Source organism: Drosophila tropicalis, unplaced genomic scaffold (genome assembly GCF_018151085.1).
Source record: "Drosophila tropicalis isolate 14030-0801.00 unplaced genomic scaffold, ASM1815108v1 contig_758, whole genome shotgun sequence".
Classification (NCBI taxonomy): Eukaryota; Metazoa; Arthropoda; class Insecta; order Diptera; family Drosophilidae; genus Drosophila; species Drosophila tropicalis.
The window spans coordinates 80879-152967 of record NW_027173245.1 but is presented as its reverse complement, the minus strand read 5'-3'; positions in this window follow the sequence as shown (position 1 = coordinate 152967).

Sequence of the window (72089 nt, the reverse complement as noted above, 5' to 3'; positions counted from 1 at the left end):
TTGAGGTCTCCGCCCTGGTCGTATCCAAATTTTCGGGGGCCATTCCATCGGCTCTATTCCTTAACACGGTTCCGACGCAGTGCCGACTTCGCCCCCTGGCTGACCCGTACTACAACAAGCCCGCACCTATTGATATGATTATCGGTGTAGACCTGTTTCCCCACATCCTCGGAGAGCGGATCAAAAAGGATATTGGTGATTTCCTCGGGCTAGATGGATGGGTTCTGTGTGGAGCCATCATGCTACGAGCTCTTCACCCGAACACCCATTTTTTCTCCAGCATTTTTACATTTCTTTCCATTTATGGTATATTTTTAACCGAAGCATCTGCGCGTGTGTATCGGTATCCTTTAAAACATAAATAAAATCATCAGTGAATTAAACGAAGTTCTCGCTCGTTTTAATTGCACCCCCAACTCACCAGACCCAGAAGAAATTGACACACGCCAAGTTGTACTCCGCATATCGCTCCGCCCCTCCACGAACATTGGTCCTTCGAGCCGGATTTCCTTCCGCTCCTCCAGCTTGCATCGGCAGGTTTCCTGCTAAGTACAAAATTTCTTTATTCACACTTCATTTGTCCCTACATACTAATAAAAGTGTGAGGTTTCCCGCTCTTTCATAGCGACCTCCACACCTGTATATACTGTATGTACATACCTGACCTGTCCCAAGGGTACATGGTAGTTCTCAATCCTTAGTGTGTTTGTCCAACTTTTTTTTTCCATTCCACCACCACGAATTTTTTTCCGCACTTGTCCAATTCCACTATTATTCTCTCCATCTACCATACATACATAAAAATCGTTTACACCCACCGAATACATCACTATACTGTGTGCATAATTTGGTTAGTTGGGTATTGAAATGTGGTGGAAAATTCTTCGAGAGTGTCGCTAATACCGTTTTCTCTCTATCTTCTAAACTTGTTTTAACTACTTCGTAGTTCGAAAGTGATTCGTACTGCAAGTTATTTATATTGATTATTTGATTTGTGTTTGTTGTATTTAGCAATCTTATGAATGCGTTTTGAGAAGATGCTTTGGTATTTGCTATGTAAATACCCTGCTGAATTTCTTGGTTCGGAATTAATATACTGTCTTCCGCTGAGGTTATTTCAATTTTTCGGACAACTTGTGATCTTGCTGGCAGAATTATGGAGTTGTTGCCAGAACTATTGGTACATATATGGGATATTGTAAATTATTTGGTCTAATTATAAGCCAATCCTCAGTCGGTTTGAAATCTAATTGACAGTTATTTTCTTATGAAATCGATACCTAGTATTCCATCACAAGGAATAGCGAATTGTAAATTTACGATATGAAAATCGTGTGGAATTATGTATTTAGAGGTTTGTATTTCTATGGAAGTAAGTCCTTTTGATTTTGTTATTTCTTGACTTATTCCCTGTATATTTATTATTTGATTGGTTTCAATATATTGGAAGTTGTCGGAATTTACTTTTAATATGGATATGTCAGCACCTGTGTCTATTAAAAATACTAACTCTTTTACTGTTGCTACGTTAGTGAAACTTGCAAATGTGCTTTGACTGAGACTGATGGTGTAAACCTTGTAATTTTTTATTGTTGAGTATCTAAAGGTTGTTGAGAGTTTCCCGAAGTATTCTGGGCTACCCTAAAATTGCTATTATTAGAGTTATAACCTCTGTTTTGTTGGTTATTTCCTCTATTCCCTCTGTTATTATTTCTGCCGTAACCTCTGTTGTTTCCTCTCTGGTTGTATTTCTGGTTATAATTTTGGCCATTGTTGTAATTATTATTATAATTGTTATAATTATTATAATTACCGCGACCATTACCTCTACCACGATAATTATATCTGTTATTATAATTACCACGGCCTCTTTGGGCAAACATAACAGCGTTTGGCTTTCCATTTCGTAAGTACTTAAAGTATTACTTCATCCATGGTTTTAAAATTGCCGGCGTCAAGAATTGCTTTAAGTCTTGCTTGCTCACAATTTTGGACCATTGCTTCTATAGCATCGTCAACGCTATACCTCTGGGCCATTTCTGCCGACATACCGTCATCAATATACGCAGCTTCTAGGAGTTTGCGTAAATTGTCGACCTCCGATGTATGCTTTTCAGCTGTTTTACCACTCTGAGTAGTTTCGTTTAGTTTGGCTTTAATCACTTTGGGTGTTTCACCAACTATAGTGTCTTGCAATTTTTGTATTATTGCTTCAACTGATGTCTCATTTTGGACTGTGTACAGTGTTGGGGCACTAATTTTTGATTTTATTACCACAACAGCTATATCTTCAAAATCACCTTTCATCATATTTACCATCTCCAAAGCTGTTATGAATTTTCGGAGATGTAATTTTTGTCCATTGAATTCTGGAATGGCGCTTGAAGTGTCCTTCATATATGCCCTTTGGGCGCTTAAATCAGCCATGATGTTTTGTTTTATTTCTACTTCTGATTCTGAATCTTTATCCTGTTCTGATAATGTCAATCGTGCAGGGATCTTTTCCTTCTACTTCTGCACCTTCGTCAGATTCCAAATTCTCCTCTTCTTCTGAGTCTATTTCTTGTTGGCTTTCTGATTCTACGTCTATTGTTAAAGGTGTATTTAGGATCGTCGGTATAAATATATTAAGGTTATACTTTTTCTGTACGGTAACTAAGTTAGAACGTAACCTGGTTAATAGTTTTGATACTTTTGACCAGTTTGTTCCGTCTATCTTTTCTCTGTTTGCATGCACTAGGCTTCTTGCTTCGTTAAAAGAGTCCACAAGAATCTTTGCGTGCTTGTCTAACGTTTCTTTTTGGATTTTTCTGTTTTGGTTTAAACATTTATAAGATTTTGTAAACGTTTCCTTAATTTGAAGAATATATGGGACAAGTTCTTTCCAATCCATTCTTAGGGATTCTGTATTAATAAATTGGCATGTGTTCTGCCTCTGATCATTTTAATTTAATCCTCTGATTCTATTATTTCCACATCAGAATCATCTATAATTACCGTTTCGACTGTATCCATGAAAAGTTCGTAAACCCATTCAGGCACGTCTTTTCTTCTTGGCACCTTAACAAGTAATCTATTATATGCTATCTTTATGGCTTTCTCCATAAGTTCTACTATTTTTCTTTCAAATTTAAAATTATTGGATATCCAATACGTAATTTCTTTGTATTTGTAATTTCTTTCGCCTGAGTGTATCAGGTAATCAAGAAATGGTATGTATACTTGTAAATGTACTAATTCTACTTTATTCATTATACTTTTCTAATTTCTGTGCTGTGTTTCATCCAACAAGTAGAAACATAACGTACCCGCTGCGTTTAGATAACAGCATACATATGGTAACGTTAGAATGAAACTCATTTGCACTCTACTATTTCCTTGTACAGGGAATGTTTGTCCTGTGAAGTCTAAATACGCTAATTTGATTTGCGCTAAGCTTATTGAGCGCTGAGGTGAGGTTATTTGCTCACTTTTAAAAATTTTCAACAAATTGTAGGGTTACCATCATTTACTTTCTCGAAATATTTATCAATAGTGGACATTTTTTTTTTTTGAGATTTTCAGAGTTATTATAAGTTTATTACTTTTTTTCAAATTGCCATAATCAATAAAAAATATTTTATTTGCGCAATGTATTGTTATATCAATTGTTTGTGTGCATATAGAAAAAAAAATGTATACTTTATCCAAATCGTTTGCGACGCTGAGGGCTCTTTTAGTTACACATTTATTGTGTAATAAATACGCTTTGTATAAGACATATGCACATAATATTACAACAATTATCAATAACAATATATTCGTGAATTTCAAATCAATATTTTGTGAGTTAGTAAAAATAATATATCCAAGATGAACACGTCAGTGTCCATGCATAGTCGTTTTCAGAATGATTCTTCATTCCAAATTATTATTTTGCTTAAGCTAAGTTTACATATATATTCTTATGCTGCGACTTATGCGACAGCTACAAAAGAGAGGGAGAGTGTCAGTACATACATACATATTGTTGGAGCGCTTGCATCAAAGTGCTTGGTCAGCGTTCACACGCTGGCCTGGCTCTAGCTCATGTTACGCTTGTGCATACATTGCTTATGTGAATATATGTATGTGCATATACAAATGTACATACATATATGATCATGCTTAGCTGTAGATTTATGTGAATATGTTTATGTACATACATCAATGTATACATATATATATAAACATATTTAAGTGCACAATTATATTTTAGTGCGTATATGTTTAATTGTTTATACTTGCAACAGAGTGTTACAAGTTGAGCTCATTGTACTGAACTATTATTTGCATGAATATACTACACCTCCCCTTTTTAGAGAATAACGTAATATTATGGAGTTATTAATAATCATTAGTTAATTAATTAAAGGTAAAATAAGGGTAAGGTAAATGTGTATATTAGGGAAAAAAAATTTTTTTTGTGTTTTAGATTGTGTCTGCTTAGACAAATTTTCTTTCTCTCTTTTCTTTTCGAAATCATATGAATATATTTTTGACAATAGATGAATCCATAAAAAAATTTTATAAACATATATATATATTTTTTTTTAAATTAACTTTTGATATTATATATTTATTTTATTATTTTTTTTTTAATCTATCTTTATGTACTTTTTGTATCCTACCTTTATTGTTTCTAATTTTTATATTGTTATTTTTACCTATTTCTAAAACATCGAAGGGTCCTAAATACACTGAATCAAGCTTATGACCAGTTTCGTTTTTTAAGAAAACCATGTCTCCTATTTCTATTTTAAAATCCGATACTTTTTTATCATTTATTTCTTTTTGCTTAATTTTATTGTTTTCTAAAATTATTCTAGCTCTTTTATACGCGTTTTCTAATCTAAACTTAACTTCCTTAGAATAGTCTTCTATATTATATATTGGATCTATAGTATTAACGCTATTAAATTGAATTGGTAGGTTACTTTGTCTACCAAATACAAGTTCATATGGACAATAATTATGTGTTACTGATGGTGTTGTGTTAAACCAATACACGAAATACTGTAACCATATGTCCCAATCAGTTTTATCTACTGAAATATATGAACGAATGTACTCGTTGAAGGTCCTATGACTTCTTTCAACGGTGCCTAATGTCTGGTGATGGTGTGCTGTAAATGTTATGTTATCTATTTTCAAATATTTGCACAGCTCAGTAATAATGGAATTTTTATATTCTGTTCCCATGTCCGTAATGAACGTCTTCATTGGACCGTACTATTGAATAAAAGATTCGAATATGGCTTTTGCTACAGTTGTTGCACTTTTGTTTGCAACAGGAACTGCTACTAAATACTTTGTCAGGTCACATATTAATGTGATTGCGTATTCATTCCCATTTTCCGAATGTGGTAGTGGACCGATCGTGTCTACTATCACTCTGTCAAAAGCATATAGTGGTGTTTCGGTTATAATCATAGGTGATCTTGTATGTTTTGTCGTTTTCGACGTCAGGCATTTTGGACATTTATTAATGTACTTTTTTACACATTTAGTCATGTTTTTCCAATAATATCGTCTCTTTATTTTTGTAATTGTTTTATTTATGCCTGTATGACCTCCTTGAATGGGATCGTCATGGAATGTAGACAATATAGCTTCTTTTTCTTTCTTATTATTTACTTGGGTCACCGGCTTGAGTAGCGCTACTCTTAAAAATTCTAAAATTCTATTGCCCATATTTTTGAAAGATTCTATTGAAATAGTTTCAAAGATCTTTTCGCTCGGTGCCACTTTGACTTTGGTGATACTAAGTATACCGGCTTCTTTTTCGAGCCTTTGAAAAAACTGACCTAAGTCGAGAATTCCATTGGTATACATATCGCAAATGTCAATTCTTGCTATAACTTTCTTGCCATGTTTGAATGTGGTCGAGGAATCAGATATTCGCAAGGTCACTACTTTTCGTACTTCGTCATTTACAATAACGTCATATACGTTGGGCTCGGAAGCTTTTTCAAGATTTTGCCTTGGCAATAGTTCTTGTTTATTTTCTGCGCAGAAATTGTTTTGTCTACTTTGGTACCTGGTAGTGACTTTCAGGATTTGTTTGTTCATGTCAATTAGATCGGATATTGTTATCCTTGATAGGGCGTCTGCCACAAAGTTATCTTTACCTCTCAAATACTCTACTGTAAAGTCGTACTCTTCCAATTCTAGCCGCATGCGTGTCAGTTTTGAACTCGGGTTGACCATGGAGAACAAATATGTTAATGGTCTATGGTCTGTTCGCACTGTGAAATGTTTTCCATATATATATGGTCGAAAATATGTTATTGCCCAGTGTATTGCTGCTAGCTCTTGTTCTGTAGTACTCTTGTTGCTTTCACCTTTAGTGAATGCTCTTGATGCATATGAAACTGGAAGCTGGAGTCCATTATAGTTTTGTGTTAAAACTGCTCCACATGCTTGTTTGCTTGCATCTGTGATTATGCAAAATTCTTTGCTAAAATCCGGGTACTGCAATAGATTAGGTTGAACGAGCTTTTCTTTTAAGTATTGGAATGCATTTTCGCATTCTGCTGTCCATTCGAATGGAACATTCTTTTTACATAATCTTGTTATGTGCCGGGAATATTCGGCGAAATTTTTTATGAAACGTCTATAGTAATTGCAAAATGCAACGAAACGTCTAGCACTATCTGCATCATGTGGGACTGGATAATTCTTGATGACGTCAAATTTTGTGTCGTCTGGCAAGATTCCTTTATCTGTGCATTTGTGACCTAGGAATGTCACCTCATGCATAAAGAATGAACATTTTTCTGGATGCAGTTTTAGATTATTTTTTCTGCAGAGTTTAAAAACATCTACTAAATTTTTAATCATATGTTGTTCAGAACAACCAATAACGATTAAATCATCCATATAGAGGAAAGCTTGACTTGGCTCAAGCCCCGAGAATGCTATTGTCATCATTCTCTGAAATGAATTAGGTGCTATTTTTAGACCGAAAGGTAATCGTGTAAAACGATATGAGCCATTGCTTGTTGAAAAAGACGTTATATCCCTTGATTTTTCTTCTAGTTCAATTTGATGAAAACCTGACATTAAGTCAAGGCAAGAAAAATATTTTGCTCTTCCCAATTGATCAAGAATATCATCAATTCTGGGGAGCGGAAACTTATCTGACAGCAATTTTTTGTTTATTTGACGATAGTCAATTACTAATCGCCAGTTTTTTTCTTTAGATCCCGAAAGTGTTTTCTTTGGGACTAGCAAGAGTGGGCTATTATAAGGCGAAACAGATGGTTCAACAATACCCTGTTCGATTAACTTTCCAACTTGTCGCTGGATCTCGTCTATTTGGCTATGCGGACTCCGGTAGTTTTTCACATATACCGGTTCATCATCCTTAAGTCTTAATTTTTGTTTATAAAAATTATTTGTTGTGATCGGTTCGGTGTCAAGTCCGAACACATCACTATACTCAGTGCATAACTTTTCGAGTTTGTCTTTGAATAGTATTGGGAAATTTTTCTTCAACTTATGAATTACAGATTCTTTTCTTATATCTCTGGTATTTTGAACTATATCGTAGTTCGAAAGTGATTCAAATTTTATATTGTTAACGCCTACTATTTGGCATTTATCTGTGGTATTTAAGAATCGGACAAAAGTACTTTGGGCTGTTGCAATAGTGTTTGCAACATAAACGCCCGGTTTAATTTCCTGATTCGGAATTAAAATGTTATCTTCTGCTGAAGATAGTTCTATTTTGCGTACCACTTTGGATCTTGCTGGTAGAAGTGTTGAGTTATTACCAGAATTGAATGTTATTGGAACATAAATTGGGTACGTTAATTTTTGTGGTCTAAGTATAAACCAATCTTCTGAATTGCTGTAATCTAATTTGCAATTAAAAGTTTTTATGAAATCTAATCCTATTATTCCATCGCATGGGATTGCAAAATCTGAATAAAGCATGTGAAATTCGTATGGAATAATATATTTATCTGTCTGCAATTCTATTGAGACTAGGCCTTTGGAGTTTATTACTCCTTCTCCTATGCCTCGAATGTCTACAGTTTTGTTTAGTTGGATGTCGTGAAATACATCAGAATTTTCTTTTATTATTGAAATGTCTGCACCGGTATCAATTAAGAATGTTATTTTCTTATTTGTTTTAACATTCTTAAATGATACGAAATTATTAAGACTTAGGTTAATGGAATAGACTTTATTTTTTAATTTTGAGCATTTGGAGGATCTTGTCCGTTTCCCTGGTCGCTTTGGGTAATTCGGACATTTGTGTTGTTGTAACCATTCTGTTGGTTATTTGTATTTTGTCTATTATTATTGTGTCCACCTCCACGGCCGCCTCTTCGGTAGCATGAATAATTTCGGCCTCGTTGGGCTCTGTGGGCATCGTTATTGCTCCAATTCGAGTTGTTATTGTTCCAATTCGAGTTGTTTCTCCAGTTACCATTATTGTTATAGCGGCGTCTGCCGCGGTCATTATGCTGGGCATAAAAAATGGTATTATTTTGGAAACCTTCTGTGGAGCCCGTCTCTACTGAAAGAGTGGTAAATCTAGCAATGGCTTCTTTAGCCGAATCAAAGTTTCCTGATTCCATTAATAGCTGGACTCTTTGACTTTTGGTATGGCTTACCATAGCATTTACTCCCACTTTGGTGGTGTATTTTATTGCTTGTTCAGTTGGAAGACCATCCGAAATATATGCGCCTTTAAGGGCGTCGGTCAACTCAGTAATCTCCTTTGTGTATGAAACACAGTTATTGGGGTTTCTTTGCAGATTTTTAATTTTTGCTGTTAAAAGATCCACTGATTCCCCCTTGAAGATTGTTGATAGTTTTCGTATTACTTCATCAATCGTTGTTTCAGAACTTAGGGTATTACCCGCTTGACCTTTTAATTTTGATTTTATGATTTCGATAGCTACTGCTTCGTGCGTTTCTTTTATGCTGTTAAGTACGCGAAGCGCTCCAAGGAAACCAGGTAGATTTTTAATATCACCATCGAAGTATGGTAGCAGCCTGGTGGCTGTGTTTATGAATTCTACCACTGTTTGTGTCATTTTGTTGTTTTCTTTGGGAATTATTGGCTTGTTAAGACTTATTGCTGATGGTTCTTCTTGACTTATTTCTTCATCAGCCATTAGTTGCGTTTTTTCTTCCAGTACTATTGAAGTTTCCAAATCTGATGTTTGTTTAAATTCAATATTGTGTCTGTTAAACACAGTTATTGCTTTTTGTTTGTAATCACTGTAGAACGCACTTGCGGCTGCTTTTTGCCATATCTTTAGTTTGCTATAGTGTTCAGTTAATACTGCTCTAATAGCTTGAAGATTCTCGGTTATTATCTTCGTGTGTTTCGTTACTGTATCTTGGGATGTTTCTCTATTCTGTGAGAGGCACTTACAAGATTTAGTTAATTCTTGTGCGTGTATTCTAGCTTTTCCTATTATATCATCCCAAGTAACCATAGTTTGTTAAGATTAATTTCTAAGATTAATATCTATTTCTATTTTGGATTCTTGAGAACCCAGTTTACTAAAAAAAGAAATTTGTCGTTTAGACCTGTTGTTAATTTAAGAAAAAAAAATTGAAAATGTGTAAGGTTTTACTATTCTATGTCTATTATTTCTACATCTGAGTCTGTTAAATCTATTGGTTCTGCACTCGATTCTGATATGTTTATCAGCGCAATTGAGTCCTTGAAAAGTTCGTGGACCCATCCGGGCACGTCTTTTCTTAAAGGAGTTTTAGCTAACAATCTACTGTAAGCTACTTTTATGGATTTTTCCATAAGATCTGCAATATTTTTTTGAAATTTGTAGTTGTGGGCTATCCAATACCTTATTTCCTTGTATTTGTGATTTGTTTCACCTGATTGTATCAGGAAATCAAGGAAAGGTAAATATTTTTGGAGCTTTTTTGTTTCTGCTTTATCCATATTCTACACTAACTGCCTAAACCTGTTAAACTGATTATGGATGTATTTAGTTCTTTACTGCTGTTGTTCCTCCATTAGGTAGAAACGCAGTGTGCCCGCTGCGTTTGAAAAACAGCATACATATGGTACCGTGAGAATGAAACTCATCTGTACCCTAGTGCCTCCTTTGACTGGGAAATCTTCGCCCGTTATGTCAAGGTAAGCTAACCTAATTTGTACTAAGTTTATGGAGCGTTGAGGTGAGGTACTTCCCTCGCTCCTAAAAACCTCAATTAAGTCTTGGAATATGCTAGGGTGCCTGTTGTTTACTTTTTCAAAGTACCTGTCACAATGGGTCATTTTTTTTTTTTTTTTTTTTTATATATATATATATATATATTTTATCTTTTGTTAAAAAGGTTTTGATTTATAATTGCTTGTGTGCATATGTATTTTTAGATCTTATCTAGATCGTTAGCTTGGCTTAGAGCTCTTTTTGTTACACATTTATTGTGTAATAGGTAAGCCTTATATAATACATATGCGCACAATATTATGACAATTATTAAAAGTAGTATGTTCGTTAATCTCATATCAGCATTTGATGATTCAATTTTATTTATGACATTTGCAGTGGAGTCCACTGATTTTGTTTCGATTAACCCCATTGTGGGTATAACGGATATATCATCAAATTTACTTATACTATTATCGAACATACGTATGGGATTTTTGTTTTTATTTATTATAAGTATTCAAAAATATGAAATAAAGTTCATAAAGACAGGTTAAAAACTTGTTTTTTAGCAATTACTTTAATTTTTTTTTCATAAAATGTCTGAATTTGATTTCTATTTGAAATATTAAAATAAGATTGTTATGGATTCATGCGTATTTTTTTTATTTAAAATATTTGTGAAGAGAAAAAAAAAAAGTAAGAGAGAAATAAAATTTATCTCAACTGTGTCTTGCACAGCGAGCCAGAGACGTGGAAAAATTATAGAAAATGTGGTTGGCTCACAATTCAGGTATACATTTCATTTTCATTTATTGTTAAAAAAAAAATCTCCAACCACATTGTTAGTAAAAGCCTATCGGACAGTTAGTAAGTCGCAAGTTGCACTTTCGTGCATCAACTTGCTATTAAGGTTATTATTACTATTATTAAATTAAAGGCAAGTTAAGGCTTGCGCATTTCTGCGGCCCCCTTGCGTTTCTTCGCTCTTTGGCGAAGTTCAGCTTTCAGTATGTCAATACGCTCTATGCAGCGTTGTCGGTCTTCCTCCGTCTTCAGAGTGGCCAGTAGGTCTACTTCCAGCCTCTTTTGCTCTTCTGTGGTTAATATTTGCAGTTGTTGTTCTTCTGACATTAACGTTGATTGATGGTTTGATTTTTGCATTTGGTTTGCAGATTGCAGTTGTTGTTTTTGTTAGCAGATAGCGGGTCCTTATCCTGTCACGGTCGCCATGTTATATATATACCAAGACCGGGTTCCTTTGATAAAAATAGTATATCCAAGATGAACACGTCAGTGTCCATGCATAGTCGTTTTTAGAATGATTCTTTATTCCAAATAATTATTTTGCTTAAGCTAAGTTTACATATATATTCTTATGCTGCGACTTATGCGACAGCTACAAAAGAGAGGGAGAGTGTCAGTACATACATACATATTGTTGGAGCGCTTGCATCAAAGTGCTTGGTCAGCGTTCACACGCTGGCCTGGCTCTAGCTCATGTTACGCTTGTGCATACATTGCTTATGTGAATATATGTATGTGCATATACAAATGTACATACATATATGATCATGCTTAGCTGTAGATTTATGTGAATATGTTTATGTACATACATCAATGTATATATATAAACATATTCAAGTGCACAATTATATTTTAGTGCGTATATGTTTAATTGTTTATACTTGCAACAGAGTGTTACAAGTTGAGCTCATTGTACTGAATGATTATTTGCATGAATATACTACAGAACAATCAGTGCCAATTAAGATTGTCGTCTCCACTTGGTACGATTTGAACCAATTTCTCACCGATCGGTATCGTGTCCTGGATGCCACCGAAGAACATAAGTCGGCCCGAAGTGTCCAAGCCAAGCTTTTCCCGCGAAAGCTCAGCTCAAACCTGCCTCTTGCAAGCTTTGCCATCGGGAGAATCACCCAATACGGCTCTACCCTAGTTTCCTTGACATGCCTGTTCAGAGGCGTTTGGAAACCATTAGACAGCAGGGACTCTGTTTGAATTGTTTTGCTCGCGGTCATCAGAGCGTCCGTCCACGAGCGACCAGATCACCAATGCTCAAAGTTATTTTGCATCTACCCCAGGCAGAGGACTCTTAGGCACTGCGATTGTCCCTCTACATCATCGCGGTGTGGAACACCATATTCGTGCGTTGGTCGACTCGGGGGCCGATTCAACTTTCCTATCCGAGCGTGTCTTCAACATGGTCCAGCCCGCCTTTTATCCAGTAGACGCCGCGATTACTGGCATGGGCCAGAGTGATGGAGGATGCGCCGACAAAGTGTGTCTGCTGATGCTGTCTCCTCCGTGTGACAGGATGAACAAGATTGAGGTCTCCGCCCTGGTCGTATCCAAATTTTCGGGGGCCATTCCATCGGCTCTATTCCTTAACACGGTTCCGACGCAGTGCCGACTTCGCCCCCTGGCTGACCCGTACTACAACAAGCCCGCACCTATTGATATGATTATCGGTGTAGACCTGTTTCCCCACATCCTCGGAGAGCGGATCAAAAAGGATATTGGTGATTTCCTCGGGCTAGATGGATGGGTTCTGTGTGGAGCCATCATGCTACGAGCTCTTCACCCGAACACCCATTTTTTCTCCAGCATTTTTACATTTCTTTCCATTTATGGTATATTTTTAACCGAAGCATCTGCGCGTGTGTATCGGTATCCTTTAAAACATAAATAAAATCATCAGTGAATTAAACGAAGTTCTCGCTCGTTTTAATTGCACCCCCAACTCACCAGACCCAGAAGAAATTGACATACGCCAAGTTGTACTCCGCATATCGCTCCGCCCCTCCACGAACATTGGTCCTTCGAGCCGGATTTCCTTCCGCTCCTCCAGCTTGCATCGGCAGGTTTCCTGCTAAGTACAAAATTTCTTTATTCACACTTCATTTGTCCCTACATACTAATAAAAGTGTGAGGTTTCCCGCTCTTTCATAGCGACCTCCACACCTGTATATACTTGTATGTACATACCTGACCTGTCCCAAGGGTACATGGTAGTTCTCAATCCTTAATGTGTTTGTCCAACTTTTTTTTCCATTCCACCACCACGAATTTTTTTCCGCACTTGTCCAATTCCACTATTATTCTCTCCATCTACCATACATACATAAAACTCGTTTACACCCACCGAATACATCACTATACTGTGTGCATAATTTGGTTAGTTGGGTATTGAAATGTGGTGGAAAATTCTTCGAGAGTGTCGCTAATACCGTTTTCTCTCTATCTTCTAAACTTGTTTTAACTACTTCGTAGTTCGAAAGTGATTCGTACTGCAAGTTATTTATATTGATTATTTGATTTGTGTTTGTTGTATTTAGCAATCTTATGAATGCGTTTTGAGAAGATGCTTTGGTATTTGCTATGTAAATACCCTGCTGAATTTCTTGGTTCGGAATTAATATACTGTCTTCCGCTGAGGTTATTTCAATTTTTCGGACAACTTGTGATCTTGCTGGCAGAATTATGGAGTTGTTGCCAGAACTATTGGTACATATATGGGATATTGTAAATTATTTGGTCTAATTATAAGCCAATCTAATTGACAGTTATATTTTCTTATGAAATCGATACCTAGTATTCCATCACAAGGAATAGCGAATTGTAAATTTACGATATGAAAATCGTGTGGAATTATGTATTTAGAGGTTTGTATTTCTATGGAAGTAAGTCCTTTGGATTTTGTTATTTCTTGACTTATTCCCTGTATATTTATTATTTGATTGGTTTGAATATATTGGAAGTTGTCGGAATTTTCTTTTAATATGGATATGTCAGCACCTGTGTCTATTAAAAATACCAACTCTTTTACTGTTGCTACGTTAGTGAAACTTGCAAATGTGCTTTGACTGAGACTGATGGTGTAAACCTTGTAATTTTTTATTGTTGAGTATCTAAAGGTTGTTGAGAGTTTCCCGAAGTATTCTGGGCTACCCTAAAATTGCTATTATTAGAGTTATAACCTCTGTTTTGTTGGTTATTTCCTCTATTCCCTCTGTTATTATTTCTGCCGTAACCTCTGTTGTTTCCTCTCTGGTTGTAGTTCTGGTTATAATTTTGTCCATTGTTGTAATTATTATTATAATTGTTATAATTATTATAATTACCGCGACCATTACCTCTACCACGATAATTATATCTGTTATTATAATTACCACGGCCTCTTTGGGCAAACATAACAGCGTTTGGCTTTCCATTTCGTAAGTACTTTAGTATTACTTCATCCATGGTTTTAAAATTGCCGGCGTCAAGAATTGCTTTAAGTCTTGCTTGCTCACAATTTTGGACCATTGCTTCTATAGCATCGTCAACGCTATACCTCTGGGCCATTTCTGCCGACATACCGTCATCAATATACGCAGCTTCTAGGAGTTTGCGTAAATTGTCGACCTCCGATGTATACTTTTCAGCTGTTTTACCACTCTGAGTAGTTTCGTTTAGTTTGGCTTTAATCACTTTGGGTGTTTCACCAACTATAGTGTCTTGCAATTTTTGTATTATTGCTTCAACTGATGTCTCATTTTGGACTGTGTACAGTGTTGGGGCACTAATTTTTGATTTTATTACCACAACAGCTATATCTTCAAAATCACCTTTCATCATATTTACCATCTCCAAAGCTGTTATGAATTTTCGGAGATGTAATTTTTGTCCATTGAATTCTGGAATGGCGCTTGAAGTGTCCTTCATATATGCCCTTTGGGCGCTTAAATCAGCCATGATGTTTTGTTTTATTTCTACTTCTGATTCTGAATCTTTATCCTGTTCTGATAATGTCAATCGTGCAGGGATCTTTTCCTTCTACTTCTGCACCTTCGTCAGATTCCAAATTCTCCTCTTCTTCTGAGTCTATTTCTTGTTGGCTTTCTGATTCTACGTCTATTGTTAAAGGTGTATTTAGGATCGTCGGTATAAATATATTAAGGTTATACTTTTTCTGTACGGTAACTAAGTTAGAACGTAACCTGGTTAATAGTTTTGATACTTTTGACCAGTTTGTTCCGTCTATCTTTTCTCTGTTTGCATGCACTAGGCTTCTTGCTTCGTTAAAAGAGTCCACAAGAATCTTTGCGTGCTTGTCTAACGTTTCTTTTTGGATTTTTCTGTTTTGGTTTAAACATTTATAAGATTTTGTAAACGTTTCCTTAATTTGAAGAATATATGGGACAAGTTCTTTCCAATCCATTCTTAGGGATTCTGTATTAATAAATTGGCATGTGTTCTGCCTCTGATCATTTTAATTTAATCCTCTGATTCTATTATTTCCACATCAGAATCATCTATAATTACCGTTTCGACTGTATCCATGAAAAGTTCGTAAACCCATTCAGGCACGTCTTTTCTTCTTGGCACCTTAACAAGTAATCTATTATATGCTATCTTTATGGCTTTCTCCATAAGTTCTACTATTTTTCTTTCAAATTTAAAATTATTGGATATCCAATACCTAATTTCTTTGTATTTGTAATTTCTTTCGCCTGAGTGTATCAGGTAATCAAGAAATGGTATGTATACTTGTAAATGTACTAATTCTACTTTATTCATTATACTTTTCTAATTTCTGTGCTGTGTTTCATCCAACAAGTAGAAACATAACGTACCCGCTGCGTTTAGATAACAGCATACATATGGTAACGTTAGAATGAAACTCATTTGCACTCTACTATTTCCTTGTACAGGGAATCTTTCTCCTGTGAAGTCTAATGAGTTGCAGCCAATCCAAGTCCAGAATATTTTCATTGGTTTCGCTGTAGATGATTAAAAAATATAGCGCGAAGAGAAGTGACAGAAAGATGAGGAGAGATAAGGTGAGAAAGGTTATTAAAGGATTGGCAAAGAACACGAAGAGGTTCGTGAAGAGAGTAGTTAGTCAGACATCTACTAAGGTGAATAGGAAAAAAGTTTCTGGTCCGACGTGAGGGAACACAAAAATACAGCGTATCTAGTAAATTGGTAGAAATGACTTCGCCGTTGACTAGTTTATGGAGAAAGAGAATGCCAAAAACAAGCCTACGGTTATAAAGTGAAGGAAGATTAATAAGAAGAAGTCTGTCAGAATAAGAAGGTAGGCGAAGACCCGAGTCCCAATTTAGACCGCGTAGCGCAAACTTAAGGAATTGCTTCTGTACCGATTCAATACTACGCTGGTGAACATCATATTGCGGGTTCCACACTGGCGAGCCATATTCTAGAGTAGGGCGAACTAACGAAGTGTATAAAACCTTTGTTACATAGGGATCATCAAATTCTTTGGCCCAACGTTTAATGAAGCCGAGAAGGCTGCTTGCTCTGTTGACAATTGAAGAAATATGAAGAAGAAATCTAACAGAACAGACTCAATAGAGTAATGAGCTAGGAGCGGAGACAAACGACTGAAAGTCATAAAAGAACACTTAGAGGCATTAAGGTGTAATTTATTAACGTGGCACCAATCACAGAACGCATCGAGATCTGATTGCAAGTACTGTTGGAAAGAAGGATCATTATAGGAATAACAAATCTTGACGTCATCCGCAAACATGAGCACGCGTGAATGAGCCAAGGCCAAAGGCAAATCATTTATAAACAATGTAAATAATAGTGTGCCCAGATGACTGCCTTGGGGTACACCTGACGTCACTCGAACAGTTTTAGATATCGAGGAACGAAAAGACACCTTTTGGGATCTGCCAATAAGATACGACTTTAACCAAACCAATAATTTTGGTGAAAAACCCATGATGTTAAGTTTCGCGAGAAGCAAAGAATGATCAACCGTATCAAAAGCCTTACTGAAGTCAGTATAAATAACATCAGTTTGACACTTTTTACGGAAGCCATGGTGTACAAGGGTAGTCAATTCTAAAAGGTTGGTAAGCGACGAACGACCTTTCATGAAACCATGCTGACAAGGAGAAATAGTGGATCTGGATAGATGTTGAAGAGAAGACGTAATAATTTTCTCAAACAGTTTAGGTATTGCCGAAAGTTTGGCAATGCCACGGTAGTTGGAAACATCCGATTTGCTACCCTTTTTAAAAAGCGGAATTATAAATGACTCCTTCCAAATATCAGGAAATCTACAAGTCTCACTCGATATAAAGAATAACCGAGCTAAAGGCTTAGATAGGGAAATAGAACACATTTTAAGGATGCAACTAGGTATATCATCAGGCCCGGGAACGAAGGAAGACTTCATAGATGACAAGCTAGAGAGAATACAGTCTTCAGTAATACTGGGAAAAAACATACAATTTAAATGTAGGATTGAAAAGGGATAGGGTGTGGGATCCGAAACAGTAGTAGAATATGTCGACTGAAAAAATTTAGCAAACAGATCTGCAATATCTAAATCATTATTAGCAGACTGGTCGTTAAGTCTGAAGGTGGAAGGTAGTACATTAGAGCGTCTTTTGGAATTGATAAAGTTGTAAAATCTTTTGGGGTTCTTATAAAATTCAACCTTACAGCGAACGAGATAATTGTTGTAGCATTGAGTATTTAAAAGACAAAATTGAGATTTGGCTATACAATAATTTGCATAGTCAAGATAGATTATCATCAACAAGCCAAGAAATATTAGGCAAGTTAAAATCACCTAAAACTATAAGAACATCACGATCTTTAAGACGACCAAAAATAGTTCGTAAAGCATCAGCATGGTGCACGTAGATCATGATATCAGAAGCTGGAGGAATATATGAACAAGAGATATATAGGCTAAAGTTAGAACATGTAACTTCGACGCAAATAAACTCAACACCTAAGGGGAGATCAATCGGCACCACACTTGAAAACAGATTCGAGTTTACAGCAATGAGTACTTCACCGCCACGACGACCAACACGATCAAGCCTATAAGAAATAAAATTATTAGAAAGAATTTCATTATCTAAAACAGAGGAGTTAAGCCAAGTTTCAGAGAAAGCTAATATGTCAGCCGAAAAGGTTTGGCTATCACAGAACAGGTTCGACAGCTTGGTAAGAAGTCCTCTTACATTTTGATAATGAATGCAAAGACTAGACGTTATTAGTTTTTTGAAGCAGAAGATAAATTAGGAAGGTGGACAGGCAACGGACGAGAGCGCTTATTGGGCGCAAACTCGTGTACAACTAGGCGCTCTGGCCAAAAATTAGGGTCAACCATAGCTGAGAAGTACTCATTTGGTACTGTAATTTTAAAAGAGGAGATCTCGCGAGGCCTAGAAAACTTAAACTTTTGAATTAAAACCTTAGCAGGGCAAATATTACCAATGTAAGCTGCCACAGACGACTCAGAAGTATCTGGAGCAAGCCTAGAAATAAATAATTGTTTGCGATGAGGCACTACAGTTAGTGGAGGCGGAGGAGCATTGGGATCCGCAAGTGATTGAGAGCCGGCATGATCCTGTGATTGATCAGAGTTCCCGTGAGGGATAGTTTGAGGTACACCAGGGCTTGTAATGGGTACTTCAATCTGAAAAGAAGAGCATAAAGAGGGACAAGAAGATGGTGTAGGCGAAAGTAAAATTGGAGAGGAAGTAATAGAGAGAGCTGGCGACTGCTTACGAGGCAACTCAAGGGTACATTTCTTGTGCAATTTCTCAGAAGGTGGAACAAATTTGAATTGCGACAATAATTGAACGCTAGAGTCACACTCGTTTGACAGCTGTTTGGCCAGTTTGTTTAAAGAAAGAAACCTTAAACGAAGATCCCTATACATACGGCTAAAATCAAGCTGCTGGCTGGCACAAGATGGGCAAGTCCAGCGCATTAAGCCAAGCTCAGGCTTAGACACAGACAAACCAGAAAATTTGTCTTAGTCGCGGCCATTGAGGCCAGCACATTTTAAGTGAATAAGATTATCGCAGAGCCAACAAGATATTGCTCTATACTGATCATCAAAACGATCAGAATGTTTGCAATTAGGTAGACAACAAGCCATTGAAAAGCCGAAAGAAAGGCAAAAAAAATTATATATATATAAGAATATATAGAAAAATTAAATTCACAGCACAAAGATAATTATTGATAAATAATCAATAATTGCAAATAAAACAAAGAGACAGCTAGAGTGCACAGCACAACAGAGAGTGCAAGAACAGTTATAAGCCGAGCTTTGAGAGGCGGCCTTACAAAAGTGATTACGCGGGAAAGGAGCTAAGCACAAGCACAAAGCAGAGAGAACAACAAAGCCACTAGCACTGATGGTATGATGGGGGCGATGAGGGGAGCAACTGCAGAAGCAATGACGAAAGAAAAAAAAAAAAAATATGTAAATGCACCAAACACTAATCACGAAAAAGAAAAAACTGTTTAAACTGATTAATTTGGCGAATTATGGAAATAAAACAAAAGGGAGTCAAGCGAACAACACCAGCGGAAGTGTAAACAAACTAAGCACAATTAAAAATTGAGAAAAAGCAATAAATATTAATAAAAACTCAGGAGCTATGCAAAAACACGACCGTCACGTCAGAGAGCAGAAAGCTTTTCAGAGTTATTATAAGTTTATTACTTTTTTTTAAATTGCCATAATCAATAAAAAATATTTTATTTGCGCAATGTATTGTTATATCAATTGTTTGTGTGCATATAGAAAAAAAAAATTGTATACTTTATCCAAATCGTTTGCGACGCTGAGGGCTCTTTTAGTTACACATTTATTGTGTAATAAATACGCTTTGTATAAAACATATGCACATAATATTACAACAATTATCAATAACAATATATTCGTGAATTTCAAATCAATATTTTGTGTGTTATATAAGCCAAGACCGGGTTCCTTTAGTAAAAATAATATATCCAAGATGAACACGTCAGTGTCCATGCATAGTTGTTTTCAGAATGATTCTTTATTCCAAATTATTATTTTGCTTAAGCTAAGTTTACATATATATTCGTATGCTGCGACTTATGCGACAGCTACAAAAGAGAGGGAGAGTGTCAGTACATACATACATATTGTTGGAGCGCTTGCATCAAAGTGCTTGGTCAGCGTTCACACGCTGGCCTGGCTCTAGCTCATGTTACGCTTGTGCATACATTGCTTATGTGAATATATGTATGTGCATATACAAATGTACATACATATATGATCATGCTTAGCTGTAGATTTATGTGAATATGTTTATGTACATACATCAATGTATACATATATATATAAACATATTTAAGTGCACAATTATATTTTAGTGCGTATATGTTTAATTGTTTATACTTGCAACAGAGTGTTACAAGTTGAGCTCACAAATGTACATACATACATATATGATCATGCTTAGCTGTAGATTTATGTGAATATGTTTATGTACATACATCAATGTATACATATATATATAAACATATTTAAGTGCACAATTATATTTTAGTGCGTATATGTTTAATTGTTTATACTTGCAACAGAGTGTTACAAGTTGAGCTCATTGTACTGAATGATTATTTGTATGAATATACTACACCTCCCCTTTTTACAGAATAACGTAATATTATGGAGTTATTAATAGTTAGTTAATTAAAGGTAAAATAAGTGTAAGGTAAATGTGTAAATTAGGGAAAAAAAATTTTTTTTTTTGTGTGTTTTAGATTGTGTCTACTTAGACAAATTTTCTTTCTCTCTTTTCTTTTCGAAATCATATGAATATATTTTCGATAATAGATGAATCCATAAAAAAAAATTTTATATACATTTATATATATATTTTTTTAATTAACTTTTGATATTAAATATTTATTTTATTATTTTTTTTTTTTAATCTATCTTTATGTACTTTTTGTATCCTGCCTTTATTGTTTCTAATTTTTATATTGTTATTTTTACCTATTTCTACAACATCGAAGGGTCCTAAATACACTGAATCAAGCTTATGACCAGTTTCGTTTTTTAAGAAAACCGTGTCTCCTATTTCTATTTTAAAATCTGATAGTTTTTTTATCATTTATTTCTTTTTGCTTAATTTTATTGTTTTCTAAAAGTATTCTAGCTCTTTTATACGCGTTTTCTAATCTAAACTTAACTTCCTTAGAATAGTCTTCTATATTATATATTGGATCTATAGTATTAACGCTATTAAATTGAATTGGTAGGTTACTTTGTCTACCAAATACAAGTTCATATGGACAATAATTATGTGTTACTGATGGTGTTGTGTTAAAACAATACACGAAATACTGTAACCATATGGCCCAATCAGTTTTATCTACTGAAATATATGAACGAATGTACTCGTTGAAGGTCCTATGACTTCTTTCAACGGTACCTAATGTCTGGTGATGGTGTGCTGTAGATGTTATGTTATCTATTTTCAAATATTTGCACAGCTCAGTAATAATGGAATTTTTATATTCTGTCCCATGTCCGTAATGAACGTCTTCATTGGATCGTACTATTGAATAAAAGATTCGAATATGGCTTTTGCTACAGTTGTTGCACTTTTGTTTGCAACAGGAACTGCTACTAAATACTTTGTCAGGTCACATATTAATGTGATTGCGTATTCATTCCCATTTTCCGAATGTGGTAGTGGACCGATCGTGTCTACTATCACTCTGTCAAAAGCATATAGTGGTGTTTCGGTTATAATCATAGGTGATCTTGTATGTTTTGTCGTTTTCGACGTCAGGCATTTTGGACATTTATTAATGTACTTTTTTACACATTTAGTCATGTTTTTCCAATAATATCGTCTCTTTATTTTTAAATTGTTTTATTTATGCCTGTATGACCTCCTTGAATTGTATCGTCATGGAATGTAGACAATATAGCTTTTTTTTTTTCTTATTATTTACTTGGGTCACCGGCTTGAGTAGCGCTATTCTTAAAAATTGTAAAATTCTATTGCCCATATTTTTGAAAGATTCTATTGAAATAGTTTCAAAGATCTTTTCGCTCGGTGCACTTTGACTTTGGTGATACTAGGTATACCGGCTTCTTTTTCGAACCTTTGAAAAAACTGACCTAAGTCGAGAATTCCATTGGTATACATATCGCAAATGTCAATTCTTGCTATAACTTTCTTGTCATGTTTGAATGTGGTCGAGGAATCAGTTATTCGCAAGGTCACTACTTTTCGTACTTCGTCATTTACAATAACGTCATATACGTTGGGCTCGGAAGCTTTTTCAAGATTTTGCCTTGGCAATACTTCTCGTTTATTTTCTGCGCAGAAATGGTTTTGTCTACTTTGGTAGTGACTTTCAGGATTTTGTTCATGTCAATTAGGTCAAATATTGTTATCCTTGATAGGGCGTCTGCCAGAAAGTTATCTTTACCTCTCAAATACTCTACTGTAAAGTCGTACTCTTCCAATTCTAGCCGCATGCGTGTCAGTTTTGAACTCGGGTTGACCATGGAGAACAAATATGTTAATGGTCTATGGTCTGTTCGCACTGTGAAATGTTTTCCATATATATATGGTCGAAAATATGTTTTTGCCCAGTGTATTGCTGCTAGCTCTTGTTCTGTAGTACTCTTGTTGCTTTCACCTTTAGTGAATGCTCTTGATGCATATGAAACTGGAAGCTGGAGTCCATTATAGTTTTGTGTTAAAACTGCTCCACATGCTTGTTTGCTTGCATCTGTGATTATGCAAAATTCTTTGCTAAAATCCGGGTACTGCAATAGATTAGGTTGAACGAGCTTTTCTTTTAAGTATTGGAATACATTTTCGCATTTTGCTGTCCATTCGAATGAAACATTCTTTTTACATAATCTTGTTATGTGCCGGGAATATTCGGCGAAATTTTTTATGAAACGTCTATAGTAATTGCAAAATGCAACGAAACGTCTAGCACTATCTGCATCATGTGGGACTGGATAATTCTTATTCTTCTTCTATTAACTTTCCAACTTGTCGCTGGATCTCGTTTATTTGGCTATGCGGACTCCGGTAATTTTTCACATATACCGGTTCATCATCCTTAAGTCTTAATTTTTGTTTATAAAAATTATTTGTTGAGATCGGTTCGGTGTCAAGTCCGAACACATCACTATACTCAGTGCATAACTTTGCGAGTTTGTCTTTGAATAGTATTGGGAAATTTTTCTTCAATTTATGAATTACAGATTCTTTTCTTATATCTTTGGTATTTTGAAGTATATCGTAGTTCGAAAGTGATTCAAATTTTATATTGTTAACGCCTACTATTTGGCATTTATCTGTGGTATTTAAGAATCGGACAAAAGTACTTTGGGCTGTTGCAATAGTGTTTGCAACATAAACGCCCGGTTTAATTTCCTGATTCGGAATTAAAATGTTATCTTCTGCTGAAGATAGTTCTATTTTGCGTACCACTTTGGATCTTGCTGGTAGAAGTGTTGAGTTATTACCAGAATTGAATGTTATTGGAACATAAATTGGGTACGTTAATTTTTGTGGTCTAAGTATAAACCAATCTTCTGAATTGCTGTAATCTAATTTGCAATTAAAAGTTTTTATGAAATCTAATCCTATTATTCCATCGCATGGGATTGCAAAATCTGAATAAAGCATGTGAAATTCGTATGGAATAATATATTTATCTGTCTGCAATTCTATTGAGACTATGCCTTTGGAGTTTATTACTCCTTCTCCTATGCCTCGAATGTCTACAGTTTTGTTTACTTGGATGTCGTGAAATACATCAGAATTTTCTTTTATTATTGAAATGTCTGCACCGGTATCAATTAAGAATGTTATTTTCTTATTTGTTTTAACATTCTTAAATGATACGAAATTATTAAGACTTAGGTTAATGGAATAGACTTTATTTTTTAATTTTGAGCATTTGGAGGAGCTTCTCCGTTTCCCTGGTCGCTTTGGGTAATTCGGACATTTGTGTTGTTGTAACCATTCTGTTGGTTATTTGTATTTTGTCTATTATTATTGTGTCCACCTCCACGGCCGCCTCTTCGGTAGCGTGAATAATTTCGTTGGGCTCTGTGGGCATCGTTATTGCTCCAATTCGAGTTGTTATTGTTCCAATTCGAGTTGTTTCTCCAGTTACCATTATTGTTATAGCGCCGTCTGCCGCGGTCATTATGCTGGGCATAAAAAATGGTATTATTTTGGAAACCTTCTGTGGAGCCCGTCTCTACTGAAAGAGTGGTGAATCTAGCAATGGCTTCTTTAGCCGAATCAAAGTTTCCTGATTCCATTAATAGCTGGACTCTTTGACTTTTGGTATGGCTTACCATAGCATTTACTGCCACTTTGGTGGTGTATTTTATTGCTTGTTCAGTTGGAAGACCATCCGAAATATATGCGCCTTTAAGGGCGTCGGTCAACTCAGTAATCTCCTTTGTGTATGAAACACAGTTATTGGGGTTTCTTTGCAGATTTTTAATTTTTGCTGTTAAAAGATCCACTGATTCCCCCTTGAAGATTGTTGATAGTTTTCGTATTACTTCATCAATCGTTGTTTCAGAACTTAGGGTATTACCCGCTTGACCCTTTAATTTTGATTTTATGATTTCGATAGCTACTGCTTCGTGCGTTTCTTTTATGCTGTTAAGTACGCGAAGCGCTCCAAGGAAACCAGGTAGATTTTTAATATCACCATCGAAGTATGGTAGCAGCCTGGTGGCTGTGTTTATGAATTCTACCACTGTTTGTGTCATTTTGTTGTTTTCTTTGGGAATTATTGGCTTGTTAAGACTTATTGCTGATGGTTCTTCTTGACTTATTTCTTCATCAGCCATTAGTTGCGTTTTTTCTTCCAGTACTATTGAAGTTTCCAAATCAGATGTTTGTTTAAGTTCAATATTGTGTCTGTTAAACACAGTTATTGCTTTTTGGTTGTAATCACTGTAGAACGCACTTGCGGCTGCTTTTTGCCATATCTTTAGTTTGCTAAAGTGTTCAGTTAATACTGCTCTAATAGCTTGAAGATTCTCGGTTATTATCTTCGTGTGTTTCGTTACTGTATCTTTCTTCGTGTGTTTCGTTACTGTATTGTTTCTCTATTCTGTGAGAGGCACTTACAAGATTTAGTTAATTCTTGTGCGTGTATTCTAGCTTTTCCTATTATATCATCCCAAGTAACCATAGTTTGTTAAGATTAATTTCTAAGATTAATTTCTATTTCTATTTTGGATTCTTGAGAACCCATTTTACTAAAAAAAAGAAATTTGTCGTTTAGACCTGTTGTTAATTTAAAAAAAAAAAAAAATTGAAAACGTGTAAGGTTTTACTATTCTATGTCTATTATTTCTACATCTGAGTATGTTAAATCTATTGGTTCTGCACTCGATTCTGATATATTTATCAGCGCAATTGAGTCCTTGAAAAGTTCGTGGACCCATCCGGGCACGTCTTTTCTTAAAGGAATCTTAGCTAACAATCTACTGTAAGCTACTTTTATGGATTTTTCCATAAGATCTACAATATTTTTTTGAAATTTGTAGTTGTGGGCTATCCAATACCTTATTTCCTTGTATTTGTGATTTGTTTCACCTGATTGTATCAGGAAATCAAGGAAAGGTAAATATTTTTGGAGCTTTTTTTGTTTCTGCTTTATCCATATTCTACACCAACTGCCTCAGCCTATTTAACTGATTATGGATGTATTTTGTTCTTTACTGCTTTGGTTCCTCCATTAGGTAGAAACGCAGTGTGCCTGCTGCGTTTGAAAAACAGCATACATATGGTACCGTTAGATTATCTAGATCATTAGCTTGGCTTAGAACTCTTTTTGTTACACATTTATTGTGTAATAGGTAAGCCTTATATTATACATATGCGCACAATACTATGACAATTATTAATAGTAGTATGTTCGTTAATCTCATATCAGCATTTGATGATTCAATTTTATTTATGATATTTGCAGTGTAGTCCACTGATTTTGTTTCGATTTACCCCATTGTGGGTATAACGGATATATCATCAAATTTACTTATGCTATTATCGAACATACTTATGGGATTTTTGTTTTTATTTATTACAAGAATACAAAAATATGAAATAAAGTTCATAAAGACAGGTTAAAAACATTTGTTTAGCAATTACATTAATTTTTTTTTTTCATAAATATGTTTTGACCGGTATATATTTGTCTGAATTTGATTTCTATTTGAAATATTAAAATAAAATTGTTATGGATTCATGCATATATTTTTTTTTATTATTTAAATTATTCGTGAAGAGAAAAAAAAAAAAAAAAAAGAGAGAAATAAAATTTATCTCAACTGTGTCTTGCACAGCGAGCCAGAGACGTGGAAAAATTATAGAAAATGTGGTTGGCTCACAATTCAGGTATACATTTCATTTGTTTTATTGTTAAAAAAAAAATCTCCAACCACATTGTTAGCAAAAGCCTATCAGACAGTTAGTATGTCGCAAGTTGCACTTTCGTGCTTCAACTTGCTATTAAGGTTATAATTATAATTATTAAATTAAAGGCAAGTTAAGGCTTGCGCATTTCTGCGGCCACCTTGCGTTTCTTCGCTCTTTGGCGAAGTTCAGCTTTCAGGATGTCAATACGCTCTATGCAGCGTTGTCGGTCTTCCTCCGTCTTCAGAGTGGCCAGTAGGTCTACTTCCAGCCTCTTCTGCTGGAGTAGCTTTCGTACTTGGCCTCCTCTTTTGGTCTTCTTTGGCTCTGTTGATTTGGTGTTGCGGGCCCGGTACTCGGCTATTGTGAGTGGGCGCGGTCCATCGTTGGGATACAACTCTAACGCTTCTTCTAGCGTCGGCGCATCCCTTTGCTCGATAGGAGCAGATTCCGCAAAGGGAATATCTTCACTGTTCATTCGTGTTCCTTGTTGGTTGATTGGTTGATTTTCTTTTGGTTCGCTTGATTTATCAGATGGTTCCAACCGCTGCTTCTGCTTTCTTCTGGGCATTTATTCCAATTGATTTAAAATAAAATTTTCATTTAAATAAATAAAATGTTCATGTTTTGTGTTGTGGTTAATATTTGCAGTTGTTGTTCTTCTGACATTAACGTTGATTGATGGTTTGATTTTTGCATTTGGTTTGCAGATTGCAGTTGTTGTTTTTGTTAGCAGATTGCGGGTCCGAGTCCTGTCACGGTCGCCATGTTAAATAAGCCAAGACCGGGTTCCTTTAGTAAAAATAATATATCCAAGATGAACACGTCAGTGTCCATGCATAGTCGTTTTCAGATTGATTCTTTATTCCAAATTATTATTTTGCTTAAGCTAAGTTTACATATATATTATTATGCTGCGACTTATGCGACAGCTACAAAAGAGAGGGAGAGTGTCAGTACATACATACATATTGTTGGAGCGCTTGCATCAAAGTGCTTGGTCAGCGTTCACACGCTGGCCTGGCTCTAGCTCATGTTACGCTTGTGCATACATGGCTTTTGTGAATATATGTATGTGCATATACAAATGTACATACATATATGATCATGCTTAGCTGTACATTTATGTGAATATGTTTATGTACATACATCAATGTATATATATAAACATATTCAAGTGCACAATTATATTTTAGTGCGTATATGTCTAATTGTTTATAGTGTTACAAGTTGAGCTCATTGTACTGAATGATTATTTGTATGAATATACTACATGTGATTCAATCTTGTTAATTACGTTAGCAGTGGAATCCACTGTTTTAGTTTCTATTAACCCCATTACGGGTGTAGTATATTCCTCATTAAATTTGCTGATACTATTTTGAAGCATAAAAATTAGAGTGACTCTTTTTTTTTGATCTACTAATGAAGTATAATTAACAAAATTCTATCTATTAGTTCGCATAGCTTTACAGGCTATACTTCTATTGAGCAGATAAGATTCCGCACAATTTAACAAGGGGTTTTTTTTTTTTACATTTTAAATTTTCTTATTTGTATGTGTAATACATGTAATATGTAATATATAATATGTTTTTATAGTTATATCGATGTCAGCATGTCAGACGTCAGATGAGCAGCATCAGTTGGTCGTCGCTGGTTAGCCCGCTGATGCTCCCTCGAAGGCGTAAAAGGCGGCCTGCCTTTCACGCTCGTTGTCACCGCTGCTGTTGTCCAGGGCCTATGGGCTCAGGCGGTACCGGCGCCGGTCATCGCACCAGTTCTCAGCATACATGTGTACTCGCAATGTACACTGTCCAATGGTCCTGGGCAATCGTCAGGGCACTCTTTTTTCCTTTTTGGTAGATCTTTTGTTGGAGGAGGAGTTTTTATTGCTGTTATTTCAAAATGCACTGAGTGAGTTCTTTTTTGTTTTAAGTAACGTTGACTTTAAAAAGTCAAGTTCTTGTTGAAGCTTTTGGGCTGTTGCCCAGGGGGTTGGATTTTTGTTCGCATATAATAGCCACTTTATGTGTGCTATTCTTTTCTTTATTTTTGTTTTGCACTCCCTCTCTTGACATAGCTCACTCTCTACTCACTCAGTTTTATCGTTTGTTGAACTCCAAATTTCCCTCCAGCGTTTGTAGATTTCCTTGTCCAGGCCTTATTCCTTGACCTTTGTCACGGTCGCCATGTACTATGTCCCACAATTCACAATAATACAACAATTATATTTTTGCTTATTTGCTGGTGTTTTCACTTAGTGTTCTATTTATTGAATGAATTCTTAAATCTTAACAATTGTTCAGTATAGCTACTGACCGCCTGACTGCGCTGCCAGTGAAGCTAGCAGAGGAGCGGTACGCTTATGTATATATGTTTACATAATTATGTATGGTTCGCTGCGGTAGAGTGAGGACGTATCATGTTCACTTGGTGACTGAGTCGTTGCGCGTGTTAGATATGCCGACTCAGCACTGTACAGTACAATGCACTCATGGGTGGTCTTGTTACGGAAAACGCATGGTACTTGAATGTGTATACATAAATATTGTGACAAAGTGCTACAATATGTTTTCGATATTATTTATGAATTATGTATGTATGTAACTAGGTACAGTGATCATTCGATATGTGAACATGCTACAACATGAATTTCCCACAGCTGTTTGCCGAGACCGCGTAAAAGTGTAAAAGACAAAAAAAATTGTTAAGATGTTATAAAAAAAAAAAAAAATTAATAAAAGTATTCACCGCGATTTCTTATGTGATCGAATTGTTTCAATTGCCCAATTAATTTCCTCACGCGCGTATCCGCAAACCGGTGTATCTGCTTACATACATACATACATCGTCATATATTGATGCACGCACATATGTACATATCCACATACACATAATTTATTTCGGTGCCGCACATTTATTTAAAAAAAAAAAGGGAGAGGTAAAAAACCCATTAAATTTCCTATCATCCGATTGAGTTAGCTAAATAAAAAATTACTTACGTTTTTGTGAACAACGCGCGTGCACACATACATACATACATATAGTTACCTGTGTACCTACCTCTGTATGTATATATCCATTTGCACTGATCGTTTGTTTTATTCCTTTCGCGCACAACACTCGCGGTGTGTAAAAGCGTTCGTTATTGTTTTTTTTTTTCTCCCTCCGCACAACCACAAAAATTATTATAACACAATTAATCACCAAAAAAAAAACCAAATATATAAACAGTGCCCGGCAGCTGTATTTTTTGCCCTATATATCCTTATTTATATATTTCATCCGTGTTTTGTTTTATACGTCCTCCCATCGTTAGTTACAAATACATCTATGTTTGTTTTGTAATCACTCCGCGTTGTCTACGTGTAGTTTTCGATCCGCATTCGTGCGTTCGTATATTGTTCCGCATATATCTCCATTAATAGGGCTCCGTTTTCGAGCCACACGCGAGAGAATTCTCCCGCAATCCTGCAGTGCAGAGAAAAATTCTTGCGTCCTAATACAGTCCGCTTCTCTTTTTTTTTCTGTTGTTTTTTCCAAAACCAAAGGGCGCGCAGACTCGGACTTCGTCGGTGAAGTCTTCCCCTGAGTATGTCCACTGAGCCGTCCAAGACTGCGCCATGGTCTAAAAGTCTTTCGTCCCCCTCTGCAACTTCGGAGAAGGTTCGGCCTCCGAAGACTCCGGTGACCGAGAACCGTACGGAATTCGGCGCAAGTTCCCGTCTGCTCGCAGCCTCAGCGAATCCCCAAAGTCCTGTCCGTCCTCGTCCAGCCTACCTAAAGGTCGCAGATTTTCGGTTAAAGACTCAAGCGAACACAAAGGTACGAAAGAAGACTTCATAGTAAGGATCTTTAGGGTTCACAAGGGGCTGCGTTTCAGATACAGAACTAACAATGGGACTCGAGACAAAAACAAGATCGAGGATTCTTTTAGAAGAGTTAAGTAAAAAATTCAACTGATATAGCGGACATTCAAGTAGATTGCCTTGCAACATTGCCTTAAAAAAGATAGATTGTCATGAACCAGGTAGGTCACGATATCTGAAGCTGAAGGAATATATGAACAAAAAATATATGAGCTAAAGTTGGAACATGTAACTGCAACGCAAATAAACTCAACACTTCAGGGCAGTGTGAGGAACATTATATATAATAGTAATGTCCCACGGGTGCATGTCAAAACGCCCAGTGTCATAATGCCCATGGCCTTCATTTGTGTCATATTAAATATATTGAAGTGGATAACATATTAAACGGTTCTTTTGGAAAGGTTCTTTCATCGGTTCATAATGCGCTTTGCAAGAAGTTTCTGGCGTTATGACACTTTTCGCTATTTCACTTTTGGAGTGGGTGTTAAGACACTCTTAAAAGTGTCATAAGGCCATGGCGTTAAGACTCTTAAGAGAAATGCATGCACTAGTCTAGCATGCGTGGGCCGATGGAGCAAGACTATGCGTGTACGAGAGAGAGTACCGGTGCTCTCTGTCTGCGCTACGCATGCGAACCAAGCGGAATGGGATCGTGCAAAACCGAAGCCCGAAGAGAGTAAAAGTAAGAGCCAACGAGACGGGTGCGGGGGTGCATGTTGCCGAAACGAAATCAATTGAGGGCTATGCTTGTGAAGCGGGGAGCAGGTAGTAAGAGAATAAATGCGAGAACGATAACGGACGGCTTGTGGGTATGTGAGGGGAATATACAAGCCGAAGAGGCAGGGATAAGTATTGGGGAAGCCCTCTTTCTGGTGGATAAATTATGCGCGGTAGATCGCGATACAATTAAATCAACTACTAGTATTTAATTGAATAATCATGCTAAAATATAAAACAATAGACTAAGTTAATTATAGTAAAGATATAAATATATGTGTAGTATATCCATACAAAAACTCATTCAACACAAAGAAGTCGCAGCATAAGAATATCTATGTAACAATAGGTTAAGCCAAAGAATATTTTTGAAATAAAAATCAATCTGAATAAGACCACAAAACTGAACGACGGGTTCATTCATTCAATATTCATAACAGTGGAACCCAGTCATTACATGGCGACCGTGACAACAGGCCAAGACAAGGCCTAAGGACATCGAAGGACCCAGGAATTTAAAAAAAAAAATTAAATAAATACAAAAATAATCAAGAAAAAAAAGAACACACACATATACACAAAAATATAAATAAACAATTGAAAAAAGGCAAAAAAAGGTGCTGATGACTAGCACCGAACCGTCACATCCAGAGGACTTGGATTTCCTAACGGCTGTACCTACCGTATAAAGGCACGCACCCCTCCTCGAACAGGTATTAGAGGTGTGTCCAAACGAGGGACCACGCCCACTCACGATAGCTGAGTACCGGGCTCGCCAAGAGAAGCAAAAGGAAGACCCCAAAAAGAAGTCGAGAGGAGAAAAATACGCCAGGCTAAGGCGTGGAAGGAAGCTCCTCCAGGACCTCCTCCACACAGGACTGGACGACAAGGACCGACAGCACTACATAGAGTGCATCATGAACAACACGGTAGAACTTCGCCAAAGAGCGAAGACACGCAAGGAGTAAATAATTCCCTTGCCTTTAATTATAGTTAAAATACTATAATATTAAGATAGTATAAACATGTACGAGTTTGCACCTGTTGCACAGTACACTTACTAACCAACCATTGATAGGCTAATAGAAGTTAAATTCGGCTACGCCGAAATTTATATACCCTTGCATTCCTTGACAATAATAATTTTATATGTTCAAAAAAAATTCATCAATATACAAACTACAACTTGTTCGTTTTCTTCCCTCATTCCCTAAGCATAGCAACGTACGCGTACACATTCAGTTCACGTAGAGTTGCGTCTTTTTTTTTTTTTTTTTTTTTTTAGGGGGAAAGCATTGAAAGCCGAAAAGTGTGGGACTTGGTATCGATTGGTTAGGGGTCACCTCACCGCACTAAAACCTACCCTACCCTTCCGTATCCCTTTCGCGGAACAAACGCTGAAGTTATTACTTCACGAGGGGGAGATAGCATGAAAGCTAGGTGGCTAACTGCGAGCCAATTGTTTTGCGAGCTAAGTAAGATATCCATCAAGTCATGGACTATGAATGGCCTCCCAATACCTTGGCTTAGCTCTTCCCGTTCAGCAGAGAATCGCGGACAGACAAAAAAGACATGCTCTGCGTCCTCAATCGGCCCCGTACAATATGTGCAGTAGGGGTCAGAGTCGTGCTTAAATCTATGCAAATATGATTTAAAACACCCATGTCTCGTTAGGAGTTGCATCAAATAAAAATCTGTTTGGCCGTGTGGCCGACTCACCCATTCCCGCACATTAGGTATAAGGCGGTTTGTCCAGCGTCCGTGGGAAGAATGGCGCCAACGGTCCTGCCATGTGCGAAAGGACACCTCTCTTTTTTGATCTGCTGGCCTGCTTCTGGCCTCTAAAGCAACAATATCAAGTGGCAACATACCTGATATGATCAAGGCAGCATCTTCGGATACAGTTCGGAACGCACATATGACTCGTAACGCACAGGCTCTGTATTGCGATCTGCAGGCGCGACTGTATGACTGGATCGCCAACGCTGGAGCCCATTTCTTTGCTGCATATAGGAGTACGGATCGTACCACCGTGGTGATAAGCCATCTGCTTTTCTGTCGGGGGCCACCGTGATTGGACATTATCCTTGCTAAGGCTGATGTTGCCCTTGCTGCTTTGTCGGCTACATATCGCAGATGGTGCTTATATGTTAGACTATGGTCGACCATCACCCGAAGCGGTGGAGCGGATGACGCATCCTGCTACATGAATGATTGCAGTCTCCACACGTTTCCTGCAGCCAGAGACAGAGAATTCCTTTGCATCCAGGATACAACTGATCGCACGGCGTCGTTGGTCCTGGCCTCTGCTTCTCCCAGCTCCTTTGCCACTGTGACCACTGCTATGTCGTCTGCGAATCCAATGATCTGCGTCCTTGGTGGCATGTCCAGTCCAAGCACTGCGTTATACATAACGTTCCACAATGTTGGGCCAAGCACCGAACCTTGTGGGACTCCGCCTGTTATTTTATATTCCTGTTGCCCTCTGTCCGTTTCGTATATCAGGATCCGGTCTTCGAAATAATGGTGCAGCTAAGCGCTGTAGTGACTCAATTATGCACATCCAGCTCGCTGAGTTGAATGTGTTTCGGACATCCAGATTGGTGATAAGGCAGTACTCTTTGCCTTCTCCTTTCCATCGCTGGCCCTCTATGGCTTTTTTGGCTATTTCGGTGACGGTATGTATTTCGTCGACCGTACTGCGCTTCTTTCGGATGCCGAAAGTCCATTCCGAGCGTCGATGTGGTCTTCTAGTCTGTTGCGAATGATCGATTCACACACCTTTCCCAGCACATCTATCATGCACAGCGGCCTGTACGCTGAAGGTTCGTCCGTTTTCCCTCCTTTTGGGAGTAGTACCAGCCTCTGCCTTTTCCATCTTGCTGGAAAGACTCCTTGGCACAGACAAAAGTTGAATACATCGGCCAGTTTCGAGGGCTGATTCATTGCGATGAGCTTGATGACATCAGCAGGAAATCCATCAGGGCCAGGCGATTTGTTGCTTCTGATCCGCTTGGCAGCCAGCACGATTTCTTCATCACTAATATACCCGGGATTAGTCTCTTGTTGGGCTAATGCAACTGGATGCTGTGGGGGATGAGCGTTTGGCAAGTTTGCCCATTACCAACTTGTACGCCGCTCCGAAGGGTTAGTCATCGGCATCCGCGCAGAGCTTCTTCCAACAGTCAGCGTTGCTTTGCTTTATGGCTCTGTTTAACAATGCACGCCGCGTCTTATAAGCGTCCAGTAGCCTTTGGAACAAGGGACTCCCTCTGGCCCGCTGCTGCTTGCGTCTGGCTTTAAGGCATTCTTTTCGCGCTTCTGCAATTTCATGGCTCCACCAATACACTGGTTTGCGTGTGCTTCCACCTTGTCTCTTGCGGATCATTGACGCATCACAGGCTTCGCTGCCATCAGCGAAGCCTTTTTTACCTGGGTTTCTGCATCGCCTGCACTCCTCTGCTGCGGAAACGTCTCCTTCTGTGCGTTACAAACATCTGACCAATTTTATAATACCCTCTGCAAGGGTTTAAAAATGGGTCTAGTAGAACTTAAATATTTGAACAAATACGTTCCATGTTTAGACTTTCTCTTTAGCAAACCCAAGGAAGACATGCGCAACAGCATCTGGGACAAACAGTACATTGTGTGCTTTTTGCGAAAAAGCAAAGCACAAACTCTTCCAATGTGAAAAGTTTAAAATCAAATCCGCAGCAGAGCGGCTTAATTGGGTGCAGAGAAACAAATTGCGTGTCAATTGCTTCAAGCCGGACCATATGGCAAAAAATTGCTCTTGGAGGGGTTGCTTTAAATGCGATAAAAAACATAACACAATGTTGCATTTAGAATCAGGCAACCAAAATGCTACCTCTGCTTCTGCAGCTTCTGCGTATGGAATTGGCAGAAAATACACTTTGTTGGCAACGGCCAAGGTAGTGGTAAAAGGGATTAATGAAAGGAGAGGAGAATTTCGAGCACTCCTGGATAGCGGCTCACAAGTAAATCTCGTTTCAGAGACACTGGTAAAGAAGTTATCGTTAAAAATTAACGAGACTCATGTGCACATAAATGGAGTGTGTGGTCAACCACATATAAGCAAGATGCGAGTAAGCTTGGTTGTAAGGTCAAGGTACAACAAGTTCGCAATGCTAGTTGAGGCATTTGTATTGCCACACATAATAGGTGACCAACCAACAGAACAATTAACGCTGAAAGTCACATTACCAGACAACATTCAATTAGCGGACCCAACATTTGATAAACCCGGAAAAATTGATATGCTGTTGGGAGCTGATGATCACTATGCTATACTGCTACCAGAAAGGAGACGGGGCAATCGAAACCGTCCAACATTACAAAATTCAGAGTTCGGATGGATTGTTGCTGGAAGAATTAATATGGCAACGTCAGCCGCAATCACATGTATGGTAGGCATAACAAATCCAGAGGAATCTCTAGAAAGATTCTGGCAGCTAGACACATTAGAGCCAATAAAACAGTGCAGGAGTCCGGAGGAAGAGTATTGTGAAAAATTCTTCCTCCATAACCTGCACACGGCGGCGGACAATCGACTAATTGTAAAGCTTCCATTTGCTGAAGAGGCTTCATCTCTTGGAGAATCTCGGGAAATAGCCATAAGAAGATTCATGTCGTTAGAGAGGCGAATGAACCCTGACATAAAAAAGGAGTATGTAAAATTTATGTAAGAATATGAACTGCTTGGACATATGAAGCAGGTAATGGTAGAACAAATTCCTAAGAACCATTACTTTATACCGCATCACTGTGTACTAAAGCCAGAAAGTACCACAACCAAGCTAAAAGTAGTGTTTGATGCATCATATATTATATCCTGGACCAGTTGTACAGAGTCAACTCTTCTCAATTCTTCTGCGGTTCAGGACACACAAATATGTATGTGTTCACTGCAAATATTGGAAAAATGTATCGACAAGTTTGGATAAGCCCTGCCGATCAATTCAATCAGATGATTGTGTGGAGAGAGGATCCAAGTCAAGAACTAAAGTTTTATCGTTTAAAAACGGTGACTTATGGAACCCCATATTTAGCGACGAAGTGTCTGGAATATTTGGCACTAAAAAACATGGAAAAATTGTCGGTTGGAGCATTAGCATTAAAAATGACTTTTGTGTCGATGAGTTTCTTACAGGAGCGGACAGTTACCAAAAGCCATGCAAATAAGACAAGAGCTTCTATAAATCCTTTGGCCTAAAGGTTTCAATTTACGAAAATGGTGTTCGAATAGCAGTCAAATTCTAAAGGAAATCCCAAAGAAAGACAGCAGTTCGAATAGCAGTCAAATTCTAAAGGAAATCCCAAAGAAAGACACGATTGCTGACATCAATCTCGGTAACACACGAAAACAAACAAGTGTGAAAACATTGGGAATCAAATAGGCACCCAAAGATCAATTATGTGGAAAGGCTCAAAAGCATACAAAAGGAATAACCAGACGAGTGATGCTATCTGAAGTTGGTCAAATTTTCGATCCTTTAGGGCTGTTCGCACCGGAAGTTGTAAGAGCGAACATGTTTTATCAACATGTGGCTACCAAACGAATTGAGATGGATGATGACCTGCCGCCGTATTTGGAGAAGCAATGGGAAGCCTACAGAGAGGATGTACAGGCATTAAACCACATGAAAATTCCAAGGCATATTTTTGATGGCAAGGTCCCCACTACAAAAGAACTACATACATTTGTTGATGCATCAGAAAAGGCGTGTGGAGCGGCGGTTTAAAAACGTCGCGAGCTTTTCAAATAGAAAAAGCGTAACAGAGTTGTTTCATTTAATTGTCAGCGATGTAACTTAATCGCTATAGAATACAGGTTATCGATAAGTCTACCTAAATTGTTTACTTTGTCTACTTCTCCTAAAGATAAATTATTGCTCAGTATATTCAGTGGCTGTCTACTTAAGTTAAAATGTATTACTGACGACAAATTGAAGTTAAAAGTTAGAATAATCTTATTGCACGTTTCGTTGAAGTTATTGACTAGATTTTCTAAATTATTTTTAGCTGCTAAAAAGTTTTTGTGGAAGCTTGTTAAGAAAAAATGATTAGCATATTGGAAAAAAAATGCTGTTTGGTGCATCGATGATGTTGTGTACTTCAGCTGTATAGATATTGAAAAGAATGAGACTAAATCAGCTGTCTTGACTCATACCTTTTTGTTTTTGTACTGTTACCTCTACCGTACCCATAAAACGAACTTCTTTTTGGAGAAAATTGGTTATGAAAGTGATGTGCATATTTGCGCAAAACCCGGATCAGTAAGTTCTTATCCTAGGATAGGAATAGGGATAATGCCGGTATCATTTAGTAGGATTACCAGTGTTTGGTTTGAGCAGCTGGGAGGAAGAGAAGCATGTGGTACGATATATTAAATCTGCTAAAAGTGATTACTGTACATTAAGGGTGTTCTTATTTTCAAAAATTCGAAATTCACCAAGTGCCGTTCTTTTTTTATCTTTTAGTCTAAAAAAAATCTCAAAAAAATTTGGGGCCGATCGGATAATGTTTGATGGGCGTGGAACTCATATATGATGCTCCCATATAAGCATACATAGCACCATAAAATGTCAGTACATTGTGAACACTATTGATGTTATATTACAAAAAAAAAAGCAATGAGGTGTCACGGGACACCCGGGTAAAGCGAAGCTCTCTAGGAATTCGTCAAATTTAGGGGGTCACTGAAGTGTAGCTGAATTTTGTTAATACATTTCGATTTGAAGTCTCACTAAATTGATCGCAATATTGGGGGAGTGAAAGTAACACCCCATGCCAGTACTAGGCGACGCCCTTGTGTACACATACTTTTTATACCCTTGCAAACAGGGTATATTAATGTTGGTCAAAAGTGTGCAACGCATAGAAGGAAGCATCTCCGACCATACAAAGTATATAAATTCTTGATCAGCACGACAAGACGAGTTCAAATAGACATGTCCGTCCGTCCGTCTGGATCAACGCAAACTCCTCCTAGACCGTAAGAGCTATAGAGCTGAAATTTTGCATGTAGGCTTGTATATCTCGGATTCAGCCGGATCGGATCACTATATCATTTAGCTCCCATACAAATGACAAAGGCACGAACAGTGACTTTTCTTAATAACTTCGTTATTTTCTGAGCTATTGTCGTGAAATTTAATATTGGTGAGTTAATTACACATAAACGACTATGCCAAATTTGATCAAGATCGGGTGACTTTTGACTTTTGTCAATAACTTCGTTATTTCCTATGCTCCGTTTTTTCGGATACATTATCCTTTTTAGCTTAAACGTTCTTCCACTTTGATGGCTATAGGTAAGAAAAGATTTACCAAAAATGTTGCAAGGGTATATAAACTTTGACGCGGTGAAAGTTAGCCCCGGCCCTCTGGTTTAAGCGTAACTCTTATACATACATACATACATACATATGTATGTATGTTCATACATACATATGTACATACGTATTTCTATTAGAGAGCTGCATGAGTCGTCAAAAAACCTTATTCGAATTGACAATGCTCAAAATGAGTTGAGTGAGTTCGAGTGCGAGGCCGAAAAAGTATGACTGAGTGAGTGCTCTAGCACAGGACTCATACACACAAAGCTAAAACACAAAAGAGAATTGAATGAATTGTGACAGGTAAAAAAAAGTGAGTTGGATTCGAATGGATTCGAGTTGCCAAGTAGTTTTTCATTTCATTTATTTGTATAATAGAAAAGAAAGAGAGAAAGAGACAAAAACCAATGAAATGTAAACTGTTATTTTTTTTTGCATATATTTTATTACATTTATTTCTATTTTATATTGGAATGCAAGAATATAATTTTATTTATATTTTTTGAGTTACTAGAAATAAGACAACGCTTTTCTGAAATCAAATTTCTAGCGTTGGAAAATGTTCGCTCCGAAGCTGCGCTGCTCGCTGGAATACACAATATTTTGCAACTTGTCTTATAAAGCAGAGGAAAAAAATTTGCATGCAAATTCCACCAAGCCAATGGGTCAAAATCTTTTCAACGACACAAACGGAATGACTGTACAAAATTTGTAAGCTATAACTCGAATGAATTCGAATTCGAATTGTGTTAGCCAAATTTTTCATTCGGTTTTATACTTCATTCATTCGAACTTTTTTCGTTGGATGCTGTGAGTTATGAGAAGCAATATACATTCACACTCACACACATTCACTCTAGTATTAGCAAGCACTCACTCAATTCAATTCAATTCGAGTCCATTCATTTCTTTATATGTATTGAGTGAAGCCGAGCAGCTCTCTAATGTATACATGTGTATATACATACATATGTATTGCTATGCAATTGGACTTTTAAACAATCTAAATTTCGAAGAATGGAAAAAAATGCGGGAAACCTATAATGTGAATGAGATTTTAAATAAGAAATGTTGTACTTATCAGGAATTCCGCCGATGCGAGCTGGAAGAGCTGAAGGATATCCGACTCGAAGGACCAATGTTCGTGGAGGGGCGGAAGAATCCAATAAGAGTACAATTAATTGGCGGGTGCCAATTACTTCGTGGTATGGTGAGCGAGTGATTAATAAAGAACGCGCGAAGTCTTCGGTTAATAATTATGCTTTATTCAATTAATTCAAAGATAGCCCGACACACACGAAATGTTTCGGGTTGAAGTATATACTAGTCTAGAATATATAGAAGCAGAGAAAAAGAACGGGTGTTCGAATGAAAGTCTCGCGAGAAGCATCGAATGATCAACCGTATCAAAAGCCTTACTAAAGTATAAATAACATCAGTTTGACACTTTTTACGGAAGCCATGGTGTACAAGGGTAGTCAATTCTAAAAGGTTGGTAAGCGACGAACGACCTTTCATGAAACCATGCTGACAAGGAGAAATAGTGGATCTGGATAGATGTTAAGGGGCAGGACGTAATAATTTTCTCAAACAGTTTAGGTATTGCCGAAAGTTTGGCAATGCCACGGTAGTTAGAAACATCCGATTTGCTACCCTTTTTAAAAAGCGGAATATTAAAAGACTCCTTCCAAATATCTGGAAAGCTACAAGTCTCACTCGATATAAAGAATAACCGAGATAAAGACTTAGATACGGAAATAGAACACATTTTAAGGATGCAACTAGGTATATTATCAGGCCCGGGAACGAAGGAAGACGTCATAGATGACAAGCTAGAGATAATACAGTCTTCAGTAATACTGGGAAAAAAAAATTCAACTTAAATGTGGGCTTGAAAAGGGATAGGGTGTGGGATCCGAAACAGTAATAGAATATGTCGACTGAAAAAAATTTAGCAAACAGATCTGCAATATCGGAATCATTATTAGCAGTCTGGTCATTAAGTCTGAAGGTGGAAGGTAGTTCTTATAAAATTCAACCTTACAGCGAACGAGATAATTGTTGTAGCATTGAGTATTTAAAATACAAAATTGAGATTTGGCTATACAATAATTTGCATAGTCAAGTCGCGTACCAGTTTTTTTAAATCTTTTAAAATATCTCGATTTAATGTTACGAAGATTAGAGAGCCTACGTGTGAACCAGACTGGCGAGCTGGAGACGGTAGAGACATTCACATAGGGAACGCATTTATCAATTAGAGAATTAAGAGCAGAGTAGAAAAACTTCACTGAACAATCTATATCGCAGCACTCAAATACAAATGACCAATCAAAAGAGAAAATAAGGCTGTTAAGAAGATTGAAATTTGTTTAACGAAACCATCTACGATAAGAAGTCGAGTTGTTATGAAATGAATTAGTAACGGAATCGTAAGAAATAGTAACTTCAATGGTAGGGTGATAAGGATCTTCAGGTTTCACTAGTGGCTGTGTTTGTGATACAGCACTAACAGTGGGATCAGAGACAAAAACAAGATCAAGGATTATTTTAGAAGAGTTAAGGAAAGAATTCAACTGATATAGTGGACATTCAAGTAGGCTATCAAGAAAAACATGTTGAGATGAAGGAATTAAGAAAGATAGATTATCATAAACAAGCCAAGAAATATTAGGCAAGTTAAAATCACCTTAAACTATAAGAAAATCACGATCTTTAAGACGACCAAAAATAGTTCGTAAAGCATCAGCATGGTGCACGTAGATCATGATATCAGAAGCTGGAAGAATATATAAACAAGAGATGTATAGGCTTAAGTTAGAACATGTAACTTCGACGCAAATAAACTCAACACCTAAGGGTAGATCGGCACCACACTTTGACAGCAATGAGTAATCCACCGCCACGACGATTAACACGATCAAGAAAGAATTCAACTGATATAGTGGACATTCAAGTAGGCTATCAAGAAAAACATGTTGAGATGAAGGAATTAAGAAAGATAGATTATCATAAACAAGCCAAGAAATATTAGGCAAGTTAAAATCACCTTAAACTATAAGAAAATCACGATCTTTAAGACGACCAAAAATAGTTCGTAAAGCATCAGCATGGTGCACGTAGATCATGATATCAGAAGCTGGAAGAATATATAAACAAGAGATGTATAGGCTTAAGTTAGAACATGTAACTTCGACGCAAATAAACTCAACACCTAAGGGTAGATCGGCACCACACTTTGACAGCAATGAGTAATCCACCGCCACGACGATTAACACGATCAAGACTATAAGAAATAAAGTTATTAAAACCATATCAACCATAGCTGAGAAGTACTCATTTGGTACTAACAACTCAGGAGCTGTGCAAAAACACGACCGTCACGTCAGAAAGCAGAAAGCTTATTCTCGAACTGGATATGGCGATTTACATGAGAACCCTTCGTCACTCTCCTCAGTATAACCGCATTTCGTTTTGGGAAAACCCTACCCCTCACTCTCTGCTGTTCACCTGGTGTCGTGAACAGTAATCAAACAGCAGGAGATATACAGCGCGAATACTTTCGTCCGAAATCGAAGATAGGGACTTCCGACAACATCTTAGACACTTCATCCCAACAACGTTAGATGGCGCATACCACGAAGCTCTGCACATAGTTCAACAAAACTCGAACTTGCGGCTTGAAGAAGTCGTTACCAGCTGCAGCCATGGGGATAAGGATCGACACCCGCTCTCCGACAAGAACCACCGGATTAGCAAGAATCCCTTCAGGGGGAATCACAAGTCCGGGAACAAGGACTACAAGGACTACAAAAGTAACAAAGGAAAGGGCTCCTACCGGAAAAGTAATTGGGATCGTAACTACGGGTTCCAAAATAACCGCAATTGCCGGCTCCAACCATAAACAGGCTCTGAACCACCAGGCTATACAGGGGTCTGACACTTCAGACGGCCCCACAATGGAGGCGAGCCAGCCGACCAATCAACAAAGCCCCACCAAAAATGGAAATTTTATGAGCTTAGCCGAACCGGAGTACCGTACCTAAGGTACATCACAGCGGATGGGAAATGTTTTATCTTCCTTATCGACACAGGGGCCGCCGACAACTACATTCAGGAACGGCACGTCCGAATCAGTCAGGCTCTCCCGCAGCCTGTATATACCGTTTCAGTTCGGGGAAGCACGAAGATAACACACTACGTAAAGGGAAAGTTTTTCAAACCTTTTGGTATTAATACCATTGTATTTTTTTATGTCCTGTAAAGACCGAGTTCCACTTGGATAATAAATTGAGTAGTCGAACACGTCAGTGTCGCTTTGTGGTAATATTCCAATTGATTTTTATTCAAAAAATTTTCTTTTGCTTGCCTATGTTTACATATATATTCATATGCTGCGACTTATGCGACAGCTACAAAAGAGAGGGAGAGTGTCAGTACATACATACATACTGTTGGAGCGCATGCATCAAAGTGCTTGGTCCCCGGTCACACGCTGGCCTGGCTCTAGCTCATGTTACGCTTGTGCATACAGTGCTTATATATATGTATGTGCATATCCAAATGCACATACATATATGTTCATGCTTAATTGTATATTTATGTGAATATGTTTATGTGCATACATCAATGTATACATATAAACATATTCATGTGCACAATTATATTTTAATGCCTACATATTTCATTGTTTATACTTGCAACAAAGTGTTACAAGTTGAGCTCATTGTATTGAATGATTATTTGTATGAATATACTACATCTCCCCTTTTAGAGAATAACGTAATATTATGGAGTTATTAATTATTATTTGATAATTGTGTAAAGATAAAATAAAGGTAAGGTAAAGGAGTATATTAGAAAAATTGTGTTTTTTTTTTTTTTGTTTAGTTCGTGTCTGGAGAGACAAATTTTCTCTATTCTTTTGTTTTTGACATACTGTTGAATTGTATGTATATATTTTAGATGATTTAATAATAGTAGTTGAATACATAAAATTTTTTATTTTATTTTCTTTTTTTTTTGGAAAATTACTTAATTATAACGAAAATTATGAAATGTATGTTTTTTTTATATTCGTTATTAATTTTACGGTTGATCATTCCGATTTTTATTTTATAAATGGTTTTAATTTGTTTTTATGAACTTTCTGGTTTTTATTTTATCATCTGCAATTATTATATTATCATTTTCTTCTATACTCACTACCTTATAAGGCCCTATATATTTAGCATCTAGTTTATAACTTATTTCCTTTCTTCACAAGACTTTATCTCCTATTTTTAAATCAAAATCTGAAGTATTTTTGTCGTAGTATTTCTTATTCTTTAACTTATGGTTTTCTAACATTATCCTAGCTCTTTTATATGCTATTTCTATTCTAAATTTTATTTCCTTAGAGTAGTCGTCTAAATTGTGTATTGGATCTATTCTATCTATTTTGTTAAAATCTATGAACTGATTTGGTAGTCTTCCAAATACTAGTTCGTATGGACAATATTCATGCACTGCCCAGGGTGTTGTGTTGTAACAATAAGTGAAATATTGTATCCAAGCATCCCTTGCTGTCCTCAACCAATGTGGAAAAGCGCTTCTCTTTTGCTCTTACTATGCTTAGGCACCCAGAGGAGTATTGGAAGGATGTTATATTTTTCGACGAGACCAAAATAATGTTGTATTACAACGAAGGTCCGTCCAAAGTATGGCGAAAGGTCTCTACAGCTTACGATAAAGCAAATATCATTCCAACAGTCAAATTTGGAAACTGTCGGTTATGGTTTGGGCCTGCATATCCAGCCAAGGAGTCGGTGAACTGGTATTCATTGAAAACACCATGAATGCCGAGCAATATCTGCAAATTTTAAAGTCAAATTTACACCAAAGTGCAACCAAATTTGGCTTTATGACCGAAAATCGGCCAACTTTTAAATTTTACCAGGACAACGATCCAAAACATAAGGAGTTTAATGTACGCAATTGGCTGCTTTACAACTGCGGAAAGGTCTTGGAAACACCACCCCAAAGCCCAGATCTCAAGCCAATCGAACATGCGTGGTCCTATTTAAAGAAAAAGGTTGGAAAAAGGAATCCAACAAACCGTGGACAGCTAAATGCTTTTGTAATGGAAGAGTGGCAGAAGATACCCCTGGATTATATTCAAAACTTGGTCAACTCTATGAAAAGAAGACTTCTACATGTACATAATGCTAAGGGGGGGCCATACTAAATACTAAGTTTTTAAAAATTAGCTATAGTTAGTTTTACATTTTAAGTTTAGAACAAGATATATGAAGTGTGTAAAGAGTTTCTTGACAGTGTCAAATATGTGTAATCTAAGTTTTTGTTGTTTTTTAAGTTTCACCCTTATTGTTTTTGTTTCTGTTTTTTATAATTTGATTTAAAAATACCTATTAAACAGTTAACCATTGAAAAAAATTAGTTAAATTAAACAAAACCCCTTATTTTTTGTACATAAAGTCAAAAAATGGAGCTTTTTTCCACTGTGTAAAGTGTTTCTTGACAGACTGTATGTATTGAGTGAAGCCGAGCAGCTCTCTAATTTCTATATATGTAGTTATGTATACGTATGCATACGTTTACAAGACTAAATCTGATATGTACAAATGTATGTACATATGTATGTATGCACTGACATAGATATATGTACATATAAACATGTACATATATGTATATGTATAGGTTTTACAGGTAAATGAATATGTACATATGTAGCACAAAACATATGTATGTGCATACATATGTATGTATATAAGATTAAATATGTATGTATGAAAAATAATATACATACATACATATGTATGTAATTTAAAGAAAAAATATCAAAGAAGTTAAATTCGGCTATGCCGAAGTTTATATACCCTTGCAGTCCTTGACAATAATAATTTCACATGTTCAAAATTTGTTTTCTGCAACTCAATTCATTAATATACAAACAAAACAATTTTACTCTTCATACTATGTACAATTTGTTCTTCTTCTTCCCTCATTCCCTAAGCAAAGCAACGCACGCATACACATACAGTTTATGTAGCGTTGCGTCTGTGTGTGTATGCATGTGCTCTGTTGATTTGATGATGACGTAGTAGGCAGCAAGCAGAGCTGCCGGCAGCGATTGAACCGATTTATATAGACTGTAACTTGTGTTCTATTTATCCGATCAGGGTCAAATTTTGGGATCTGAGATTTTATATCAAATTCTATTATATTGGTAAATTTCATGGGGATACTCCAATTTTTGCAAAAATTTTTGTTCCAGAGTTATATGATATAGTAGTCCGATCCCAAAGATTTTCATACTTTATCTCACCCGGGTAAAAAAAAAGCTCCCAAAAAAAATTTCATCCCGATAGCTCTTAAGATGGCTGAGTAAAACGCGTACGCACCGACGGACAGACGGACAAACGGACATGGCTATATCGACTTAGCTTCTCATGCTGATCAAGAATATATATACTTTATGGGGTCGGAAACGTCTCCTTCTGTGCGTTACAAACATCTGACCAATTTTATAATACCCTCTACAAGGGTATAAAAAACATGCGCTTAGGATACTTGGCAGCCGCTGCTACAGGTAGAACCCGTGAAAAAAAAGTTGATTAGTAATATATTCAACAATTAGCAAACACGCCATTCCAAAGCTTTGCAAGAACTCTGCAAATTTTTTAGTTTCCTCGGCCAGCATTGACAAATGTACTTACATACATACATACATACATACTTATATGCATGCACACTTGCCTGCCGAAAATGTATACATACATACATATGTACATACATAGATGTGTGTACGCATGGGTTTTAAGGCCAAGTGTGTACAAATATTTGAATATGTATGTACGCATACGTATTCAATAGTATTGATAACATACATAAATATGTACATACGAGCCCCGACCACTATTAATTCGTACGGCAAGCTTTTTTACCCAAATGCAATGTTTAACTGACGATATTTTCAATACTGTAGAAGATAGCACATGCAAACCACTTTTTTCTGAAAGATCCTTTTATTCTCTATTATATAACATAAAATGTTTGAGGTACTTCAATAACAACAACAACAACAATAATTTCATTAAATGCTCTGCTGAACTTGTAAAAAAAAATTGACCAGTATTAATTCGTACGGTGCATTAGCTTAGCTTAGAATTGAAAGAAGATCAAAATAAAAACAAACAGTGTAACATAATCACTACCTAGTCATAATCTGGAAACAGTTATACCATGTGGAATGTGTGAAATGTTTTACCGCTTCATATTATTCAAAGTTTAGCAATAATGGTACGTGGTAAGCCGATTTCCAAAGAAATTAACAGTTTAGCTGTAGATTTTTATAAATCTGGGAAGTCATTTTGTGAATTAGCCAAACAATTAAATCTGGCTAAATCGTCCGTTCAAGGAATAATAAAAATGTTTATGAAAAATGGCAGTATTGACAATAAAGTCGCAAATAGAGGCCGAAAATCAGTAATATCAGATCGTGATAAAAGAGCCCTAGCCACAATTGTGAAAGCTGATCGTCGCCAAAATTTAAGAAATTTGGCATTAGAGTGGTGTGAGAAAATCGGGAAAAGCGTTAAGCGTGAGTGGACTCGCCTGCAGTTGCGTAATATTGGATACAAGTTCTATAAAGTATGTATAGGGATTATCTATGCTACAAACTTAATATCTTAAATTACTCTTAGGCCAAGGAAAAACCATTGCTTACGCTTCGCCAAAAGAAGAAGCGTTTGCAATGGTGTCGGGAACGGATGAGTTGGACTCAAAGGCAATGGAATTCCATCATATTTAGCGATGAAGCTAAATTTGATGTGAGTGTCGGTGATGCGCGAAGAAGAGTCATTCGCAACAAAAGTGAAGCATACCATAAAGACTGCCTTAAAAGGACAGTTAAGTTCCCAGCGAGCGTAATGGTCTGGGGTTGTATGTCTGCCAAAGGTGTAGGCCAATTGCACTTTATTGATGGGATGGTCAACGCAGAAAAATACATCACCATATTAGAAGAAAGTCTGCTGCCATCAATACCAAAACTGGGTGACTGTGATGAATACACCTTTCAACAGGATGGAGCATCATCTCATACTGCCAAAAAAACAAAAGCATGGTTGCAGAATAAGGAAATTGGGGTTTTAGATTGGCCATCAAATAGTCCGGACCTAAGCCCAATCGAAAATATATGGGGAATAATGAAAATAAATCAAAAAAATGAGCCGCAAAGAACCCTCTCTGACTTAAAAACAAAATTGCAGGAGATGTGGGACTCTATATCAACCGAACAATGCCAGAATTTATTAAAATCTATGCCAAAGCGTTGTAAATGTGTTGTAAAGGCAAAAGGCGATGTTACCCAATATTAATTCTTAAAAAATCATATTGTATATACTTATTTCAAGCACCGTACGAATTAATACTGGTCAATTTTTTTTTTATCAGTTCAGCAGAGCATTTAATGAAATTATTGTTGTTGTTGTTGTTATTGAAGTACCTCAAACATTTTATGTTATATAATAGAGAATAAAAGGATCTTTCAGAAAAAAGTGGTTTGCATGTGCTATCTTCTACAGTATTGAAAATATCGTCAGTTAAACATTGCATTTGGGTAAAAAAGCTTGCCGTACGAATTAATAGTGGTCGGGGCTCGTACATATGAATGCATTTACATGGTTGTATATGCATGCGTTTTCAAAGCTAAATGAGAAAAATGTACGTTACATACATACATACATACATAGGTACATATAATAAAGTTATACATATACATAAAGTTTCACGTTCATATATGTACATACATACATAATATTCTTAAAAATTTGTTAACATAATTATTATACAAAATATACATATAAAAGTACAGATGATATATTTGTGTTCAATGTATATATCCATATGTATGTACATATTTATAATAAAAGCATATAATTTAAAAAAAAAAAATATTCGACGACATCTACATACATCATTTGAAACACGGGCCAGGTGAGGGGAGTCCAACACACACCTTCAGAACTACATTAGCATGTAGAAGCACTAACCATAGAACACATAGATGGGACAAACTCATGTTTTTTTGATTGCAAACGCTAGCCTAGTCATGGAACCCCAGAGAACTTCGGGAAAACCCGAACGCTCGTACTCTCAATGAGAGCGTAAAGTGGGGAGAGGGCCAAGCAGCTACGAAAATAATTTAGTGTAGCACAGACTACAGAACGACGAAGGCAGGCCTATGTCGCTTGGGATTTCGTTCTGTCTATGTATGTGTACACTCGTCGGTACATGCTCAGGCTTCGTAGTGTGTGTGTGACGTGAAGTTGTACAACATCGCATTTCAATAGCTCGCTTGACCAAAATTTTTAATTTTCTACAAAACAGCGACAATGCGAATAGGATATGCCCCTGTCGAAAGAATATCAAGAAATATTGGCCTCAGCTTCGTATGTATCCCGGTGGCTGTGCCGATAAAGTGCTCGCTTGGCGATCGGAATGTCCCTGGTTCGAATCCCAACTCGTACTCGTTAAAAAGGGTTTTCTTTGCCTATTTTTATTGCGCTACAAAAAAAAATAAATCTGACGCGCTGCAGATCTGACGTCTGACGATTTTTAAAAATAATTTCCTACCGCGACGTGCCTAAGAGAGCTTCGCTCTAAAAATGCCCGGCACTAAAAAAAATATTAATATTTTTTCCCCCATACAACTAAGAACACCCAAATTGGCGTTGTCGAAAATCGCGGGACAAATTGGCGCATCGGCGTTTTGCAAGTTTTTTATATAGAGTAAAGCGATTTTTCGAAAAGAATCAAAATATAGTTTAATATTAAAACATTTGTTTTATAAAAAAAACTTTTTGTACCACCAACAATGTTGATTGGTTTGGACTTTCATTAATGATTGTTAATTTCATCGTTTGTATGGTAGCTATATGATACAGTATTCTGATCCGTCTGATTCTAAAATCTTCACTGTTTTTATCAATAACTAGTTTATATGTCTGACTTTTATTCAAAAATAGTTATGCTTTTAAAAAGCCATATTGAAATTTCTAGTTATCATTTTAAACTAAAAATTTTAAAACTGTGTCAATTTAAAAAAAAAAAACGAATTGAACACCATAAGTTAAAATATTTCTTGTCGAAAAGAAATTAATTTTTGAGGTTAAAAATTAAATAATCCCAAAAAATTCGGATTCTACGGATTAGATATGTCTAAGTTTATTATCCAAATATAGCCTACCAAAATGCGACCTTAGGACACTTGTCACCTTTTGGATCGTGCTATTATATTTCAAGATAATTCGACTGCACCGGGTTGCCCCATGCGACGATTAGCCGCACTGTCCCCTATGTGCCACACGACTCTACAAAAAAAATTGCTCGCTCTAATGCTGATCATCGGCTGTTAATGCTGATCATGAATATATTTACATATTTTATGGGTTACACTTATTTTGTCGACTTTAATGTACCATTTTACTCTATCGGTGCAAGCTACAAAAAAAGAATCCAAGAAGCGATATTCAACAACAAAATATTTTAAGTTGAACAGTATGCCTTAATTATTTATTTGAACGATTAGGATGGTGAGATAATGAAATTGTCTAAAGATTTATAAAATATTTACTTTTATTATAACTATTTTTATATCATTTTTCCAGAAATATCTGCTGATGCGCAGACAGTGACAGTCGAACTACGATCTCCCGATCATTCTTCCGTCAGGCACCACCACACGAGGATTTTCTTAAAGAAGAAGAATGAAATTGGCCGCAAGATTTAAGTTCCGTAAATACTTCTGTGAAGAAAGCAAGTTCTGCATTAATTTTTAACATCTTGTTGCTTAAACGGTTTACTATTAATAGACACCTGCAAAGAAAAAATACAAAAATGTATTGAGTGTAAGGATAAATTTGAATTATACATGTCTTTACAGCCACGCATATTTCAAGAGTTTATGATTTGTTATTAAATGCATTTTGGTAGGCGAAGAAGTCTACCCACTTGGTAGCTAGATGAAATATCCTTTTCGACGGCGAATTAACTTCACATTTTCAAGAAAATATAGTTACTGACGTAAAACAATGAAAATCAAAAAGAAAGTTCTAGGATGTGTAAAACTGTTCCCACAGTCTCATATTTAAAAGTCGAGATACAACAGTTTGTTTGATCCGATCAAATTTGTGTAACAAAGCTGTGGTTGATACCAAAGTTCTACAAATGCCTGAAATGAAAGCTGTGGTTGATACCAAAGTTCTACAAATGCCTGAACGGGTACATATTTAGATTAAGACAAATTAAGTCTACAGAGTTAAAAAGGGCCGTGCTAATTTAAGATGTGCCAAAGTTTTCAATTTTCTTTCATTTATCATTACCTAAAAGTTGAGTTTCCGTCATAGCACAGTCAAAAAACTCATTCTGGGTAGTGTGGAGCATACGGAATGATATTTTAAAGTATGTTTTAATTGACAGCAATATAATTTAATGATCCCATTTTATGAAATTTTACCGAATCATGTAATATCACATGCGTAAGCTTATTACTTAGTTTATAGTTCGCATAAGAAGAAACAATTTTTTTTTTACCAAAACAATTGTTTTTCAATTTTTGTCCCTATAAAAGCTATTTGGTACAGTCATCAGATCTCGATCAAATTTGGCGCAGTCATTAATAGGTGCATTTAACTGACATACGGTCTATAGTTGCTAGGGTATAAAAATATAAACACTTTTTCTAATCGTACAAATTTGTTTCGAAAGAAGCTTAATACAAACTATTCTATTCTTTCTAAATATGATTTAAATTTAGCCAAAGAAAAATTCATCAATTTACAAAAATACAAATCAGAATTCTTAGTTTCTTCTACATAGACCAATTCTTGAACTAGCATATACACAAATACGACGTTTGCAGGATTAATAAATGCAACATCAAAAATGAAATTATTGTTTTTATAAACAAAACGAAATGATTTTCAAAAATCTTTGATCCTAGAAGCAGTACTAGAGTTTCTGGCGGTTAGCAGAACTCCAGCATATTTAAGAACCAAAATCGTATCCCTGGTCTATGTACATATTGTATGAGGTGAAAAACTTTACTGTGTTGGATGGATGGATGGCTTGTTTATTATCAGCTTTCAAAATACACGTCTGTCCGTCGCGAGCTTTTCAAATAGAAAGAGCGTAACAGAGTTGTTTCATTTAATTGTCAGCGATGTAACTTGATCGCTATAGAACACAGGTTATCGTATATACAATAGGGCTATTTTATATATAAATATATATTATTTATTATTTATTATTATTTATTTAAGGTAAGTATATCAGGATTATTATTTGAATAGATAAGGAAAATAATGTGTAGCCTATCACAACTCGGCCATTCTGACATTTGGATAGATTAATTTAATACTTTTATATTTTACTTTACACTTTACATTTGATCTTTAATTTTTGATCCAGTGTCGTTTATTTTTTTGAATGCTCAAAACGCTCTGATATGGGTTACCATATGCACTTGAAAACCTTCCACATCCTTTAAAAATCTGCCAATAAGCAATTAACTAAACCCAACATACATTCCAACATACAGTTACTTCCATGGAATTCAGGAAGGATTATTTGGCCTTCCCGTATCGAAAGGGTAAACGCCACAGCGAATGTGCGAAAACCAATTTCAATGCAAATTCTGGGAGCAAATCTGCAAGAAATGTATTTGTTGAAATGCGTGTGATGTGGATTTTTGTGTGAATCGTGCTATCCATATGTAGTTATCAACTGGTTCAATAGTAAGAAGCCGATATATGTCCTGGTATTGTAGTGGTATAGGGTAGTCTCTCCGAATGTGAGCGAATTTCGTGCAGTTCAGCAGAACATGGGAAATGTCCTCCACGGTGTTACAACTATCGCACAAGGAATCATTAAAAACATTCATCTTTGCCAAGGTGTTTTTATCAAAGACGTGTTTACTTATTGTTCTGTTGAATTGCTTTACGTCTAGTCTTTCAAATGCATCTATCTTGTGTAACCAAGGGTGCAACTTGACGATTGGGAATAGGAAACAGTAACCCTTATTTCGATCAATGCAGATGTCACTATACTTACTCTCCCACTATATTTTCTTTTTCTTTAATAGACGTAGTCGTACAACGCTCAGTACGAACAAGTGGCCCATATGACACCAGGCCCGGGCCTGTTACGAATGACCCTAAGTAAAGTTAATGTTACAACCTCTACCCACTCCGACCTAAGGGCATAGGCGTATTACATATATAAACATAAATTAAACTAAAGAAATATAAAATATTAAATGTGATGAGATAATAGGTTACATATAAAAAGCAAACGGGATAGGTCAAAATAAAGATGATTACAACTAATTTCGAGCGAGGAAGGACAAGATCGCAGTTTTTATACCCGGAAGCGATGTTTCGGAACCGATAACGTGCCAAAGTCTGTTGTAGTCACTACATAGTATACGAAAAGGTTCATGCAGAGAAAAGTTAGTTGTACAAGTGGGAAGTATAAGCGGTGTGTAATTGCGGGTCCTTCTAGATGGAACAGAAATGTTAATTTGGCTCAACAGCTCAGAAGAGTCAATCTCACCATTCAAAAGTTTGTAAAGAAAAGTTACACCAAGCATTGTTCTACGATTAGATAAAGAAGGAAGGTTAATTAACTGAAGTCGACTAGAATAAGATGGAAGTTGTACAGTTGGATCCCAGCGCAAATCACGAAAGGCAAAGAGTAAAAACTGTTTTTGTACAGATTCTAATTTGTTTTGATAAAACTCATATTGAGGAGACCAAACAATAGATCCATATTCTAATATGGGACGGACTAAAGAAGTAAAAAGTATTTTGGTAGTATATGGATCCTTGAACTCCTTCGACCAGCGCTTTATAAAGCCAAGAACACTTTTAGCCCTACTAACAGTAGTCGATATATGCTGATTAAAACTAAGTTTGTGGTCGATTAAGATCCCTAAATCTGTTACAACCAAGGAAGTATTATTAATTTTTTCTAAAGGGAAATTATTTAAAAAGTAACTCGTTAATTGGGGAGAACCTCGATAAAAAGACATAACTTTGCACTTAGAACAGTTTAGAGATAACAAGTTAGTCCTACACCACCCCTGAAAAGCATTCAGGTCAGCTTGCAAGGTATGACATGAGAGAGAGTCTACGATGCGATTAGCGATTTTTACATCATCGGCATACATAAGAACTCTGGAATTTAAAAGAACGATGGGGAGATCATTAATAAAAATGGTAAATAACAATGGGCCAAGTTGACTGCCCTGTGGGACTCCTGATTCAACACAAATGATCTTAGAAAGAGAGGACCTAAAAAGAACCCTCTGCCTCCTATTGCTTAGATATTGTGAAATCCAAGCAAGCAGAGCATCCGGAAAGCCAACTAAATTCAGCTTATGTAATAGTAAGGCATGGTTTACCGAATCGAAAGCCTTACTGAAATCCGTATATATAACATCAGTTTGCTTTTGTTTCTTAAAACCTTGGATTACAAAAGATGTAAACTGTAAAAGGTTAGTTGTGATAGACCTATTCTTGACAAACCCATGCTGGTATGGCGAAAAAATAGATTTACATAAATGCTGTATTTGAGACGTCATAATTTTCTCAAACAGTTTAGGTATCGCTGACAATTTAGAAATTCCTCTGTAATTAGTGACGTCGGATTTATTGCCACATTTGTGAAGAGGTAAAATAAACGAAACCTTCCATATAGTTGGAAACTCGGACAGTGTAACGGACAACTCAAAAAGCTTAAGTAAAGGCGAGCACAATGACTCCGCACAGAACCTCAGGACACAAGCGTCTGGGCCCGGTGAGTATACCGGCTTAATCGTCATTAGTTCCTTAGCTACCGAACTTTGCGTTATAATAGGATTGAGAATACAGTTGGATTTCGTTATAGGATATGGATATATCTGACTAGAGTTGTACTTAGTAGATATGTACGTAGTCGAGAAGAAGTTAGCAAATAAATTAGAAATAGATTGATCAGAAGAGGCCGAATCATTATTAAAAACTGCAAACGATGGAAAGGAAGATAGAATTTCGCTTTGAGTTCACGAAACTGTAGAACTCTTTAGGATTTTCGGAGAATTGCAACTTGCAACGTTGTAAGTAATTATTATAGCATTTAGAATTAGAAACAATAAAATTCGATTTAGCAACCAAGTAACGAGAACAGATCCGATGATAGACCCGTGACTTTATATTTTTTGTAATACCTAGACTTAAGATTCTTCAGTTTTGACAGACCCCGCGTAAACCATGGTAATTTTTGCGTCACCACAGGAGGGTACACAGTCGTTAAAGATCGAGTCAACAGTGGTATAAAATAAAGAAATGGCGGAATTCATATCCGTACAAGTGTATAAATTAGTCCAATCGGTATTAAGAAAGGCATTGTTTAAAGCGACAAAGTCAGTCTTCCGAAAACATCGAGTGCGTACCATAGGATCACACTCGGAGATGGGCTCGCGGCTGGGAAACTCAATAGATAACTCTAAAGTTGGATGATAACTATCCTCTGGTAACACCATTGGACTAGTTCTAGATACTTCACAAAAGCTAGGATCAGAAGTAAAAATCAGATCCAGAAATCTGCCAGACGTATTAGAAATCGAATTCAAGCAGACCATCAATAAAATCATGACACCCAGAGGGCAGCAACGTTTTGCTACCATTAACTGTTGACCAAGTCATAGTGGGCAGGTTAAAGTCCCCAAGGACAATTAATAAGTCTCTGTCAGAAAGTAGTTCAAGTATAAATTTAATAGAATCTAAGTGTAGTAAATATGTTGGCCATTCCGATTGGGGCGGAATGTAAGAACAGGTAACAAAAATGGAAAAACGAGTAAAAGATACCTTAACGCATATAAATTCGATAGTACTTGAGACAGGTATTGTTATCAGACCCGATGATAGGGCGGAATCTACAGCAATAAGAACTCCACCACCCCTACGATCAGTACGATCACGTCTAAAAATATTGAATTTAGAGGGTAGAACTGTGGCGTCAAAAACGTCAGGTTTTAACCAAGTCTCAGTAAAAGCAATTAGGTCAAAATCAAAAGCCAGACTATCTATAAAGAGTATTAGTATTAAGGCCTCTGACGTTCTGATAGCCGACAGAGAAGGAAGTTGTTAGTTTTTTGATAGAGTAAAGATTTTAATGTAGTTTATCTTAATTATGGAGGCGGAAGTGGGCGTGGAAAAATACAAAAATATATTTACTCTGCGCGCATACTAAGCCAGTATACATACTAAATTTGGTGACTTTAGCTTTTTTTTTGATAAAATCAGTTCTGTTTAATTTGCGGGGGCGGAAGTGGGCGTGGCAAAATTTTTAAATAGCCAGTTTCTGCGCGTCTATTAAACTAGTCTGCATACCAAATTTGATGTCTCTAGCTATTATACTTTTTAAGAAAAACAGTTTTATGTGATTCCTGGGGGCGGAAGGGGGCTTGGCAAAAAGTTTGAACAATTAATTTCTGCGCGTTTACTAAACGGGTACACAAACTAAATTTGATGTCTCTAGCTGTTATACTTTTTAAGAAAAATAGTTTTATGTGATTCCTGAGGGCGTAAGGGGGCGTGGCCGAAATTCCAATTAACTCTATATATGTACATAATACACGAGTAAACATACCAAATTTGGTGGCTCTAGCTCTTATAGTCTCCGAGATCTGCGTGTTCATACGGACGGACGGACGGACGGACGGACGGACGGACGGACAGACGGACATGGCTAGATCAACTCTGTTCATCCTGATCAAGAATATATATACTTTATAGGGTCGGAGAAGCTTCCTTCTGCCTGTTACATACATTTTGGCGACTTTAATATACCATTTCACCCTATGGGTGTATGGTATAAAAAGTTTCGTACTTTGTGTTTGTTGCCACACACAGATGGAAAACCTAATTTTTGATTGTATGCGTTCCTACCCCTGCTGCAAAGCAACGACTTACTCATATATATTTGCGAAAGACGTACAGGCTTATTCATATTTTGGTCGTATTTATTTATTTATTTATTTACGTCAACTAACACAGCAGTCGACGAAAAAGCTTAAGCTAAAGACAGATAGTAATTAAATGAAGAAGGTAGCTTAGCTTTATACGAGTTAAGCACTTCTATCATAACAAGGAGTCAAGTACTTATACCATAAAAACCAAGTCCGTCAACACATGCCCATTGGCCGATCCTATTTCATCAACACAAGCAATTACCATCGGTCAACCCCACTCAGTTGTCACAGGCCCATTTGTCGCATGATCGCCTGTCTCAAATAACAGTCCGATCGCTAGGATAAACAACAAGCCTGATACCCAGAATCACTCCACAAATTTCGGCAATAAACAAAGAATGGTCCTGAACACTTGTGTAAACAAAGAATGGTCCCACGCTCTTAGTGGACTAATGGACTCAGCCAACGCCGCCGCCTGCGACGACGTCGATTATCCAAACCTTCATCCAACATAATTAAATCATAGTAAATCAGTCTTAAGCCTAAGTCCAAACCATCCGGTAAACTTCGCTTTAGCTCCGCGGAATTCACTCAGTCAGAATCTTTCAGTTGTCATTAAGTTGTAATTGTAAAGTGACTTTAAATAAAACTTTATTTTTTTATACAGTGAGTGAAGGAAGTGTTTAACTGGCGCCCGAGCAGGGACCCTGCCAAATAAAACTTGATCGAGTGTTAGTGAAAGATATCAGTGGTCGTGACCGAGAAAACGCGTTAAATGCCTTAAAGTGTCAACGAAATAAAAACACTATATTGAACTACACTAAGAATCAGACAGGGTCAAATTTATCGCTGCAATTTCCTCCAAGATCCGTTCAGAGGAAAACTGATAACCCAAACGTGTTTGCCCAGGAGCGTTAGTACCTTCAACGTTGGAAAAGCGAGCCCTCCTACAAGCCGATCAGTACAAGCACCTAAGATGTTATTAATAATGTAAGTTAAGCAAAATAATTCTAAGTGAAAGAAAATCAAAACAAGAAAAAAGAATTTGTGTAAAAACAGTGAGAAAAAAATTTGTGAACCAAAACCAAAAGTTTAAATTTAAAAAGAAAAAAAGAAAAACACAAGCTAAAATATTTATAAAATCCTTAATTAAATTTTTTTCTCACTCAAGAGAAAAGAATCAAAAATTGAAAAAGAAACTAGTAATAAGTAATCCCAAAAAAAGAGAGAGAAATAATTCAAAGTTTAAAAAAAAAATTTTTTTTTTGTAAAAAAAGAGAATAATCATTTAATATTGAAAAATTTGCATAATACCACAAACTAAGTATTTAAGTACCAAAAACCATTTCCACCAAGATTAGCGGTCATACCGCTATACCTTTGTCAATATAAACTAAAATCCAATTTTCGCGGCATTATATCGTTCGTGACGTCATAATATTCGCGATATCGTAACACTTATTTCCTTGAAAGAAACCTGGTTCAAAATATTTTTTCCAAAATGACTAATGACAACTGGTTTAAAGCAGCAGTCCTCCAGCAGGGTGGTAGTCAGGCAGCAGCTTCCGATGCTCCGACAGCATCCACCTCAGGTGCAGCAACCGCAAATAGAATAGAGGCACTGTCGATACAAGGATTAGATGTAGCTATCCAAACAATTTTGTTATCTCAGCTACAGGAAATAGTGAAGCAATTAAATTATTCTCAGCCAGGACACATTCTGTTTAAGAATAAACATCGTGTTCATCTGAAGCGGCTTCACCAAATCAGATGCACTAAAGAAATTATAATAAAACTGTACTTTTGTCACAAACAAGTAATCTAGCATATGACTAGAATTACAATCAGCCACACACATTGTAGAAAAACACTTGTAGTTCTAAACTAACCCAAAATATCACAACGGCAGGAGGTCATGTGGCCGAAGCCGTGCCCAAGATAATAATAATTTTCAACCCCCGATAACGTGGGATTTGAGTCTCATTAGAATAAGATATTTTAAGAACAATTGTTATCTCCTAGAGCCTAAGATTCCCTATATAAACTTCATACTTTTGTTAATAAAATCAGTTCATATTTTGAATTCAACGAATGAAGATTGGGTTATTCTTCTCCTCCGGAATCCCTATTCATTTTGGTCCTTCGAGAAAAAAGGAACTCTGTAGTTTTCCCCCACCAGTGGTAAGAGACTCAGAGAATGAATCAGCTCCTTAAGAGTTTGAGATCTAATGCAAGTGTAAATGCTTAGACCAGCTAAAGGTAGCAAAATAAAAAACTCTTGTTTTCCCCCACCAGTGGTAAGAGACAGAGTATAAAATTAAAGCAAAATATTGCTTAATAAATAAAAAGTGCGTGCGACCGAGTATATAAAGGCAGTTTGGCTAGTCGAGCAACTGCAATAATTTCGGCGGCGGTAAAAAAAAAAGAACAATATAAAGTTCGTGTGTGGCGTATTCGAAGCCCTAATATCGAAAAAAAAAAAATAAAGTTAACTAGTGTATAGTTATATACATATGTACACTATATGTAGTTGCTAGTCGGCAACTACCAACAGCAGCAGAGCAACAAGATAGTTGCAAAGAAGAGGCTGGAAAAGTGCCAGTATAAGAAAATCTGGTGCGAAATCCGGCACCGGTACCGCCTGAGCCCATAGGCCCTGGACAACAGCAGCTGAGCGACGAAACAATAAAAAATAAAACGCCGAACTCTACCCATTGGCGGACAAGCAGCAGCAAACAGGATCATCAGATAAGATATAAATTAAAATAGTCATAAGTACTTACATCAACCTATATATTATCGATATCCAAATATACGCATAAGTTAAAATGTTCACAAATAAGGCTGCAAAAGTGTTAGAGAAGCAGGCAGGGTTACATGCCAGGTTAAGGCAGTTGGAAGCACTAGATGCTAGAAGCATAACTAGCAAAGTTGTAGAGGAAGTAAAAGAGATAAGGAATCAATGGATACCTAATAACAAAAAATTGATTGAAACTGCTCCAAATTTAGCCACAGGGGAGTCAGAAAAACCAGGCACTAGTAAGTCGGTGTGCGTTGAAGCGGAGGCAAACATGTCAGAGATAGTTGATGATAGCATAGGAGAGTCGCGCGGGAATGCGACCTCCAGTAATGAAAACCCTAAGGTTAACCAGGAGATATTTATGGATAGAGTCCAACAGCTCCAGGAATATTTGGATAGAATAGTCAAAGATTTACACACTTTAGACAATTCAACAGGCAATGAGACATGCATAGTGTATGTTAATAAGATCAATTATTTATGGGAGAAAGTTCAGGCGTGCCAGGTACTGACAAGTAATGAAAGATTTAAGAATACTATGGATGATTTAGAATTCGATGTCCGGAATTCTCTATCAACGTTAGAAATGAAAATGAACAAAAAGGAAAATTGTAAGAGTGAGAATGTTACCGTGAGGGGCGAATTACCGGTGTTGCCCATGATTCAGGTACCCACATTTGCTGGAGAGGCTAGAGAATGGGACCTGTTTGTGGAGTTGTTTACAGAACTAATTGAAAAAAGAGAAGATTTAAGTATTGCTCTCAAGTTTAATTATTTAAAATCCGCGTTAAAGGGCGAAGCAAGGAGCATGGTAGCTCATCTATTGTCAGGTTCAGCTGACAATTATAGTGGCGCTTGGGAACTGTTAACCAAGCGGTATGAAAATAATCGGAGGGTATTTTCCGAACAATTAAATCGGATCGTTGATTTACCGATGATCAACAATGAATCCGCAAAGAGTATAAAAGGAGTGATTGACATAATTAATGAGTCAATACACTTAATTAAAATCAAAGCAAATTTGTCCGATGAAGTTGACGTAATACTCGCTCAACACGTACTTCGGAAATTTGACAGAGAGACTCTACAGTTGTACGAGAGTCAGATTAGAAAAACAAGGCAGATACAATTGCTATCGGATGTCATGGAATTCTTGGAGCAAAGATATTGCTCGCTAAGTGCCGTGAGAAAGGAAGAGAAAAAACCATTAGAAAAAACGTCGGCTGTGGGGTTTAAAGACAGTTGTCCGATCTGCAAAGGCCCCTGGCATAACGCACTTCAGTGCTATAAGTTTAAAGCGCTCCTATAGAAAGGCTGGAAATAGCAAAAAAAGTACAATTGTGCACACGATGCTTGAAGCATTCAAGCAACAAGAAATGCAATAATGAAATGGTCTGCTCATTTTGCAGCAGAGGACACCATACGTTACTCCATTATGAAGAAAATCAGGAGAGCGTTAATACCTGTGTAACGGCACAACAAAAATTGTTGGCCACAGCCCTAATACAAATTAAGAAAATAAATGGAGGGTTTCAAACATTAAGAGCTTTGATTGATAGTGGTTGTCAGAGTACTATATTATCTCAAGAAGCCGCTCAAATACTAAAGTTACGTAAAATTAAACAATATACAAAAATAAGTGGCGTGTCCTTAGTAAAAGCCAAAAAATCAAAATATAAAGTAAAAATAGATGTGAAGACTCCAAACCCACGGGATAAACTTCTTAAGGTTAAGGCAATTGTTTTGCCAAAGTTAATAAAAGCTCTTCCGTTAAAAATAGCAAACGTGGATATGTCAAAATGGCAATCCTACGTACTTGCTGATCCTACATTTAATAAACCTGGTAGGGTTGACATGATAATAGGGGTAGACGTATATACCCAAATTTTAAAAGGGGGAGTTAGAAAGATAAATGGCCTACTAGGTCAAAATACTAAATTTGGTTGGATCGTCTCAGGATGCACCAAATCAAAAATGAATATTGTTGGAGGAGACGTCATTGTTAACTTAGATTTGTATATATTAAAATTTCTTATATTATTTGTTTAAGATTATCGGAATTTCTACCACTGTATTTACATTAACATGTTCTAAAAGCTTCTGTTATATGGCTCATGAAGAGCTTCTAACTCATGAAAACGAAATATAAAAATGACTTCTTTCTGGAATTCGAAGAGGAGAAGACTTATTTTTCCTCACTCCACTCCACATGCTATTGAGCATTGGAGTTTTGTACCATCTGCAACTGGGCAGATCAAACATTGGCGACCGTGACAGGATATTGCACTTCGCAAGTCCCAACATAAAAATTTAAAAACTATATAAAGTCGTTTATTCGTTCATTATATCGCATTCATCGTTACATCATCTTGGACAGTCATCATTGGACTTTTCAGCGTACATCATCATCACATTCATCATTGGACTTCTTCATCGTTACATAATCATCTTGGATAGTCGTCATCGGACTTCTTCATCATTGGCATTTGCAAGACATCATCGTGGACATTTACGTGGAGCCCTATCATAACCTAAGTCAACTTGAGTGTGTAAATTTACAGTATCTATTTCCACTCAAATTTTGACTCAATTACCACTCATTAGCGATCGTAAAGCTTTCACATGCTTTACACTCACATGTAAAACACTCGTAAGCTTTAACACGTGCTAAGTATTAAGCACAGCGGAGTAAGTACTCAAACTCATATAGAGAAACGATCTACATATTAAAGCTCACTTATTAAGCTCTTGAGTGAAACTTAATGCATTTGAGTGTTTTTATTAAAACTAGAACTCGTTTAGCTCACGTTTAATTCATTTCTAACTTGCTACATTTCTTTCGTTAAGGGCCCAAAATGTCTCCACCAAATGAAACGCAGCTTCTACCTCTCAGACAACAACGGAATCAACTGCAATCTAATATTCAAAGTTTAAGAGCTAGAATCGATCTTGAAAATGACCCTATTATATTAGATTGTCAGTCCCAAATTATTGAGTCGTATTTTAAACAAGCATTACAAGTTCTAACCAATATTGAGAAGCTAGATCCAGCAGACGCGAATCGGGCAGAGATAGAAGATCTTTTTATCGAAACAAAGGCAATCATATTACGGCGCATTGGCGCAAGTAAAAAGGAAAAACCAGAAGAACTTAGTTTCTTTAATTCATCGACTTATCATGGGGGACATCATAATCGGCTTCCATCCCTCAAATTACCTAAATTCGACGGCAAATATGGGGAATTCCAAAAATTTATTACTTCATTTACAAATATGGTACATGAAGACAACTCATTGTCCAATGTTGACAAATTCAACTATCTAATAAGTTGTCTATCTGGCCAAGCTCTAAGCGTAGTCTCGCCATTTCAAATATCAGACGAAAATTATCCCAAGGCCCTAGAGCGCCTCAACGAGCGATATGACAAGAAAGTTCTTATTTTCGTAGAACATATTTCAAGTTTATTTAACATTGCTAGCATGAAAAAGGCAGACGCTGTTACCCTACGTACAATTTTGGATACGGTTTCAGCTCTACGCGGATCATTGTTGTCTCTTGGGTCTGAAGCTGATGTATTAAACGCAGTACTTATTCACATTGTTATGGCAAAAATTGATCTTGAATCCAAACAAGCATACGATCGGGTTCAAGAATATGATAAATTGCCAGACTGGGCCGACTGTTATCAAATTCTCAGTCGACACTGTCAATATTTGGAAGGGTATCTGCGAAACCGACAAGAGGAAAGACCCGTCAGAGACAAACTTCATAGTACTTCAAAAGTATTTGTTGCTGCCCAAAGTAGATGCATTCAATGTCAGTCAACTGAGCATAGGTTAGCATTCTGTCCAGTTTTTATTTCGCTACCTTTTATTGAGCGATTTAAGATTGTTAAAACAGCGTCACTTTGTTTAAATTGCCTCAATAAGGGTCATCCAGCCTCAAAGTGTCCTTCATTGAATAGATGTCGTCATTGTGGAGGTTTACATCACACAAACATGCATAAGGATTCAAACGTCCAGGGAAATTATTAACTAGATGGACCTTCTATTCATCATCAATCGCAACAAATCATTCATAATACACATGACGAAAGTAAAACATTTGCAACATCAATGTTGACTCGCCACGCTCGGCGGGGATTACTTCCAACAGCAATAGTTCTTATTCAAGACAAACTTGGTGAGTTTCAGCTCGCAAGAGCATTACTTGATTCGTGCTCTGAGCTTACCTTTATAACTGAAGAATTAGCGAAAAGGCTTCAGCTTCCGTTTCGTTACGATCATTATGAGATTGCTGGAATCGGTGAATTACGTACACATATGAAACATTCCGTATCTACCAAAATTCGTTCAAGAATATCTCCAGATGAATGGAATATGGAGTTTATCGTGACTAAATCTATATCTCTACCTCAGCCTGAAAAGAGACTAGATGTGTCAAATTGGGCCATTCCCAAAGAAATTGAGTTAGCCGACCCATTCTTTTATACGCCCGGAAAAGTAGATCTATTGCTTAGCGTAAAGGAGTTTTTTGATCTACTTAAAACTGGTAAAATTAGTTTAGGAATTGGTCTTCCTCATCTAGTGGAAACTGCATTAGGATGGATCGTCGGGGGTAAGATTGCTGAACCTCAATCAACTCAACAATACACTTGTAATTTAACGCAACGGCAGGACCTTAACATATTATTAGAAAGGTTTTGGAAAATGGATGAAATACATGGAATTCAAAATAAAGATATTTCGTTAACCTCAGAAGAACAAGCATGTGAAACTCACTTTCAGGTGCACACACAATTCCTGGATTCAGGGCGCATACAGGTTCGGTTGCCTTTCAAGGAATCTCCTGAACAACTTGGAGACTCGTTGTCCTGTGCAAAAAGACGTTTTCTTCAACTCGAAAGACGGCTTGCATCTCAACACCAATTAAAGGAAATGTACATCGATTTTTAGATGAATATCTTAAGTTGAATCACATGGAGGTAACTTCGTTAGATAATTTGCAATCGGGAAATCATTACATTCTTCCTCACCATTGTGTACTTAGACCGCAGAGCTCATCAACTAAACTTCGCGTAGTATTTGACGCTTCGTCTAAATCATCATCAAATATATCATTAAATGATATTCTCATGGTTGGTCCTACTATTCAACAAGATCTAATCCTAACATTACTCTCGTTTCGTTTGTATCGCCATGCTATTACAGCTGACATAACAAAAATGTACAGACAATTTCTCGTCGCACCTGAGGATAGAAGTTTCCAACAAATCTTGTGGAGAAAGTCACCGCAAGAACCTATTCAATTATTTCAATTGAATACTGTTACCTATGGGATGTCGTGCGCTCCATTTCTCGCAATCAGGTCCTTAAAGTTTTTATCAGAGACGTATAAGGAGTTGTTTCCAATTGGAGCTGCTGTATTAGCTGAGGATATGTACGTCGACGATCTAATTTCTGGAGCTGACTCAATCGAAGAACTCAATGCTAAGACGAATGAAGTTACCAAATTGCTCTCAAAGGCAGGCTTAGAATTGACAAAGTGGAATTTTAGTGGGGCACCAACAGAGTATGAATATAATCTCAATATTGACAATAGTGATGTCACCAAGGCTCTTGGCATGTCGTGGCTGCCAACTGAAGATCTTATATTATTTCGATTTGATCTTCCATTAACTGCAATACCAACAAAACGAAAAATAGTATCGATCATGGCCAGGCTCTATGATCTGCTAGGATTATTAGCGCCAGTCGTAGTACGCTACAAAATCTTGATCCAAGACTTGTGGATCGAGCGCTTGGACTGGGACGACCCGTTGCCAGAGATCTTACGGACTAGATGGCAACAACTTGAAGCTGATTTATCTAATCTTGACATGGTTCGAGTAAATCGATTTGTTAATACATCACCAAAAAATAAGTGTGAAATCCATGGATTTTCGGATGCCTCAAATCGAGCGTATGGATGTTGCATATACGCAAGGGTTTTGGACAACGGAAAATATGTAACTTCATTGATCATTTCGAGATCGAGAGTTGCGCCCACTCAATCGCAAAGCATACCTCGTTTAGAGCTTTGTGCTTCCGTTTTACTCTGCCAAACATGGACTAAAATCAAACACAAATTAAACTGTCTTGTCAGCAAAACATATTTTTGGACAGATTCAACTGTCGTTCTCCATTGGATTAAAATGCACCCATCAACTTGACCTCCAAAAAACAAGCGAAGTGCAATGTCCTGTCACGGTCGCCAAAAACAAATTAAACTGTCTTGTCAGCAAAACATATTTTTGGACAGATTCAACTGTCGTTCTCCATTGGATTAAAATGCACCCATCAACTCTAAAATGCTTTATTGCCAATCGCGTATCAACCATACAAACTCAATCGCAGGATATCATTTGGAGTCACGTGCCTGGAAAGGATAATCCAGCCGACATTGTTTCACGTGGCTGTGCAGCGCGCGATTTGATGCAGACAATTTGGTTTCATGGACCAAGGTTCTTAACACTTAATGCATTACATTGGCCGAAATCTGAAAGAAAGACAGATTTCGAGCCCAAAGAATTAGAATTGCGAAACACCCTTGTATTGAAATGTAGCACTAGTTATAAAGAAAAGAGCATAGTTGAGCAGATCATTAGTAGACTATCATCGTTTCGTATGATTGTGAGAGTCTTAGCATACGTTTTACGAGTTTTCAACCGAGTTCCTATTAACCGCAATAATACGATAAATGCTACAAGAAGCATTTCAGTAGAAGAATTTAAATTGGCTTTTAATCATATAATCTCTTCCATTCAGAGTGATGTGTTTGCGAAAGAACTAAAGGACTTACAAGCAGGACGAAGTCTGAAGCCGGAGCTTCAAAGGTTAAATCCATTCATCTCAAATGAACAGATAGGTTCTCAAAATATTCGACTTATCCGTGTTGGAGGCCGTCTTGCAATGGCTGACATACCATTGGACGCTAAAATGCCGTTATTGCTTCCAAAGACTCATAATTTCACTTATAAATATATTGAAGATCTTCACTTGCGAAACCTTCACGCGGGAGCTAAGGTTTTGATAGCGATTCTGCGCCTAACAGTATGGATTGTAAATGCTCGCGAACTGGTCCGAAAGGTTGTTAGAAGTTGCACACATTGCTATCATTACAAACCTGTATTAATGCGACAAATCATGGGTAACCTCCCAGCTGACCGTCTCCTGGCCGAACGCCCGTTTCTGATATGCGGAGTAGATCTATGTGGACCATTTCTTACGTCGTACCGCATTCGAAGCAAAGTTCCTTACAAAACATATTTGGCCATATTTGTTTGCTTTTCTTCAAAAGCTATTCATACAGAACTAATCTCTGACCTATCTGCTAATAATTTTATTCTCTGTTTGAAGCGATTCATCGGACGACGTGGCATACCCAAAAGGATTTATTGTGACAATGCCACCAACTTTGTCGGAGCAAGTTCGCAACTTGAAGGCTTCAAACGGCAATTCTGTTCAGAACTCAATGCAAAAAATCTGGAGGAATTTAGCCGAAATGCCGGCTTTGAATTCAATTTCATTCCACCGCGTGCTCCCCATTTTGGAGGCTTATGGGAAGCCGCAGTAAAGTCAATGAAGACTCTGCTCATCAAAAATTTGACCTCTTCTCATTTGACGTATGAAGAGCTTCAATCGATTGCAATTGAAGTGGAGGCGATATTGAATTCCCGTCCAATATCCATTCACAGCGATGATCCCAATGACGGGGAGGCTCTGACGCCAGCACACTTATTGATCGGATGTTCACTGCAAGCGATCCCTGAACCGGTAATAAATGACTCAAAACTATCTTATCTATCTCGTTGGCAAAGGGTGACCTATCTCAAGCAACGCTTCTGGGAACTCTGGAAGCGCGACTATGTACATCAATTACAAGAACGCTCTAAGTGGTTGCATCCCGAGAACAACATAGCAAAGGATCAATTAGTTCTCATCCATGAAGACAATCTTCCACCGCAATGCTGGATTACTGGTCGTGTGGTCGAAGCCATACCTGGTGCAGATGGAAGGGTCAGAGTAGCCGACGTTCGCACCAAGAAAGGAATTATTCGTCGCCCAATCTGCAAACTTGCTCCATTGCCTTTAAGAGATGACGTTTATGTATATTGAAGGAGTCATACTTCATCCTTCAATGGGGGAGTATGTTGGAGGAGACGTCATTGTTAACTTAGATTTGTATATATTAAAATTTCTTATATTATTTGTTTAAGATTATCGGAATTTCTACCACTGTATTTACATTAACATGTTCTAAAAGCTTCTGTTATATGGCTCATGAAGAGCTTCTAACTCATGAAAACGAAATATAAAAATGACTTCTTTCTGGAATTCGAAGAGGAGAAGACTTATTTTTCCTCACTCCACTCCACATGCTATTGAGCATTGGAGTTTTGTACCATCTGCAACTGGGCAGATCAAACATTGGCGACCGTGACAGGACATTGCACTTCGCAAGTCCCAACATAAAAACTTAAAAACTATATAAAGTCGTTTATTCGTTCATTATATTGCATTCATCGTTACATCATCTTGGACAGTCATCATTGGACTTTTCAGCGTACATCATCATCACATTCATCATTGGACTTCTTCATCGTTACATAATCATCTTGGATAGTCGTCATCGGACTTCTTCATCATTGGCATTTGCAAGACATCATCGTGGACATTTACGTGGAGCCCTATCATAACCTAAGTCAACTTGAGTGTGTAAATTTACAGTATCTATTTCCACTCAAATTTTGACTCAATTACCACTCATTAGCGATCGTAAAGCTTTCACATGCTTTACACTCACATGTAAAACACTCGTAAGCTTTAACACGTGCTAAGTATTAAGCACAGCGGAGTAAGTACTCAAACTCATATAGAGAAACGATCTACATATTAAAAGCTCACTTATTAAGCTCTTGAGTGAAACTTAATGCATTTGAGTGTTTTTATTAAAACTAGAACTCGTTTAGCTCACGTTTAATTCATTTCTAACTTGCTACATTTCTTTCGTTAAGGGCCCAAAATGTCTCCACCAAATGAAACGCAGCTTCTACCTCTCAGACAACAACGGAATCAACTGCAATCTAATATTCAAAGTTTAAGAGCTAGAATCGATCTTGAAAATGACCCTATTATATTAGATTGTCAGTCTCAAATTATTGAGTCGTATTTTAAACAAGCATTACAAGTTCTAACCAATATTGAGAAGCTAGATCCAGCAGACGCGAATCGGGCAGAGATAGAAGATCTTTTTATCGAAACAAAGGCAATCATATTACGGCGCATTGGCGCAAGTAAAAAGGAAAAACCAGAAGAACTTAGTTTCTTTAATTCATCGACTTATCATGGGGGACATCATAATCGGCTTCCATCCCTCAAATTACCTAAATTCGACGGCAAATATGGGGAATTCCAAAAATTTATTACTTCATTTACAAATATGGTACATGAAGACAACTCATTGTCCAATGTTGACAAATTCAACTATCTAATAAGTTGTCTATCTGGCCAAGCTCTAAGCGTAGTCTCGCCATTTCAAATATCAGACGAAAATTATCCCAAGGCCCTAGAGCGCCTCAACGAGCGATATGACAAGAAAGTTCTTATTTTCGTAGAACATATTTCAAGTTTATTTAACATTGCTAGCATGAAAAAGGCAGACGCTGTTACCCTACGTACAATTTTGGATACGGTTTCAGCTCTACGCGGATCATTGTTGTCTCTTGGGTCTGAAGCTGATGTATTAAACGCAGTACTTATTCACATTGTTATGGCAAAAATTGATCTTGAATCCAAACAAGCATACGATCGGGTTCAAGAATATGATAAATTGCCAGACTGGGCCGACTGTTATCAAATTCTCAGTCGACACTGTCAATATTTGGAAGGGTATCTGCGAAACCGACAAGAGGAAAGACCCGTCAGAGACAAACTTCATAGTACTTCAAAAGTATTTGTTGCTGCCCAAAGTAGATGCATTCAATGTCAGTCAACTGAGCATAGGTTAGCATTCTGTCCAGTTTTTATTTCGCTACCTTTTATTGAGCGATTTAAGATTGTTAAAACAGCGTCACTTTGTTTAAATTGCCTCAATAAGGGTCATCCAGCCTCAAAGTGTCCTTCATTGAATAGATGTCGTCATTGTGGAGGTTTACATCACACAAACATGCATAAGGATTCAAACGTCCAGGGAAATTATCAACTAGATGGACCTTCTATTCATCATCAATCGCAACAAATCATTCATAATACACATGACGAAAGTAAAACATTTGCAACATCAATGTTGACTCGCCACGCTCGGCGGGGATTACTTCCAACAGCAATAGTTCTTATTCAAGACAAACTTGGTGAGTTTCAGCTCGCAAGAGCATTACTTGATTCGTGCTCTGAGCTTACCTTTATAACTGAAGAATTAGCGAAAAGGCTTCAGCTTCCGTTTCGTTACGATCATTATGAGATTGCTGGAATCGGTGAATTACGTACACATATGAAACATTCCGTATCTACCAAAATTCGTTCAAGAATATCTCCAGATGAATGGAATATGGAGTTTATCGTGACTAAATCTATATCTCTACCTCAGCCTGAAAAGAGACTAGATGTGTCAAATTGGGCCATTCCCAAAGAAATTGAGTTAGCCGACCCATTCTTTTATACGCCCGGAAAAGTAGATCTATTGCTTAGCGTAAAGGAGTTTTTTGATCTACTTAAAACTGGTAAAATTAGTTTAGGAATTGGTCTTCCTCATCTAGTGGAAACTGCATTAGGATGGATCGTCGGGGGTAAGATTGCTGAACCTCAATCAACTCAACAATACACTTGTAATTTAACGCAACGGCAGGACCTTAACATATTATTAGAAAGGTTTTGGAAAATGGATGAAATACATGGAATTCAAAATAAAGATATTTCGTTAACCTCAGAAGAACAAGCATGTGAAACTCACTTTCAGGTGCACACACAATTCCTGGATTCAGGGCGCATACAGGTTCGGTTGCCTTTCAAGGAATCTCCTGAACAACTTGGAGACTCGTTGTCCTGTGCAAAAAGACGTTTTCTTCAACTCGAAAGACGGCTTGCATCTCAACACCAATTAAAGGAAATGTACATCGATTTTTTAGATGAATATCTTAAGTTGAATCACATGGAGGTAACTTCGTTAGATAATTTGCAATCGGGAAATCATTACATTCTTCCTCACCATTGTGTACTTAGACCGCAGAGCTCATCAACTAAACTTCGCGTAGTATTTGACGCTTCGTCTAAATCATCATCAAATATATCATTAAATGATATTCTCATGGTTGGTCCTACTATTCAACAAGATCTAATCCTAACATTACTCTCGTTTCGTTTGTATCGCCATGCTATTACAGCTGACATAACAAAAATGTACAGACAATTTCTCGTCGCACCTGAGGATAGAAGTTTCCAACAAATCTTGTGGAGAAAGTCACCGCAAGAACCTATTCAATTATTTCAATTGAATACTGTTACCTATGGGATGTCGTGCGCTCCATTTCTCGCAATCAGGTCCTTAAAGTTTTTATCAGAGACGTATAAGGAGTTGTTTCCAATTGGAGCTGCTGTATTAGCTGAGGATATGTACGTCGACGATCTAATTTCTGGAGCTGACTCAATCGAAGAACTCAATGCTAAGACGAATGAAGTTACCAAATTGCTCTCAAAGGCAGGCTTAGAATTGACAAAGTGGAATTTTAGTGGGGCACCAACAGAGTATGAATATAATCTCAATATTGACAATAGTGATGTCACCAAGGCTCTTGGCATGTCGTGGCTGCCAACTGAAGATCTTATATTATTTCGATTTGATCTTCCATTAACTGCAATACCAACAAAACGAAAAATAGTATCGATCATGGCCAGGCTCTATGATCTGCTAGGATTATTAGCGCCAGTCGTAGTACGCTACAAAATCTTGATCCAAGACTTGTGGATCGAGCGCTTGGACTGGGACGACCCGTTGCCAGAGATCTTACGGACTAGATGGCAACAACTTGAAGCTGATTTATCTAATCTTGACATGGTTCGAGTAAATCGATTTGTTAATACATCACCAAAAAATAAGTGTGAAATCCATGGATTTTCGGATGCCTCAAATCGAGCGTATGGATGTTGCATATACGCAAGGGTTTTGGACAACGGAAAATATGTAACTTCATTGATCATTTCGAGATCGAGAGTTGCGCCCACTCAATCGCAAAGCATACCTCGTTTAGAGCTTTGTGCTTCCGTTTTACTCTGCCAAACATGGACTAAAATCAAACATTGGCGACCGTCTCCTGGCCGAACGCCCGTTTCTGATATGCGGAGTAGATCTATGTGGACCATTTCTTACGTCGTACCGCATTCGAAGCAAAGTTCCTTACAAAACATATTTGGCCATATTTGTTTGCTTTTCTTCAAAAGCTATTCATACAGAACTAATCTCTGACCTATCTGCTAATAATTTTATTCTCTGTTTGAAGCGATTCATCGGACGACGTGGCATACCCAAAAGGATTTATTGTGACAATGCCACCAACTTTGTCGGAGCAAGTTCGCAACTTGAAGGCTTCAAACGGCAATTCTGTTCAGAACTCAATGCAAAAAATCTGGAGGAATTTAGCCGAAATGCCGGCTTTGAATTCAATTTCATTCCACCGCGTGCTCCCCATTTTGGAGGCTTATGGGAAGCCGCAGTAAAGTCAATGAAGACTCTGCTCATCAAAAATTTGACCTCTTCTCATTTGACGTATGAAGAGCTTCAATCGATTGCAATTGAAGTGGAGGCGATATTGAATTCCCGTCCAATATCCATTCACAGCGATGATCCCAATGACGGGGAGGCTCTGACGCCAGCACACTTA